This window comes from Netta rufina (assembly GCF_964035555.1).
Source record: "Netta rufina genome assembly, chromosome: 2".
NCBI lineage: Eukaryota > Metazoa > Chordata > Aves > Anseriformes > Anatidae > Netta > Netta rufina.
The window spans coordinates 40361076-40433164 of record NC_140124.1 but is presented as its reverse complement, the minus strand read 5'-3'; the positions used below and the strand labels follow the sequence as shown (position 1 = coordinate 40433164).

The window sequence follows — 72089 nt, the reverse complement described above, 5'->3', positions numbered from 1 at the left end:
TTGGATCATTTCATTTACAATTTTATGTTTTATATGATGTTTAAAATACCCTATTTCTAACAACAAAATTGAAAAATTCTTTGTGTTACCCACAAAAGGCTACACATTATACTGACTGAACTGGTCTTCAGAATCCTGTAGTTGCATTTAAATAGCTTAAAAGATTACTGTATGCCTGATACAAAAGAGGATAGGTTATGATAATGTTGTTTTAATGTTCATTTAATATATAGAGAAGCAGTAAGTAATTTTACAAATTGCATTTGCTCAAATTGAAATAGAATAAGACTGTAGTTGAAGAAAAGCAGAATGAACTGTGATAATCAATGTAATGTTTTTCATGGCAAAAGTGGTGCAAGGACTGCAACTGTATAAATAGGTTGTGCGTGATGAAAGAAAATGTTATTTCTGCATTACTTAATTTCTCATTTTTCTCTGACATTTTGAATCAAGCCTTAGTCTGTAGAACAAATTTGAAATATCAGAGGTAAAACAAAAAGATAAACTTTGTCTTCAGTATCTAGTTTCATTAACTTGATTGGGCGTTACTCGGAGCAGATCCATTTTTAGCATATTACATTTGCACAGTGACCTTTAAAATGCTGTGAATGAAAACTGGTGCTGTGATGTCTTGATTATTCCCATAAAGTAACATTTAGGACTTCACTTAGATACATTCTTATGTGAAAAATAATGACATCTAATCTGTTACAATAATAAAAATGGGACACTTGTCTTCCAGGTAGTTGAAAAAATGGTCCAAAGCTAGGTCTTATTTTTCTGAAATACTGACATTCTTTGTCACTAAACACTAAACTGTCTGAAAGTTTAACCATCGTACACAGTATAGGTCTAGACACCACGTCTAAAACGGGGGAATGCATAAGTTCAAGGAGTACAACCAGAAATTAATTTGGAAAAATATCAGATAAAAACTTGAGGCAGAGTAGCTACTCCAGATGTACTACGTAACTGGGCACTTTTATTCTTCTTTCAGAGTGATCTCAGCATAGTTTAATTTGAACTGAAGAAAGCAGACTTACTCCAAAGGAAAGCATCCAGAATAGTTGATGCGTAGAACGCATTAAGTAATGACTGAAAGACTTACACATCACGATGTTGTCCCGCTGAGGTCCCAGCTGGAATACCTGGTGAGCAAAAGGAGAGTCTAGATGGGAGTAACAAGAAATATTAAAGGCTTAGCAAGCTGGAGTTCTGAGCGACAAGTTAGTAAAGCACAGCTGCTTAGTTTTGCAGAAGGATGATTGGGAAGGCTTGATACCATTTCTATAGAAATGCCTAAAGGATAGCTGTGAAGGAGAGGGGAAGCCAGCACTGTTTGTGGATGTGGCAGGACACACACCAAGAGCTGAATTTGCAATAGGAGAGCTCTATGTTGGGGAAAGACGCTCTAACTAAAGAAAGAGATGAGCAATGGAAGAGGTTGTTTTATGGTAGGTGTGGTGTTTGAAGCTAGCATAAATGGCACTGGATTTATGAGAGACGTGTTCCAAGTAGCAAATCTCTTCTAGTCCCACGTGGTGAGGTGTACCCCTTGTCATATGCAATACATTTACAGTAGTCACAACAGGTAACCTGTAGTATATCAGAATTTATATAAAACCCTATAAGATGAAAACCTTTTTAAACTTTTCTGCCCTTTGCGACATCATTGTGCCCCAAAACCACTTCTTTCAAATCCTGCTCATGAATCTCAAATCTACATGCATGGTGGTACCCATCCTGCTGGTGTGTCGGATGGGCAGACAATGTAAGTCTGCTGCTGGGTTGGAGATGATGTCTGCATTGAGAGGGTGAACTTCAGACTTGTTGAAACAGCCAGACTCCACTGAAAGCCCTGATTAAGTTCTTAAAGCAAAGCCTAAAGGTTTTTCATTGCTGTACACTAATGGGGGAAAATACATGCAAATTGTACAATCTCAGAGAGACTATTCAGTGTTTAACTTTCTGCTATGTTTCTTGGAAAGAGAATACAAGCTTTCTGTCCTTCACACTTGAATGTTCATTCTGAATGGCATTTGCTGTACAGCCTACTGTGGCACCTTACTTAATTAGCACTTGCTGCTTTTCCTTCCTAAAGAGAATTGTGATAGTGGCAGACTTTATGTCTTGGCTACCAGAGGGATGGGAAGGCTCCTGTAACTTTTATAGCCGATCAGCTGAGACAGTCTGGTTGCCCATGGTTCCTAATGAGCAGCACATGACACAGTGCAGAGAATTGGCAAGATTAATGAACCCAGTATTCCTTAACAGCATGCTGACTTGTAATGGCAATATAGAGAAGGACTACGTTAGCACATTCTCAGTAGTGTGGCATTGTACTGAAATTAAAATCCATTGCAAGCACCTATAGAAATATGTAAAAATCTAAGGTTTGTATTTGCATATCGGAATTCATGGTGGATTCACCATTGCTAGAAGACAGAAACCCTAGAGGGGGACAGAGCTTGACCCTGTCTTGGGAAAGTATTCCCATTTGGGAAAGCGGACTAGAATGTGCTTCCCAACAGAAGTGTTCCCAGTTCTCTTGGCAGCATCCAAGGATACTCTTTTTCTTAGTTAGGGTCCTTGACAGTACTTCTGTGACATCTTTAAGCCATCCTGTTATTTCTCTTAACCAAAAAATATTATTGTGTAAAAACCCTGAATTAGTGCTAATTCTGATGTTTTCTGATCAGTGGATTCCTCTTAAATCTTCCTCCTTATTGGTGACATTTGTTTTCTATGTGCCATTCTTTGGAAAGCTGATGACATTTGCTATGGTTTCTGATTAAGAATGTGCTAATGCCAGATCTTCATTTGAAGTTTGGGATTTGGCAATACAAACAGCTGTAAAAAAGTATAATCTTTAAATGCTGAGGACAGAGGGAGTCTCATTTGAGCTGAATCACATATTATAACTATTCAAGTCATACTTTGGCAACTAAAGTGCTTTAAAACACCCACTGCTTTCTTTATATTTCCTGACTCTTACGGAAGACCAGAAAGATAAAATTTTAGGAGTTGGTATGAAGGACGAATGAAAGAGGACTTACAAACTGAAATAAGCTTTATTTCTTTAATGGAGAAACCAGTGCCTATGGAGCACAAAATGCTCAGTACAGTGCAGGAGTCCTTTGTAGGCAAATGCTTGAAGGCTTTGCTTTCTGATGCCTGTTTTTCAGAGTCTGAAGGTTAGTTTACGGCACTTACACGTGGACCCAGTCCAACTGCCCGTAGTAAGAAATCCACTTCTTCACTGGGAAGAAGTGGAGCCAAGTCGAACCCTACGGCTAGTGAATTTGGCTGGACATCACACCATCTGCATGTCAGGATTCACATCCACATACATTTTGGGGTTGGACCCGATGATCTCTTGAGGGCCCTTCCAATCCCTACAATTCTGTGATTCATTGATCCACAACCTTGATTATGGGGCCAGCCAAATCAGATCAGTGCCCATCTCCCAAATCCAGAAGTATATTCCCTGTGCAGCGGGCTGGGGGGCAGCACTGAGACTCTTCCTATTCCAGTCCCTCGTCTTTTTTCTGATGGGAACTCTGGCTTTGCACCTCCTTGGTAGGCAGGTAGCATTGTCCATGGCAGGGTCCCTTGAGATCCCAGCTGAAACTGTTCTTTTTATACAAAATATTTAAATATTCCCTAACCCCGCAGCTAGAAAAATGTCAGTCTCTGCTGGGAGAAGTCTGTGAAGCATGGTACACACATCAACCTAGACTTGTTTTACATGGATTTAAAAAACAGAACAAAACAAAATATCCATAACCTGTAAAAGAACACAGAGAGAAACAAATAATCCCTAGCACTGAGTGAGGGATTATTTGGTGAATACGTAAAAGCATTGATTTCTTCAAGGGGTGAAGTACGTGGTATTAAAAAAAAATTTTAAGTGTATTGCAGAAATCAGCTATCCAATTCCAGAACAGCTGAGACTTGTCATTGATATGTGCTCAAATCCTTGTAAAATTTCAGATGAAGGCCTTTGAGTGCATTTGAGTTGCGAGACGGTGTGCTAGTAAGGGTTATGGAATTGCAAATGAGCGCCGCACTCCATCTTCTCCTGGGTGGTGTAGGCAGCTTTCTGCTCCAGGCTGCTGCCTACCTTGCCTGCTGTCTTAAGCTCTCACTGCTTTTCCGTGAAAGAATATAAACAGTGGGTAGAAGTTCTCTCGAGTTAAATGGGAACAGGATCAGGCTGTGATTCAGGATCAGACTGCTTGTCAGTTTTTACTTTTTGCAGAGTTGGAGTGTTTCAGTTGCAAATCTCATCTTTTGATGGGCAGTCACCCATATATTCAATGTGTTGGGTTTTTTGAAATGAAATCAGTGCAACATTTTTTTTTTTTGTCTGATTTCTTTGATTTAAAAATCTCTTGGGAATTCAGTAGTTTTTAATGAGAAACAAAAGTTGTTAGACCTGCATGTTGAAAGTTTTCTCCCCTATACAACAATTAAAAAAAAAAAATGCATGCAGGTTGTTTTACTTTATTTAGCTTGTAACTGTGATTTTTTGACACTGCATGTAGGTTGTTCTTCCAACAACCAACTTCCAAACTATTGTCTATTTCAATAATGCACAAATACCAGCAAATGGAGCTTTTTCTGTAGCGGTTCAGAATTTCACTTCTATTGAAAAGTGGACTATGTGTAAAATATTCATCATGAGTGCATGTTTAAAAAAGAATCTATTGTATTGTTAAATATTCTAGTAGGCTGCTAACCAAAATAAAAAAAAAAAATGCTGGCAATTGTGAATATCCAGTATCCAAGATTCCTCTTAGGAGTGGCTGGATTCTCCAGTGCTCCACTGCTTTGTGCGACTCTTTGATCTGTAGCATTCAGTACTGCTTTCCTCTGTTGTAAATGCAAATGTGAGATAAATGCAGGAGGTGCTATTCAGTCACGGTGTCGGAGGAAAGGGAATTGTTTTTCATAAACACTCTGCAGTGAGTAAGAGATGATCTGCTTAGCGAAGTTTCTGGGTTTACATCCACTGTGGATGAATTGGTGCGGAGCCAGTCAGATTTCTTTCGGCAAGCTGGTCTCTGGATTTTATTAAGGCTTCCCCTTACTGAAAAAGTCCATTTTTCTTCTTGTAGGATGCCCCTTTTATTTTGGAGGATACTGACACTTGTAGACAAATTATTTTTCATCTCTGGTATCTCACTTCATCTTTGAAGCAAAAATTCAGAAGTCTAGCTGGCAATCAAGCAGCGTATCTGTCTGCTGTAAATCTAAGCCTTGGTTATTTCACTGATCAGCATCAGTGGTCTATGTTCTGAGCTGGGGAGCTTTGGTTTTGTGTATCTCTGAGGATAATATGTTATGTACTCCTTTAATTTGTGCAGTATGTAAAGACAGTAATACTTGCAAGGAAAATTGTGTCTGCATGAAACTAACTGGAAAGTGATCTAAAGGTTATTTTTAAAAAGTGCTAGTGGAAAAACAGAATCTGAAAGGAAACAGCTTTTTTTCACCAACTCTCTATTGCCACAAAAATATAATGCTACAATATAAGAATGCAATAATTTCACATAGCTTTTTTTTGTGTGTGTGTGTGAAGAAATATGCGCAATTCAATTTCATTACCCATTCTGCTGCTTATTTAATTTGAAGGCGCTAACTCCTTTGTGACTAGGCGAGCAGTGAAGTGACTTCTGATGATTTTGCAAGCATGCATATGTTGTGTAGAGGCACAGAAAAATAATCATCCCCTTCTAGCTGGTGATATTATCTTGGCAACGTCCCTAATATGTATGAAGCTATGCCAATGTAAAAGTGCCACCGGCTCCATCAGTTTAGCCGCAGCCATTTGGGGAGATGACACAAGGGTGGTGGGAGAGTGTTTCCTTTGGCTGGTGAGGTCAGGAAGAGGCTGATGCTGTCAGCATTGGCATGGGCACCACCACTGCAGCATACCCAGTTTGTGTTTCAGACACCATACATATCATGTCACATCTGTAGTTGCTCCAGCCTGCCCAGCTGGCTAGTGTCTTCACAAGGGGCAGGGGCAGCATTGCTCTGCCTGCCCAGCATCTTCCCTGGGGTGGATGTTGGAGGTAGGGGTGGGTTGGGATCCACATCTGTTTCCAGCATCAGAAAGAAAAGAAACCTTACGTATGGCAATGGGACTGAGAGAGCGGTGGCTGGAGCATCGTTGGCTGCCACGTGATTTGCGGCTGAGGGCAGCAGCTCGCTTGAAAACCAGAGGCCTGAGCCAATTTGGCAAGGTGTCAAAAAGGAGCTGGGCCATGGCGCTCGGCAGGCAGGCAGCCTTGTCCCTAGAGGTAATGTCCCTAAATGAGGTAGTCCTGTGGACAAATATTTTGGGCCTGACTTTGAAAAAGCCACGTCGCTGCTAGTTTTGCTGCTTCCAAAGGATACATTACCCAACAAAGGACCAACCTCTTTGAACCTGGTGAAAGAAGTACAGCAAGTAAAAGCGAGGCAAAGGAATAAACTCAGACTGGCAGAGGAAAAGGCTTTCCTTTGTAAAATATGAAGGCCTGGCTACTCGCCCAGATAGACTGCATAAAGTAAGGTAAAAGTTGTATAAAGGTTGCAGGAATGGCAGTCCCAGTAGACTTTATTGAGTCTGCTCAATAAAACTGAGTGCACATGAAGAAGTAAGTATGGAATTTGGCACGAGGAGCTACTCTTTGTGTCCTAATCCATGCTAGAGGAACGTGGTACAAAATAGCTGACGTCAATAGAAAGACTCCCTCTGCTTCTGTAGGCTGTAGAACAGACCCTTATCTTTTCTCTATTATCTTAATGCTGGCAGGATGACTAATACTGACAGATATCCTGGTGCTGACAGTGACAGCTTAAATCTGTCCTGGAGAATTGAACAGAGTATTTCTTTCTACATCTCTGTAGGGTTTTCATGAGTTGTAGCCCATAACTACAACAAGCGGGAGGATGAATAAAACTGAAATGAAGAAATAGACCTAAAATGTAGTCAACGGATGTATGAGTGAAAAAAAGAGGACTGGAAGAGAGACACGTATTTTGGCTATAGCTGTTGACCACAATAGCTGAGAAATAAGGCCCTGTGTGGTTGTGAATTCCTGCAAATTGATGGATTATAGTGATGTCAGTTTGTTCAGGAGAGAATGTATTTCTGTATTACTAAAATATTTTCAATGATCCAGTGCTGTCAACTTAAAGCACTCAAGAACTGTATGTCGGGTCATTACTGGGAACTCTGCTTTTTCATTCTGAATTTTTAAGACTTGTTTCTTTTTATTGTCTGTGTGTGAGCAAGGACAGCACTTCAATATGTTCCATGAACAATAAAGCTGTAGTTCTTGTGCCTGTTCAGAAAATCCTAATGGTATAAAAATTTCACTTAGCACAGATGCACAAAGATGTTTTCAAGGAGAGGGGAGAGAAAGAAAGAAAGAAAGAAAGAAAGAAAGAAAGAAAGAAAGAAAGAAAGAAAGAAAGAAAGAAAGAAAGAAAGAAAGAAAAGAACTTGTAAGAGATACTAAGAAGGTTTGTGAAATGGAGTAGGGCATAATCAAAGAAAATCCTAATTCTAAGTCATTATAAAGAACTTGATGAAGTTACTGAAGAATCTTAATAAAGATACAAGTAAAATAATCTTAGAAGCTAATACATTTTTTGTTTACCTTTAAAATTGAACTGCTTTATCATTCAGTCCAAAGTCTGAATGACAGCTAGTTGATGGCAGAACAGGAAAATAAATCTGTGAATCCTGTTCTTATAAATTTTTCCCATAAAAAGCACAGTTGGTTGCAGTTACTTTCCAAAGATTAAAGGGACAAGAAGTTTTCTCTCGTTCTGTTAATACCTTTGGGGGCTTTCTAATTAATCTATTTATCTGCTTCTCATTCTAAAGATACCTGGCTTTGATTCCCACAAAAGAACAACTCAGAAACTACATGCTCTTTTTTATTTTTTATTTATTCTCCAAAGAAATTTCACTATGATCTTTTGCAATTGCCACATCCTGTATCTTGGCACAGAATAGTACCTCTGCTTATGGTTTGCATCATTAAATATCAGATTGGCTGCTCATTGTGTTTATAGGATACAACAAGAAATAGCCTGCTAAATCTGGCTGGTTAGTAAAACTGGTGTTCATTCAAACACTGTGCTACCATGTTTCCACATCATAAAGAGAACAAAATCTCATAAAACTAATAAGCTGTAAAATAGAATTAAAGTCAGTGGCAAAAGATATGCCCAAATGTAGTAAATAAATTATAGACTTCAGAAAAGTTATTCTTAAAAACAATCCCCAAAACAAAGTAGACCAGAAATGCAATCTGTGAAACTGCTTTGAAGTTTGTTTTGTTTTTTTAACAAAGGAGGGGGGAATAGCATGCCAAGTACACACAATATTAATAATAGCAATCCTGATGGCTTATCTGTAGATCTCAGTGGCGTACTCTTGGAACTTAGGTGAGTGTTATCATCTCCACCTTTGGATGAGGAAGCTGGGTTACTGTAAGAATAAATTTTCAACACAGAACACAAAGCAGTGCTGACTCCAATTCCCACTCCAATTCCCAGCTTTAATTATTTTTCTCTGAGCTTCATTTGTTTCTCTTCATTATACAGAACTTGTTCTTTCAGCACAAGGTAATTTGGATAGCATTGAATGTAGATTAGATCCATATATTAATACTTATGAAACTGATTAATTCTAAAATTGTTCTGATAGATTAGCTCCTTCCCATCACTGGACGGGAGGCTGCCTACATCCTTAATTTAGCTTGGTGTGTCATTTTTTTAATATTTTATTGCTCAGTACACTGCAGAAAGGAAAAGGATGTCCCTGGTGCTTTTTTGGCATGGTTCCAGATATTCTATGTAATTCCCATCAGGCGTATCACTTGTGGGATCAAGAATTTCCACTGTCCTTTTCAATATCCACGTGATGCTGCTGAGATAAATCAGGGGAAGCCTGTTATCAGCAGTGCAGAGATGACATCCCGTTCTGCATCTCCTTCTGAGACAAGAGGCATAAAAGCTGTCCCTGAGTGCCTGGCTAAAATCAAACTGCGTGTTAGTTAAATAGAGATGACACTAAATGCAGGAATGAAATCCACTGAAAAAGTACCAATTTCCATCATGTCTTGTGCAATACATTTATATAGAGCTTTAGAACAGAAAACTCTAAAATATTTTAATGTGTCCAATATGCTGCACTGCTGGGTGCACACCCCATCTTATTGCTCCTTGCTCCAGGGCCTTCATTCCAGGTCAGACTCAGTGTCTTCCTGCTAACCTTTGAAAGTCACTTGTGTTTGGTATTTTAAAAGAGAGCTCTCTCTGAATGATGATCACCACTGGTAGCAGCTATGTTCGTCGAGGATTTATTCTTCCAGTGACAGGTACATACGAGCAGTAGACAAACACTGAGTAACTGCGGCTGTGGCTTTGGCCTTTGGTATTGGGACGGGGCAGAAAGGTCTGATTTCCTTCAGAGACACACCGTGCATCTTTCCTGCTACACATCCGTACAAACACAGCAAGGAACTGGAACAGAAGAAGAGAAGAGATGAGGGTAACGTGGAAAGGAGGAGAAAAAGGCTTGAAGGAAGGGGAGAGAAAGGAACTGTGGTTTGAAAGAAAAGTGTAGTCCACCCTGCTAACTCAGGAAAGCGGAGAAACTCAGACTGACACCCTAGTGAGACCTCAATCACGAAGCCATCACGAAGTACTAGGGCAGTGTAACATTGAGAGTTTAATAAGCTTAATGAAGGGGGTGGATAAGATTTCCCTCATATAGTTTTTGGTGTGTTCTCTGGGAAGTGTCTGCTCATACATTACTGCTTTGATAAATATATACCCGAGGTACCAATACATTACCTCTGATAGGGGATGAATGCAGGCAGTGGTGAAGCTGAAAAGATTTGAGGGTACCAAGCCAATGGCTGGCAGACCAGAAGAACTGAAAATGTCCACCTCAAACCTCAAGCATAATAAGGGGCGAAGAGTAAGGCTTTACAACTGAATTGCTCCCTCCTCATTCTTTCCCTGCTACTCTCCTGGAGGCTTGGGCCTGTTTTGGGGTTGTGTCCAGTGTGAGACTGTCTTAGCGCACTGACGCACAGGCTGCCCTCAGAGCTGTCCACTTCCTAAGTCATTATCTTCCGGTAATTTGGTTTTCTCTATCAGTCCGAGCTTCTAGCATGCCTGCTCAGATCCCCATCATTTCAAGATGGGTCATATAATGCAAAGCATATTCAGAATACAGCTATCAGGAACATCTGAGTCATAATTTAATTCCATGGCTGCATCTTTGCCCCTATTCCTCTCTCCTAATCAAATGTAAGCTTTCTGATGTCATCATTCAGCTCTGCACAAGTTTAACTATTTATTGAGCTTTTGATGGCTTCTTGCTGACAGGCTGTGATGTCCTTGAAGGCTATCCAAAGGCTCCTCATTATGAGTTTTAAAGTCACCACTTTGCCTTCCTGTTTCATGACAAGGTGAGACCCCCAGGTGTGCTACCCATGGAGGTAACCCATAGTTATGTTTAGGTAACTTAGCAAAGGTGTGGACTTGTTCTTGCTGGGAACACGTTCTCACTTCCAAGGTATCAGTACTAGATTCTTAATTTTATGTAGTATTAAAAGGAAGACTGACCTTGCCAATTCATATTGCCATTCTCTAAAACATATACCACGCACTCTTTAGTTCCTTTCTTCTTATGTGAGGACCTAAATACTGAAAAAGTTATAATTAATTGTGTTTTCCTTTTTATCCCTCAAGAAACAAAATAGTGCCCAATGCGATGTACGTATACAAGGAGTAAAAAAAAATGCCCCCTGATATTTGCAGTAGACTTTTCTCCATCGCAAATGTGCCATTGGACGTTAAATCAACTAAGGAAAGCAGCTTAACTCGTCTTTATCTTAAGCAACTTCAGCAGTTTTTCAGAGAGCCACCTGTAACTGTGTTTCAGCAGCTCCACATTCATGACCCCATGCAACCATACCAAGAGCTAAATAGATCCTACTTACTAGCAATTAAAGTGATTTAATTTAAAATACAATGACAGATGCATAATGGGTTAATTACAAAATAAGTAATTAGCAAATAGGATGGAAAAGGTTAAAAGGTTGTGGACTTTTGTTCTTTGCTTGGGAGAGATAGCGAAATCATCAGCGATTGAACTTTTTCTTTTAATTTCTGGGACTGATTCTGCTATTGTTAGCTGCAAATGAGGCAGCAAACAAGAAGATAGGCTTAAAAAATCACTGTTTTATCAGACATACTGAAAGGCCATTGTTAACACTGGGGCTGTGTGGTTTGTTTCCAGTCTGCACCCAAAAGTAGGCTTGTATCCATAACGCCTCTACGTTGTGCTAAGATATATGCCTTTTCAGAGATGAAGAGATGAAGTAGCAATAGTAGTAGTAGTCCTCTCTGCTATGTGTACTGGGCCCCAATGAGATCAGGAAAAGCAGTTTGAAGAGTGGCTGAGATTAGAGCACCCCTCTTAGGAAAACTCTGCCTAAATTAAATGAGTGAATTATTTAGTTGGAAATATGCCATAATGTGTTTGTTCTCAGAAAGTGAGGCTAAAAAGGGATAGGACTTTGAACAGGGTAACTTCTGACCTGTGAAAATCCTCAGCTGAAATCCAGTTAACTTCATGCAATGCTGCACCCTGCTAGAGAGGGTGAAAGCAATTTTCTGTTAAAATCAGCAAAATAAGAGCTTTTACTTCATTTTCGCAAGTATCATTCTTTCTCTCCATGACTCCCATCTGCCCAAAACCATAAGCAAATGGGCATTTAGATAGTTTTAATACATTCATATTTTATGACCACCAGCTTATTGCCAGGTAACTTGAAACTCTTTATTTATCTATAATAATTATAAAATATATTTATGTATGTATAAAACATGTGTTTTGTATTTTGAAATTTCAGAGGGAATGTTTGCAGAAAGGTTTCTCCAACTTGAGCCTAATTGTTACTGAAGTCATTGAATTTTTCTTTTGAAAAATAAGCTTTTGGGTAAACCTCAGAAATAGCAATATGGGCTTCTCCATTTCAAAATATCAATTAAAACCAGGCAGGAATACTTTTTAAATATAGCTGCCCTCTAACCTAATTACATGTCCACCAGTAACCATTAGCATAATTTAACTGAATTTCCCATAAGTCACATTCTTCCATCATCCCATGTTGTCTTTTGAACATGGTCATCATGTGCTCGCTTTCCTGTCACTTGGCCAAGCCATAGTTAACTCTGAACTGATATATGTCAGTCCAGTCCCATAATCATTTAACTGTACTTGTCTGTCCTTCCTCTTCTGTAATGGATGCTTCTTTGTATCTCCTCTTTTCCCTTGTGCTGCCCTACTGCTTGACATAAGGCCTGCACGTTCACATCCAGAAAGGTGCTGTCCTCTTTGGGTGCATAACATTCTTCCAACTTCTTTTTAACACACTTTTCTTTTGAGCTGCTTCTTCAGTGATAGATGAACACTCCGGGACCACCCATTTGACTTGAGAAACTGGGAAACAGTCTGAGCAAATTTTTAGCCCATCTTTATCCCCCTACAACTGATTAGGGATATGCATTTCAAAAAAGATCTGACTTCTTGTTTGCATCCGTTACCTTAATTTTGTTGAAAACAAGCTTCTTTATATTTTTTCCCCAGTTATAATTGAATTTAAGCTATGCATTTCAGGTCTGGAATCTGTGCTGAACATTTCAGAATTTGATGGTTTTGCAATTTGGCTATCAGTTTTTAGGACGAATAGATTCAGGTTTGGAAACTCATCAAGTCACGCAACATGCAAAACTCATGAGCCTAAATCCATAGCTGTAACCGCATCTCTTGTTTTCTTTTCCAAGGGTTTCTGCAAACTTCTCTATATTTGCAGCCTGTAACTCAAGGACTGCAATATAGGCAATGATTTTTCATTATTAAGAATTTCTTTTTGAAACCAAGTGGGGAACCTCTAAAGCTCTGGTTAAGAAAAAGCAGAAAGCCTAAAGCTGCATTAATTCTACTGTTCATATCTGAACCCCTGAAAATAGCTCAGACAAATGCCAGTACCAATCTTTAGGGTAATGCTTATCTCCATCCAGGAGAGTGACATTTCTAGTTTGGAATATATTTGTTTCTGCTTCACTGATTTGTTTTGTTTTGTTTTTGTTTTAGGCACTGCACGTATATGATGCATTGACAAATTTTGTTTTTGTTAGCAAGATTCATACATGTACCTCCTCTCCTGACATTTAGAAATCATCTTTCTTAATTCATATTAAATTGAGAATGGAAAATCACCAGTTTCAATAGAAGTCTTTGAAATTTAGTATCTTTGGTCTTATCTTCAGTTAATCAGTTGTAGAGATTTACTGGGTAACTCAAGACAACCATCTAATACATGCTTCACAATGAGTAATAGGAGAAATTAGCATCAAAGATAAACTGTCCCTTGTTGAAATTTCAGTGAGAACTAATGTTTCCTGAGTTGACAGAACAAAACAGAAAAACAAGAAAAGTTTTACGTCAAAGCTGTTGTCTGAATGAAACTCCCATACACAGGACAATGAACATATAAGGCATGAAGTGTCTCAAAGGCTCTTCAAAAAATACAGGAATAATCACTTAAATATGAGGCTTTTTATGCAATCCCTTTTACTTTTCTGTCCTCATTAGCCCTGCAAGATCCTTGCTCAACTGGATATTTAAGCAAGTATGTAGAGGTCTTTCTGAATTAAGGCTAAATCTCCAACGATAAACATCTCCCAGTGTACAGTTACAGATCAGCTACTCTTTTGTAAATCTGTAATAGCTTTCACTGCAACGCGTCATGTTAAAAAAGTCCCACAGAGGGAATATTTGGCATTAATTCTCCAAATATCCTATTTACTTTTTTTAAGCTTCAATATGATAGGCACCGAGGTATGAAGTTTTCATCACCCCCACTGCAAACAACAGCAAAAGCGAGTGGAGGGGGTTTGTGCTGTCTGTAATTCCTCTGTGCTGTAGGAGGACGTTCATGCAGCTTGCAAGACTCCTTGATCAGTGGCAACCTCATAGGAGACGCAGCTCCTGTGAAAGGAGCTAAATTTTAAGAGGTGGTTTGTGAAAGCAAAACAGTGGTTATCAAAGCAGTGGCTAAGCAGAGCTGCCTCTGGTTCTGTGCTCCTCTTATGCCCTCCTGTGTACACATTCAGTAGGCCAAAGTGAAGTGCTAGGTACTTCTGTGCTTGCTGACATTTCTGCAATGGCTCGAAGTAAAGCAAAGAGGAAGCAATGTTGCACTGCTCTGACACAGTATTGAGCTGAACATAAGCAGGTATCTTAGGGTGCATGCATCGTAGGGCCAGTCAACAGCTCCATGCTATGATGATCAATTATAAGTGCTTGGGGATATTTTGTGAGTGAGATAACATTTTGTTTCTAGAAATGGCAGCTGAAAGAGAGATGACTAACTCAGTTTTCTGCTTGATGGTGGTTTAAAGGTAAGGTTGCAGTCTTCCCCTGCGTATTTTTCATCATTCTTATGTGCCTGCGTTTCTGGTGTGGTCAGACTACTGGAGAACTGACTGAAATGCTAAATACTAACCCTGTTGCGCAGCCTTTTCTTTAATGGCCAAAATAAAACCAATTATTATATTTTCCATTAGTTTATAAAAGGATACATTGCCCGGGATATAATAAAACATATTTTATGTTTCTGGTGGAAACATAAAAATGACTTTTATCTTGCTGCAGTGCAGTGCAGCATTTTGTGCTGCTGTTGGGACACCTCCATTTGCTGCAGGTGATGTTCAGCACAATGGCTTTGTTATTCAGCCTGTCCTGCAAACAGTATGCCAGAACTGAAGTCTCACTGGTGTAGGACTACAAGAGTAATTATTTCATCTATCTGCATTAACGTTGTTCACCCTGCAGTTCTGCTTGTTGAAACCCAAGTGCTTTCAAAAACCTGTAAAGCAGTGAGGCTACAATTATAACTTATCAGACTCATTGTCTGCATATAATAATTTTCTGGCCTTTATGCTGTAAAATAGCTGCCGAAGCCTGCACACTGTTGAGCACATATCATATTGTGGTCAGATCCTGACTGATGCAGAGTTTTTATAATCTTGGCTTTCTAGTGCTCAGCAATTTTTAGAGTGCTTAAGAAGCAAGTTAAAATAGGAAATTCTTAGCTGAAAGGTAAAAAATCAGTAACAGCTCTGGGTGAGAAAGAAAAATAAGATTACATGGAACTACCGAATGATCATATCAGAAAACTTAGTAACTCCTTGCCTTTTTGATAAAGCCTTTGAGGATAGACTGCAAATGTTTATATGGATAATGCACTTAATTTTTGATTTTGTACTTTATTGCACTTTTTAAAATATCCTTGTGTCTTGAACTAGGCTAGCAATAAAAAGCATGAATAAAAGTCTGCTTCTGAACTTGTGTCTACAAGCCAGTTCTGATGGATACATTTCATTAAATTCATCTCTAAGACTATAGATTTTTATTCTTTTATATGATGCACAGTTGTTTGGTATATTTTACAAATGAAAAGATACTGCTTGCTCATACAGGTATTATGTACCATACTGAATATGTATCAGTACAAAATTCTGCTCCAAAAATATGAATTTTGCTTTCATGCTGAAAACAAATTGAAAAGTTCAGTTTGTCACCAATACAGCCTATAGACTACCTTGTCATTTTTCCTGAGGTTGTTAGTTCAGATTTTTCACTAAAAATTAAGTTGAAGCAAGAGCAGCTTTCATGGAGGGAGTTTGCAGAACAAAAAGTACAGATGACACATCCAGTAATTCAGCACCACAAAGCCAAGATAGTCCCCAAGAAAAACAAGAGAGCCATAACTCATTCCAGGGCAGAGTAGGAGGGGATGGCATCCCAGCGCACTCAGTCTGATGGCGCTGGAGCTTTCCTCCATGCTTCCTGAGCATGTTACAAAACTGCTTCTTGGAAAAGGTGTGTGAGAGAAAATGCTGAAAAGGCAAAGGCTGGGGTCAGCATGGAGGTGACTGGGCTCAGGGCAGGGCTTATTCAAGTGGATTTTCTGCTCAGAGGTACAAGAGCACATCCCCATGAAGGCTATGACCATATGACTCATAAAGGTCAGGATCCTAAATCCCAAACTGTTGACTGGTTACTGTCTTTGACTATTACTCGTGTTATTACTTACATATCTGAGATTTAGCAAGAATTTTGTTCTCTCCCTGCTGGCTGGCTTTCAGATGATTTTTCCCTTAAGTAAGGCATGTACTGTGTGATCAGCCTGATGCCCTCAAATGCCGTACTAGTGTCACCTCATGCATTCATGAGCTGACTTCTAAAAAAAAAAATCAAGAGATGAACATAACAGAATTAAAGACCTACATTTGTTTTTCTCTCTATTTTTTTTTGAACATCTGGGGGAGATCCACCTGCCTGTAATTTGATTTCAGCTAAGGCCTCCAGGTGCACCTTCAGATTCAAGAGTCAATCAAAGATGTTTTCAGAAAAACATGAATGTCCAACGAGAAGGGATTAGAATTTGCTTATTCAGCACTTTTTTTCTCTCTCTCTCTAGTTGTCACTATTTGTTATTCTGTTTGCTGTATTCTTAGTCTCTGCTTCCCTCACCATCACCCATTTCCTCATAGTCTTCTAGCCATAATATGTAAATGCACCCTGTGTTCTCCTATGTAATGTCTGGAAAAAAAACATGTGGAGAGGAAGTCTGAGGCTTGCCAAGAAGTGCATGGTTCATATTGTGGACAGGAGTCAGGATTCAAACCAGAGAATTGCCATGCCACTGGCCTAGCAGAGAGCGGTAGCCTCTATCGACAGCTGAAGCAAAGGGGCAGGGATGAAAAGATCCTCAAGCCAGAGCAGCACAACTCTTTTGTGTACTCTTAGGTTAATGCAATGCATTTGTATGAAGGAGGAGACACCTGGTGAGAGTGGGAGAACACTTAACCACAGTGATTAATGTTAATTGGTTAATCACCTTTCATTATGGGAGAAGAAAGTAAGCACAATAATTGGCAATACGACTTGACATCTTTGCTGAATTGAAGGCCAAAGGCTGAGAATGAATTTCAAATATGACCTTTTCAGGCCAGGGGAAGATTAAGATCTCAAAGATGGGTCTTTTGGTTATGATCTGTGACAAAATAGGAACATTCTTTTCTTAGTACAGGGCTGTACGTCGGAAGCACAACTCGGTCAAGAATGGAATGATTGTTTTGCTACTACTATTTGAGGTATCCAGTGTGAATGTGAGGACTGCCTTGTTAAATAAGAAGAAAACTGGGGCTGAACTCCAGTGATGGAGAGGGAGCACACTGCCCAGCTGCTGCTGTCCGGCAGGGAGATCACGCGGGATGCTGAGACAAGCTCAGGACTTAGTCCTGCATGCTCAGGGCTTGTGACTCAGAGCCATGAGACCTTGGCTAGCTTGTTGTGGGCAAACAAGTGCTCAACACATAAAAGATAATCTAATGTACACTGCTCATTGTGGTGTTTATCAAAGCTTAAACACAAAAATTCTGTCACTTCTGGCAAGAGAGAAACTTAATCTGCAAAGTCTGTGAAGACTCCCAGAAATGATTGGCCTGATGTGATAGAGGCCTCGCCAGTGACTCATCTGACTCCTTCCCAGTCCTGTCTGGTCACAGACTTTTTAGTTGTAGACTCTGAAAAAGAATTTGATTTCTACCACCACCACCCACATCTATGCCTTCAAGGGGAAACTGCTATAATTAATGTAGATACTGCCTACTCTTCTTGCTCGGGTAAAGTAGTGCACCATGCTGGGCACTCAGAAGACAGTCCAAGTTCTGGATACAAAAATGGATAAATAGTTTACAGAATAATAGGCAAATACATTAAATAATAGTCAATGTTTCTACCGATCTGCCACCTTCCTTTAAAGGAAAAATAGGAAATTACTTCTGGCATATGAAGTGCGGGATAAAAGCATACTTTTGAAAGCATTTCCAATACATTTGCAAAGTTTATTAAAATCACTGTCAGGTACAAAGCAGATATTACAAGTGGGCTCTTTCACTATATTTACTTTGGCAGTTGCTGAATTGACCTAGTGGAGATCTGCTTGCTCAGGGTGCTGCTAGATACACACAGTACCACCACAACCAGTTCCACTAAATTCATTTTCTAGACACAGATGGGAGGAGAAAAAGAGGATCTACGCTCTCTGTTTCGAGCCGTGGGACACAGGAAGACTGTGCCAAAGCCAGATATGTTGGTATAATGCTTTAAACAAAAGACTATATTTTCCTACAGTTATTTCATAATTAGTTTTTTTACACAAGTGACAACTGCCTTCATGCCAAATCCTGGTCTCATCAGGAAAAATGGCAAAACTCCCAGGATGGCTAGAATTTTTCTCTTCATACAAAATTCATTGAGGAACTTTACATTTCTCATTTTTTTCCCTCCCATTTTTAATAGATTGGCACAAAAACAATAATTTTACAATTAGTAACTAATTATTTACAGGAGGGGCAGAATTTTTCTTTAAAACAGTCAATTGTTTACTTCAAGAGCGCTTGTGTGTCACTGAGTCACCAAACCACAATTAAATTCTGGGAAATGGCTTATTGTTGAGGTTCTTGGGGTCCCATGACATGGTGGGGTGGGTCAGATTCTGGTTATAGTTGGGGGCCTGATCTAAATTTGTATCCTCTTTACTCTTTTGATTGACAGACTGTAAAGGATTATGAAGTTCCACAAGATGTCAGTAGCAAAAGAAAAATCTTGTTGCCTCTGGTTGTGTTGTTTGTACATGGCAAATATCAAGCAGAGTATTTGCTTTTCCCCTAAGAGTTTAAGGAGATGCTGTCTTTTCTGAGACGAGCCCAGACAGAGACTTGAGTAGTTTGCTTGGAAGGAAAGACAAGGCGATAAAAATACATTATAGCGTGTATGCTGGAAGATATTTTAGCAGTTTCTGCTGTAAAACTTTCAGTAGGTTTTACTTTTCACTTGCGTTACAAATAGAGTAAACAATAAGGTTTGTATGTTGTGGGGTTTTTTTACTTCTTTTTTTTTTTTTTTTTTTTTTTTTTTTTTTTTTTTAAAGGCGTGAAGCAATGCTGAATGTTGGAGTAGCAATTAATTTAGCCTAAAGATTTACCAGAACTGCCTGGTTAATGTCACGAGGCATAAAGTGATGGAAGAGATGGGGAATAAATCACGGGGAAGATAACAGAGCTGTTAAATCAGAAGGTCGAGATTTGCATGGGAAGGGAAAAAATAAAAAATAAATTAAAAAACGGAGAGAGGAGGGGCTGCTCAGTGAGGGTTTCGGAGCAGGGGGCGAAGCCGGAGCCCCCGCCGGCCCGGAGGGGTCCCCTGCTCCCGCGGGGCCGCCAGAGGGAGCCGCCGCGCCGCGCCTCGCGGCCGGGCCGGCTCCGGAGGGGCCGGGGGTGGCTGTGGGGGCCCGCGGTGGGAGGGCAGGCGGGCAGGGCTCTCCCCGGCTCCTGGCCCCGCAGGGCCGGGTAGCCGGCCGCCGGCTGTCCCCTGGGGCGAGGAGAGGGGCGAGGAGCGCCCGGGGTGTGAGGGGAAGGGGCCGCGCCTTGAGCCCCTGAAGGCGTGGAGGGCGCCCCGCCGCCATTTCATGGGGCTGCTCCCGGCGCTGCCTCAGGTGCCCGGGGCGCGGCCGAGCGCCCTCCCGGCGGGGCTCGCTGTTGTGCTCCCGCCGGGCTGCAGGGGGTCGATGAGCTGAGGTGAAACTGCCAGGCTGCGTCCCAGATACATTAATTATATGGTACATGCGGTCGCTGGCGCTCACCTGCTTTCTAATTCTGGTTTTCGTAGTTTGTGCCGAAGTAGAGCAGATGCGCCCGATGTCCTTTCGCCCAGCTGTTGGGGGAAGATATTTATTTCAAGGACGAGGAAGGGAAACGCTCCTGGTGTGAAGAGACAGTGGCTGAGAGGAAATATGGACTGGGCTGTGGTGCTGAATGTACAGGGAGAAATAAAGAACTGAAAGAAGACAGTCTGTTAAAATGTTCAGGGCAATCAAAGAGATTCTTCCTACCCTATAAAATGTCAGTTCCATGCTAACGTGAAAAGATACACGTTTCCTCATGTTTGTGATCAAAAGAGGATGACTTGTTTTAAAATGCCATCAGCAGGGTCAGCTGTAGGCGCAGAATTTCTTGTTTAAAAATTCTAATTAGCTTTTGGCTCTGTACTGGAGCAGTACCTGGAGGGTTGTGTTTGCTGGGGTGGGATTTGTCTGTCCTAAAACCACAGAGAGAGCTGGGATCATCAAACTGGATTCTGTATTTTGGGCTGAGATGCCCAAATGAGGGCAAGCTGCCTGTGAAACCTCTCTGAAAAACGGTACAGCTACTGTAAATAACACCTACTGCTGAATGAAGCTGCTGCAACTGGTATCAGTGGTTTTCAGTGCACACAATACATGTATGGACACAAGAAAGAGGACAATCTAAATATTAAATCCACAAATTTAGGACAGCAAATCTAGGTCCTCACAGCTACAGTTATCTCTAATAAAATAGAAGATGCCATTGTTCAAAAGCTAAGCTAAAAGTTCAAAAAGTGAAGTACATATAAGTTATCTTTCTACCAAATGAGTAAAATGACTACTGGGTGTCTCAAAACTTTGTAAAAGTTAATAGGCTTTCAAATGATTGTAGAAGAATCAGTGTAACTGTAGGCAGAGAATTTCTAATTCCTTTGAATCCCCTGTTGTTACTGAAGCTGAAAATAATCCGCTTGTATCATTAAAAACTGTAAGAGAAAAGAATTTGTTCCTGAAGTTCCATATTAAAGGAACTTCTAAAAAAAAAAATAGGGAAAAGTGTTCCACAGAGTGGGCAGAAGCACTTTTTTTCTGCAGCTGTCAGCTTTTTGACCTTGTTCTCAAAGCCCCGTTACCCTCAGCTCCTCCAGTCCACCAGGTTTTGGACCCTGGGCTTGGATTCATTGCTTCATGCAGTTTAGCAAGGTGCATTAAATTTAATATGGCTGTGATAAGCCAGTAAACATGAACCCCATGGTACTCAAGATCCAAAATGTTCCATCCTGTTTAAATGTTACTGGTGTTCTACAGATTTGCATTTATGGATGTATTACATGTGGGATTTTTTCCTTTTCTTGGCAGGTGACATTGGTGACAGAAGAAGAACAAGAATGATTACATATCTATAACTCCCAGCAGTATGTCAGGTAATCATATTCCATAAGAGGCATCTATGCAATAATTTTTGCTTTGCTGGAGTGGTTATTATTCAATATTGACTGCAAAATAGTGCCTTCACAAGTTCTGAACACGTTGCTGGAAATTTAAGTCTTTCCTCTACCCAGAGCATAGAGATTGGGACACAGTAATCTTCTCCAACAACTTTTCCCTGAAGCTCTCATCCTATTTGGTTTTCCTTCAGAAAGCAAGTTAAATTTTGTTGTATGCACACATTTGAACTTCAACTTTTCTGCTGAAGCTGCTAGTACAGTGGCAGTTTCTGCTGAGTAGGTTGGTTTGTGTTATTTTGTAATGTGGCTGTATCTTCTGGGGTTCAACGTGAGACAGTCAAATTCATTTTACGTAGATTACAAAGTACTCTTTAGATAATAATTGACCAGGTCTGCAGGTGGACTGAAGATCCAGACTGAAATGGCCATTAACCATTTTAGGTCTCCTTCACCACCTTATCCCTGTCAGTTGTAAAGTATTTGAAGGCTATACATGAATTAGCTTTGTCAAAAAATACATATATTATAAGCCAAGAACAGGATGTCTACAAAAAAGCAGTTACGACACGGAAATCGTATAGAGAGGTTCAGACTTCCAGAACATGTTTTAGTATTCATATAAGAAAAGAAAATGTTCTGCTGATACTGTTTTTGTCAATGGTGTTTATCTCTTGAAATATGCATAAAGGGGACCTTTTAAAAGCCTGCTTGTAAAATGCAGCATGTTCTACGTAGAGAAAATCGTAACAAACAAGACTGAATTCCTGGTGTTTTGCTTAAGGAACAGTTTATTTTTACTGGCTGAGCAGATGAAATATCCTTTCCGTTCCCATTCTTTTTTTATCGACCAGCAAATGATAAAAGCTGTATTAAACAACAGGGTTGGTCTTTTAAGCTTTGAGTCCTTAGATATGAGATGGAGAGTAAAATTTATGGGGAAAAACAAAATATTAGTAAATACATAATAAAATGAATTATTTGGGGAAAAAAATGCAAAGAGGTGATATTTGACTTCTGTTTTTATGGCTTCTTTACTGTTGTTTGAAGCAGAAGTTAGGTGCAAATAAATATAAGATGGAGGCAGATGACATTGAGGCTTTTGGTGGAATAAAGTTACCCGAACCTTGATAGGTGTGCCAGGCTCTGGATTAGTATCACACCATGTGAGGGTTGGGAGGAAATTGCTATCCTCATTGCCAGGGCCCACTGCAGGGTTTTTAACATCGCTGTGCAGTCAGTCTAGGCGTGATAATTTCATTTAGGAAACAATTATTTCTGGAGGAATTTGCAGCATTGACATGTAACAGTCTCTCCAGATCTCTCATGTGCTTTCGTCTCATTTTATAACTGTTTTTTGACCTTTTAGTACAGGGCATAATTTTGCTATGGCTTTGGAGGGAATGATTAGTAGCTTGTACTGTGTGATGGCAGGAGATGGGGATGGAAATGCAGTGCACCTACTCTATCTTCACTTACCTGTTGGGGATGTAGCTTCCTGTGGAGTGGGGTTTTATGGTGAATTCCCGCTAGCATGTTAACCAGACCTGTCCTCTGGACTTTACCCGAGCAGTGAAGCTCTGTTAAGCTCACTGAAATACAGACACTAACTGAAAGAGTCTACATTTTTGGCATTGCATTAGAAAGAAGTGGGCAGATCAAATATGTGCAAAGAAAATAATCACAGTGTGAAAAAAATAAAGGTTCATTGGAGAAGATGGCTGTTGGTACAGCTGCAGATGTCCAGCACTTTTCATTACGAGCAGTTTATATTTTCTGTTTCTCATTATACGAATGAAATTTCCTACATGAGTGTGAATATGAAAAGAAGCACGGTTGAAATAAAAAATCTTTCAAACTATAAAAACTGCATAAATACTACAATCCAGAGCCAGACAGGGCTCCTTCCCTAATGAATGAGAATGAAAGCTTAGATTCCGTTACTGAGTTACTGGAATAAGAGAGCAGAATTGCATCCAAAACCAAACCAGTTGCCTAAAATAATAGGCTGTAGTATTCTGATTTTTGACACATAATTGCTCTGCCCATGCTCCATTTTTTATTGCAGTAAGAATTTTTCTCTTGGTAGGCACTGCCCAAAAGCCTCCATTTTCTTGTGCAATCTACAGAACTTTTTCTGGCTGAAGATTGTGTAATTTGGCCCTTGGTAGTAAAGCTAGCCTCTACTACATTTTGCAGTTGCCATAGGAAAAATATTTTGTGTATTTTGACATCTCAGCTTTTGACGTCTCATGTATCAGTGGCACATCTCTGTATTTGTGTGTACTTAGAGCTTTAAAGAAAGAGAGAGTTCAAGTTTTCCACAATTGTTTGGGGAACTTCAAAGTTATGGAAAACATAGAAGGATTTCAGAAGTGTAGAAGCCCCTACTTTTCAAGTGCATGAAATGAAAAATAAAAAGCAAAAGGAATGCACAAGGTGTATTTTTTCATGCAGAGAGATAACCTGAAAAATAAATACTGAGTTAATGAAGTCCAAATTATGCATGCTTTTTCTTAGAATGTAACCAAAACAGAGTTCACATAGAAATGCAGGTGGAGTTAATGAGCACCTAATATTGTGTACCCAATCACATTATAAGCTGACAAGTGAAAAGTGCAACCTACAGGTTTTGTAAACATTGCGCCTGTCAGTATAAAGTTGCCTAACAGTTTTATACACGTAACACCTAATCCTTATGATGGCCAAACACTGAGATAAAACTATCATTCTGTAGGCAAAGAGCTGGACGTAATACATGTCTTGCAGTTTGGGCACTAAGTCCAAGATGGACACAGTCAGTTCTCATAATCATGGAATATCCCAAGTTGGAAGGGATCCATAAGGATCATCGAGTGCAACTCCTGGCACCACACAGGTCTACCCAAAATTTTAGACCATGTGACTAAGCGCATAGTACAGTCGCTTTTTAACAGGCTTGGTGCAGTGACTAGTTCCCTGGGGAGCCTGTTCCAGTGTGCGACCACCCTGCTCTCGGTGAAGAACCTCTTGCTGACGTCCAGCCTAAACCTTCCCTGCCTCAGCTTAACACCGTTCCCGTGGGTCCTATCACTGGTGATTACGGAGAATAGGTCAGCACCTGCCTCTGCACTCCCCCGCGCGAGGAAGTTGTACGCTGCAATGAGGTCCCCCCTCAGGCTCCCCTTCCCCAGGCTGAAGAGGCCCAGTGACCTCAGCCGTTCCTCATACGGCTTCCCCTCTAGGCCCTTCACCGTCTTCGTCGCCCTCCTCTCGACACTCTCGAGCAGTTTAATGTCCTTCTTGTACTGTGGTGCCCAGAACTTCATGCAGTACTCGAAGTGAGGCCGCTCCAGCGCAGAGTAGAGCGGGACAATCACTTCCCTCGACCGACCAGCAATGCCGTGCTTGATGCACCCCAGGGTATGGTTGGCCCTCCTGGCTGCCAGGGCACACTGCTGGCTCATGTTCAACTTGCTGTCAGCCACCGGCCCCGGATCCCTCTCTGCGGGGCTGCTCTCCAGCATCTCGTCACCCAGTCTATATGTACAGCAAGGGTTGCCCCATCCCAGGTGCAGGACCCGGCACTTGCTCTTGTTAAACTTGATGCCCAGCTCTCCAATCTGTCCAGGTCTCTCTGCAAGGCCTTTCCACCCTCAACAGAGTCCACAACTCCTCCAAGTTCGGTGTCATTGGCAAATTTGCTCAGAACACCTTCTAGTCCTACATCCAAATCAGTTATAAAGACATTGAAGAGGACTGGCCCTAAAATGGAGCCTTGAGGGACCCCACTAGTGACCATGCGCCAGCCTGATGTGGCGCCATTTACCACAAGCCCTTGAGCCCTGCCTGTCAGCCACTTGCTCACCCACCGTATGATGTGTTTGTTACGTTGTATGCTGGACATTTTGTCCAGTAGGATCCTATGGGAAACCGTGTCAAAAGCTTTGCTGAAATCCAAAAAGACCACATCAGCTGGTTTCCCTTGATCGACTAAATGGGTGATCTTATAAAAGGAAATCAAATTCGTTAAACTGGAGCTTGAGGTATCCCTGAAATAAAACATTTGTCAAATGAGTTGTCACACATACAAACGTAAGAAAGCAAATCTGAAAGTTTAGCTTTCTTGTTTTGAAACCTGATTTCTTTGAATGTTCATAGTCTTTTGTGAGAAATGCTGTAGCAAATCTGATGCTTTTAAAGAACATCAGTAATGCATTTGGAGAATGAAAAGTTGTTTTATTTTGTTTTTTAATGGAAGTAACTGGAAAATGCCTGCCTGAATAGTAGCACTCCCATAGTTCATCGGCAGCTTTACAGTTGACACCAGTAATTACTGTCGACTGAGTAACACATGGAAAATAGATGTGAGTATTTAAAAATCAGTCCTGTTTCAGCATTAACTACAATTCTTTCTGCCATATATTTATACAATAAAATAGAAAATTTTAAAAGTTAGTAATATTTTCTCTTTCGGAAGATGCAGTAGTTTCAGATAACTACGCGGTATAGTTCATAACAAAGTTCTTGCTGTCTAAACACTCCAGTGAAGCTTCTGGCTTTGGTATCATTATTTACTTCCAGTAATCTAACTCTGGAGGCAGCTTTCTGTGCATTTTCTCCCAAGATGCAGGGCAAGCCCCAAGACAGATCTCTCTCTTACTTCATTTACTGGAGTGAGAACTAAAGAGGGAATTCAAGAACGTGGTCTAAAAATCAGAAAACAGTATTTGTATAATACAGTAACTCAGTTTCATTTCCCCTTCATGGTAGATACAGATGGAATGCAGGGAGCACAGCAGTGAAGTCAGCAGCAGCTCTTTCACTTACTTCAGTAAGGCCAGGATTTACCTCTGATTTTACTTGAAGTGTGTTTGGTTTCATAATTGACCCAGACATTGATCTTCTGCTCTCAAACATTCACATTGTTCTATTTGGTAATGACTGTAAAGTTAGATCAAGATAGGAATTATGATAAAATAAAGTGCTTACATTAGGGAATATCATATAAATGTCATAAATGCATGTTCTCAATGAGTGGAATGTAATATGCAGCATTTCTTGTAACAGGTCCCTCATTTGGAGAAGAAAATTAACCAGCTTTTATGCAAACAAATCCATCTGAAAGCCAGTATCTGATGTTGTATGTAGTTTCCAAGAACTGGGAGAATAGGGTAGGAAAGACACCCCCTTTTCTTCATGAGTCTTTTCACTGAATGCTAATTAGCCTGTAAACTTGCTGTTAATTCAGAGGGACGGTAGTTTATTGTGTAACATTAGTTGAGAAATTATTTCTTCTCAACTTCTATAATCATTTTCCTAGGATAATTTAATTTCACAGAAGTGACTGTCTGACACTTCTTTTTTTCCACCAGACCGTGATAAAATCCGACTTACTCAAGTGTATTATTTCTTTTAGTAATGGACTTTTTAGAAGGACAGTAAATACTTTAATATAAGGTTTTGTTATGCCAGGATTCAGCAGCTTTGTAATGAGCTTTTGGGGATTTTCAAAAGGTTAACAAGATTTATATTGTGGGATGTTTTTGCATGAAGCTATGAATCATTCCATGACGGCTCTTATTACTTAGGAGCATATTTTTGAATATGCAGTTAAAAATATCACACTTAGTAAGTTCTAGGTTACAGACATTCTGGCTTAATTTTACCTTTTTTTTTTTTTTTTTTTTTCTTTTTCATTTTAATCATTAATATTTTAAGTGCTTTTAAAAAGTACTATATAAATACAAAAGTTTCAAAAGGCAAGTAGTCTATAACATTTTGCAATGTTTCATGCAATTCTCTAATGTGTTAGGGTTTTCTTTCCCATCACGGGGAAAAAAGGCTCTTGAAAGAGGTTTTTTGTTGTTGTTGTTTTGTGTGTGTGGTTTGAGTTGGTTGGTTTTGTTGTTTTGGGAAAATGTGAAGATCTTACCTCTGTGTGTTTCTAAAGGTGTTTAAGTTTCATACTCACAGCTCATGGATACCTGCTGTATTTCCCAGGTTAGATACACTTATTTTTCAAAAAATACAGGTCTGGTTAAATTTCACAATGAACAGAGAAAACAAACATGTATTTATTTTAGCTTTGCAACATCTGCTAGCCATTTTCTTAAGTATGTTTTTTTTTTTTTTTTTTGTGGTAGCGATGATATTTTCTCCCTTTCCATGTTTTCAATAATTCACCAGTATACTTAGTCCATTTCTATAATAATTTTATTTAAACCAGAGGTGTTTCTTTTTTTGTTAACTCATCTTTCTGAATTTATTTCTGATGGGATCAGAAGATGAAGTGTTTGAAATTTAGACTGCATAACACTGTCTGTGTTACACTGCTACCTGCAGTTAGAGGGAGTACATAGAGTCAGTATAAAATATACTTGTTAACTTTGCAGAAAAAAAAAAAAAAGCTGAAATAGTTAATCATAAAAAGAAAAAGCTTCGTGTTTTGTTTTGTTTTTCTAAGTCTCCTCCACTAGCCTATAAACCAGAACACTTTCCTTTGCTGTGCTTGCTACCGGAGCAACAGACTGGCATTTTATGTTCTTCATAAGCCTGACCCCAGACTGCTGCTCAGTTCTTTTGCTTACATGTCAGACGAGTGAGCTCACGCTACTTGTCCTCCATACGTAGCTTTGTATGTAGAGAGGACTTGTTGGTTTTTGTGCCAAATGTAAAGCTGCTGCTGAACCATGGGGGAGCTACTACCCAATCAGACGTTCACTGGTTATTTCCACATAAACAAAATACCTTTTACAGTCTCTAAATGCATTTCTGATTTTGTTCTTTAAAAACATCGGATTTGCTATGGTGTTTATCATAATGGAAGACAAGCATTTAAGGAAATGTTTAAAGAAATCATGTTTCAAAACAGAAAGACCAAACTTACAGATTTGCTCTGTGTATATGATCACTTCTCTGAAAACTATTTATTTTAGGTCTGTCCCGAGCTTCAGTTTATTTCGCATTTTAAAAAATTCTCAGGTTCCAGTTTCCCTTTCTTGCAGAAGACATCTTTGATTGCATTATTTAGACAAACTTTGGAGGTTTTGCTGTTTTTGTTTTTATTAGTTTTTGTTGTTTTGTTTCTTCATTTGTTTTTGGTTTTGCTATGTATTTATCAAGACTGCTGGTTGTAGTATCTCTGTTTTCACCTGACAATTGCTCAAACCCTGGTCCGTGAACTGGAGGTCTTATTTCAAGATGTAGAGCCTCTTCCAGCAATTCTAAAAGTAAAAATGGCATGAATTAGTTCTTCATCATGAAAAAAAAAAAAAACCTAAGAGCATCCATTATATGCATATGTCCTCAGGATTTGCTGTTAATGAACAGCATCCGTTCATCAGTAGGCAGGGGTGGAAGGTTCAGTGTGGGATTGAGGAAGGACCATACAAATTGATTTTTGAGGGCTTGTGGCCAAAGCAGTATTAAGAATCAAGATTTTCAAAAACTGTGGTGCTGCTTTGAAGGGCAGCTTAGTCTCCCAAATGGTTCCACTGTGATGTACACATTTTAAAAGATGTATTTTATGGTATTTTATTCTTAATCTGTAAGCAGTGTTTTGCCTTCTCGCTTTTGTTTTGGTAAACTCTGAGGCAATAAGAGAACTACCAAGCATAACATGAAGAGAGTGATAATCCGTTAATTTTCCCATACGGATACAAGGAGTGGTCTGCAGGATGAATCCTGGAGAGGATCACTGTCTGTTTTGACATCAAATTAATCTTGGTTGAAAACCAACGGAGGCAGTTCTGCGTACAAAAAAACGGCAGGTGCTGGAACTCCTTGCCAAGACGTGAATGCAAGAAGTGTACACCAGAGGAGGCTGGACTGGACTTCGGAGAGATCCCTTGGGTATTGCTACGGTGCAGATAGGCTATGGGGACTGGGGCAATCCCTTGGGCTGACAGTAGCTGGAATTTGGGAGACTATTGGTGAGAGCTCTCATGTACGCCTGCTTTGCTCTTACTCTTCACTTGTGGCTGCTGTTGGAGAACAGAAACCCGGCGAGCCCTGTGGTGTGAGCAGTGCTGGCATGCTCAGGTACTCCTCGCTCTCAGGAAAGCTGCCTCCCTCGTGTTGTGCAGAGCTACCAGGGGCTGATGCATTTAACATCTATGTGACTGTCCTGCTTAATGCCGCTTTTCCAATGCCATTTTTTTTCCAGTTCCAATAAGCAGGTATCTTACTGCTTTTTCCTGTATACCTTTGGCCACTCGTTTCCTTCAGTATTTTTATTGTATCTGTAGCTGTCAGAAGGTTTCATATTCAAGTACAGATCTCCTGTTCATTTTTCTAGAGGGAGGGTTTCAAATATCTTTACATACCAAACCCCTGCACCATTTACTTCTTTCTGCTCAGAACCTGCCTGTGGTTAGTTTACAGATGAGCTACCACATTCTTCTGGATATTCTTTTTCCTCTAATTTTTTCTTATGTTTAGACATTTGAGCATAACATCACGCCCAGGTTCTTGATAAGTTTGTGTCCAGTATTACTTTAATAGTTATTAGAAAATCAGTGTGGTTTTAAAAGGCGACTACACTGCTTCACACTGAAGGGCTCATTATGATACCTGTCAGCAAGAACAAGGATAAAGCTATTGCACTTCACATTGCAAGTTTCTTAATGTTTCTTTTTTTACACGCTAAGAACACTTTACAACGTTTACTGTAATACCTGCACACTGTTCTTTCATAACAGTTTCATCTTTGTCCAAAAGATTCTTTGAAAATATTGAAATATACTTCATATTCAAAACCGTATTGTAAAGTGTTCTAGTATTTGGTATTTCATATTAGTATGCAGTATTTAAACATTTTATGATATTGCCACTGCTAAAGGGAGTAAAGAGTGTAACAGTCCTGGATTAAATAATCCTGACCCTGTTTATTTCCTCCAGGACAGACATACACACAAACATTTCTGAAACCCTGGAAACCCCCAGTGGTTTCAGTAGACATCACTGGTTCCATCTTCTGATTAGAGTCCTTTGTCTCTCCTTGTACACATTTTTCTTATAATAAGTGTTATTCTTACATTTTAAAACAAAGGATAAAAATCACATGTTCCCAAATATTTTATTTAGCATATAGTATGGAAGCATGTTTTGCATATTCATAAATAAGAATCTGGCCGACCTGTATTAGTTGTGCTCCATCCTTCCCCTTATTAAAGGATTCCTTGAACCTACTTTAAAATTCAGGAAACTCCATTGTGAATTGTTTCAGTGTCTGATAAGGAAGAATAGGAAGAAAATATGTGTCATCTGGGAGAAAGGGAAAAGGAGGGGAATGGGAAAGAGGAGAGAAGAGGAGCAAAACAAAGGAATGAAAAGAAAATGCTGGGAACTGACAGAAACGTAATGAGAAGAAATGAAACCTTAGCCTTGTCTGGCACAGATAGTTTTTTTATCATTCCCAGCACAAACACACATGAAAACTTCATGCGCCTTCAGTTTTAGTTACGTTGTATACTTTAAAATGCTTTCACAAAACACAAATCTGGTTTTAATTTTGCTTGGAGGAGGGGTGTCCTTTAATTGTAGGTTTTTTTTGTTTGTTTGTTTGTTTGTTTTTTGTTTTTGTGGGTTTTTTTGTTTGTTTGTTTGTTTGTTTGTTTTGTTTTTTCCTTTTTATTAAGTCATTAGGTGAAAATCATTCAGAGCTATTGGACTGAGTCCATGCAAAGCTAGGCAGCTTGATCGACCCATTATGCACCCCTCAGTCCTAATCCTGATTACATTTGCCTTAGTTGATCTCTCTGAAGCCAACCCACTTAGATGTCCTTAGATGCTTGTATACTTCAGTGTTTAAAAAAAAAAAAAAAAAAAAAAAAAACTAAACATGCTGTCGCACTTGCTGCTCAGTTCTCATTAAACTTCAAGTATGAGAAGAGACAAACGTTTATATAAGAAACAGTTCAGTCAATCGTTTGTTTTCCAATCAGGTACGGCAGTGACAATGCAGAGACTTCTTCACCTACTGCAATTATTTTAATGAGCCACAAGTTGAAATTTTTACAGGGTGTGAGCAGTTTTGGAATGTAAAATAACTTTTTGTTGTGAGAGGAAATGCCTTTGTAACTGTGAAAAAAAATAAAATAGCAAGCCTGTAACATCCCAGAACTGTTGATTTGTCTTTTGCCTTGAAACCAACTGATGTCCTGTTGCCGAGGGTGAAAAAGAAATGTTTGTGCTCTCCCAAAACGTGTGAGCAGTGTGGGCTGCGAGGAGCGGGGACGGTGTGGACACACAACAGCTTTCGCCACCAGCGGATGTAGCTGTCAGCTGGAGCTCCTGCTGCATAAAGCCGTAGCAATAACAGTGGTAATGCAAATGCCAGCCTTGGGAATAACAGAGATGATCCCAAGCTTAAAAAAAAGGGTGTAACTTTTAGGGTTCCTCAGGGAGGATTTAACGCAGCACCCACACCCATGGGGTTGGTTTGGTGAGTCCATGGAACAAGCATTCTTTCTGTCCTGTGCTGTGTGCCCTGAGTTTTTCTCAGGGTGTAAGTTCAGGGTAGGTACACAGCAAATTCCAGAAAAAAAAAAAAAAAATGCTATCGTCCTGGCTGCCTGGCTACCAGCTCCTGTCTTTCTGGAAGAAATAAGCTATGACTCCCTTCTCTTGAGATGTACTATAGAAGGGAGAGGGGTTTTGTATCTCTTCTGTACCACTGCAGACACTAACAAAGAAGTAGAAAAAAACACACATAATTATTTGAGATGAAAACAAAGTAATTGTTCCACTGTTTTTATATCTTTTATATATTGACATTAAGATAAAAACTGCCTAGCCGAGAACAGGCCAGCCTTTACATTCACTAATTAGGTGTTTTTAGCTTGACCCACAGTAAATAATTCCAGAGGAATTCTTCTTGCCTGTACTTTTAGTTTAGCTCAATGAGCCCTTCACGTGCTAAAAATCTGCTGCTTCTATAAAACAAACTTATCTTTAGAGACACTGGTGGAAACCTGAGAAAGCTTTTTGGACTGTTGACTGCTCAGGTGCCAGTTACTGCTCTGATATGCTGCTTTTCTATCTCTGAAGTTACTTGCTAATTCCTTCACTTAGGTTGACAAGAAGAGTGCTCGTCCCTTCGAATTAGTCCCTCTTCGCTCTGAAATAAGGCCTGTGGTTTTAGTCGTGATTCATCCCAGTAGGCTGTACTGCTTTCTGCCGTGATTATTGCCATTCTAACAGTAGCTAGAGGCAGAGAGAGAGATGTTTCTCGTACAATTAGGGATCTCATACGAAATTACATTATCATCCTTTATAAAGGGTTTTGGTTTGACAAAATCAAGAGCAGATGTAGCAGATTTAAACTGCATTCTGATGGGGGAAAAAAAAAAAAAAAAACTTTAGACAAAACCAAGCAAGATATGCGGAAAGAAACGTAGTAGAATAAATAAGGTAGTCCTGTAGTGAAACTGTAGTTTAACTTTTTAATAAGCTGAGTGGTAATTCTTAGGTTATGCTTATCTGTTGCACCACAGAAGTGGTGGAAAAGACAAAATCTGAGATCCCTCAGTGCTAGCTCCTTACTGCTTATGTAAAACATTCCTGGTGACTGAAGAGAATTTGGGAAATAAAACAGAGGCTTGTAAAATTAAATAGACTAGCCAACATAGGAGACAAAATAGACACATTTCAGAGGGAACTAAAGGGTGTTTGCAAACACAGTAATCAGAAAATCTTTTAATTTTGTGGGTTTTTTTTTAAGTTAAGGAGGGCTTTAGGGTTCTTTGGTATAGTTAAAAATTTGTAAGCCTTGTGACATTCTCTTTGAACCCTTAGGGAAGGAAAGCTTTACTGTTGTGGTGAGTGTGTGTCTTCTAATTAAAATCAAAGGTAGCACAAAGCCTCATAATACGAGCTAGAAGACAGCAAAGATGGCCTTTAATAACAAAGGTAAAGTGCGGAAAAGGATGTGGGAATTTTTCCCTAACGAGATTGAACAGCCTTGATTATGAATTGCTGATCTTGTTTCCAGTACTAATGCAAGAAATGAGTAATGGATATAACTGATTTTTTTTTTTTTTTTAACAAGGCAGAGGATTATATGGGATCAGTGGTCTTTTCAAGAAACTGACAAAGCATAGAAATATCTATTTACGAGTGAATGATAGTACTGTCATATATGTATATATGTCATATATGTATATATGTATATATGTCATATATGTATATATATGTCATATATGTATATATATGTCATATAATATATATATTGCACACTCTTCCAGACTTAAAAAAAAAAATGTTTTATTCATGCAGGGAGATAACTAGAATGTGATGGAGAACAAGAAGGAGGAGAGTAGCCTTGTGCTGAAGGATACATCATCTGAGGTTACCCAGCGCCTGGTGGCAGGGTGGGTTACAGTGCATGGTTCTGTCCTTGCCAAGAAGAGTGAGGTGGCTGAGTTAGGTTCACATCTTAAGGGAAGTTCTGTGCAGCTCCCAGAGGGTCTTACTGGAACAATCCAATATTTCCCTCCAAGTCTGAGCTTTTTATGAAGTCTAGAAGACATAAAAATGATACAACCATGAAAAAAAAATATTCTGTTTAAATTTTTTTTAGATGCCTAATACTTTTCAGTGTTACTTTCACTATTCTATTTTAAATCTGGTTATCCTCCTACAAGTGATATTCTCTTCCCATATTGCCTGCATTTAGAGTCAGCCCTTAATTTTACTAAGAAAAAGAAGTTTGAAAAGAAGTTTGATCAGATCTGCAGAGCCAGGAATAAGTAGGTAAGGTCAAATTCTGTAGTGATCCGAACTGGTCCTATGCACCGAAGTCTGTGATGCCAGATAGTATCTCAGACACATTCATGCTGTGGTTGTCCAACCCAGGTACAGTGGGTGGAAGGAATGGACACTAAACTTAAAATATCAGGTGAGCTTACACTCCCAGCAGGAGGAAGAAAAAAAAAAAAAGAAGGATGAATTTACATTTAAATTAATGAAGATACTGAGGAAAGCTCATAAATATATAAGCAGGGATTAACACAGGATACCAGTATTTAATAATAACCATAATTAAATCTTGTGAATTATGTCCTATATTAGCAATGTTCCCCTTAATAGAGCTCTTAAGATAAAACGTTCAGAAATACCAATAATATGTTAGATCTGGTAATTGATATCCAAAGTTATTTTTAAACATTTTTCTCAGGAAATAACTGACTTAGCATGCATTTACTTGCTAATATAAATCTGAATAACTTTACAAAGTGAAAAGTATGTGAAATTAACTCTTTGGTCCATTAAAATAACACAATCCTACTATGATTAAAACCACAGTAGATAGCAGTCATCAAAAGACTGGAATTTGCTATTTTCTATATGCAAGTTAGAAAACTAATTTTGTAGTTGAATTTTGATGCATATAATATAAAATAAACTATTTCCTTAAATGTAGAATGCAACCTCTGAGGTGTCATTTCCATAGCATTTGGTTTTACTACCAAAAATAGAAAATGGGCTATATTTAGCTTTATAGATAAATCCACTAGTGCTATCTCTGTTTCTCTTATACAGAGGAATAAATCAATTTACCAAAGTATTGGGACTAACCAGATCAAATCGTGCTGCTTTAGTGCTGTTTCTTACCAACCCTGGACCCACTTGCCAGAACTCCTGGGGTAAAGTCGGTGCCTGATGCTCGGCTGTGACCACAGCCAGGGAAAGGCAGTAGGTAGCAAAAGCGGAACTGCTAAGCATGCCCACATAAGAGTGTCACCCTTAGGTAACAGAGTGTCCCTCAGGTCAGCCTACGATAAGAGCAAAGTCAAACAAGGCTGAATCCTTGATGTTTTGTGTTTTAAGTATCTGAAAATTGTTCACGACCAGCCTCGACCTACAAGACCTCAAATGATCATATGAGCAAGGCAATAAATTGGTGGTAACTTGCCCGGGGGCCCGTGTCCTAGTTGCGAAGTTGTGAAAGTTACATCTAGTGTTAGCCTGGCCACGTAGAGCTGCCTACTTGTTTAGGCTTCACAGATGGGAACATTTTATATTTAATTGTACCGAAGGGGAACTATGGTGGCTGAATGGGCATGGCTGAAGGGCTCGGCATCGTACCAGTGCAGGCAAGTGGAGCTGCATGGGAATACCGCGGTACCAGGAGAGATGGGGAAACACTTGATTTCCAAAACTCCACACCTGAGCAGGATTCTGGCAATGCCAACAGTTTGTAGCCCTGCAGTATTTGCCAAGCATCCAGAAAGTGGCCTCTTGTCATGGGACAGATCGATTCACCTTCCAGACAGAAACCAGAAATGGAACATTGTGGGCATAGCGGAAAATCATTTCTGTAGGAAAAGACACTCCAAAAACGATGATATCCAGAGGAATGGACAGCAGCTTTTACAATGTCGATACGCTTCAGCTTGGACTAGCACAATTTTACAGCCAGGCCATACAAAAGCAAACTTTCAAGTCCTGTCAAGTTCCCAGGAGTATCAAAAAGAAGAAAAAAGGTGTAAAGGTAATTGGTATTCCTATGCAGAGCACAGCAAACTGTATTAAAAGGGGGAAAAAAAAAAAAAAGGCCATTACGTCTTTGTTTATGGTCAGGGATTTGGCCATTGGTAAAAGCATTATTATGTGGAGGATGTTTTCTTGTTACTTTTTTCACTTAATTGAATTTAATTTTATTTTGCAGCACAGATAATTGTGATTTTTATTATTTCTCTCTATATATGATTTAGTAGCTTTGTGAAGAGCCCTGATGACAATGTGATGAGTACTTACTGGGGTTTTATGTGTGATATCTAACGTAAAATCATTTCCATTCCTATAGCCCTTTAAATATTTATTTCTTTCTCTCTGTTTATGGTCTTGATAAGCTGATCAAAAATCTTTTTTTGAACCTGAACTTTTTGAATAGTGCATTTACTTGATACATCAAAAATGCAAAGACAAAGTAAAGCACTCATTTGCTGTCCTCATGGTTTTCATCTCTTACCTGTGACTATTTTCTTTGCCTTTTCTTCTTTCTTATTATTAACTGTCCCCCAAAGCTTGAGTAAGTTGACATTAAGAACTCAAATAAATGGAACTCTTTGTCATAAACATTATTGGCCTCACTAGACAGAAGAATTGACCATTTTCTTTCAGATAGCATTTTTTTTGTTCATATCAGAGCAGCGTTGAAGGAGTTTATTTTAAGAACCACAGTCGTTTAGCTATTAGCACAAATTTAGTGCTTAAATTATTTTAATTCCTTTTTAAACTGGGATAAATTGTTTTTTTGTTGTTCTTCACCTAAGAAATAATTCCTGTATATGCGGGAGAATGAGGGAGAGAAGGACAGACAGACTACAGGTTGTTTTCTTTTATTTAAATCTTGTGTCACTCCAGGAAGAAAGATTACAGTGTCAGGAAGGATATCACCTCATGAAAAAGTTAAACTGGTCTAAGTACCTGATTTCTTCAGATTTAGTTGCTCTTTACCTCAGAATGCCTCCTTGCTAACAGATGTCAGGTGTTGATCGCTTTAACGTCTTACTCGGGGCTGTCAGGAGGCTGCCAAACCCAGACAGTCCCACCTCAGAGTCTGCTAATTCTGTTCTGTCGAGCTACATTAGCTACCTTTCTGCTCTATTTTTGAATAAACGCAATTTTTTACCTTAAAGCGTTCATGTGGAGTTGTGAGTGGAAATGAGTTGGAAAAGGCACACGTTTTAAGTGTTGGCAGTTACTTTCTAAAGAGATAAGCTGCCTAATTAAGTGATGTCTACTAACGGGGCCTTCCAATTATGAGATATGGGCAGACTTAACAAATTGGGTTGTCTGGGTCACAGGAACTATAATTACGCTTAGCAATATTTATTCAGAGACGGTCTTAAAAGTTGTCAAACACTATTCAAGAACTTTGTTAGCCAGTTTGTTGGCAAATGTCTCAAGGAGCAAACTTTTGTCTGAAATGACAGTCTGCTGCCTTCGTTGATCATGAAAACTGCAAGGAAATCCCATTCCATTCCATTCCATTCATAGTAGAAGAAAAAGCAAGAACAAACCCTGGATGATTCTTGGTCACGAACAATCAAGCTCTGTGAACAATCCAGCTCTGTGAACCAAATATATTCAAGATGTCAAATATTTTAAGGGAGAACTGGATTTGTAGTGAAACTGAACATTTAAATACAAGCTATGACATTCTTTGTTATCCAAACAGACTAATGAGCCTGAAGAATTTCAATAAAAGGCACATCACACTGGCATTTTATGAGTCACATACAAATTCAGTGGCATGTCATAACCAAGGTACTGCAGGTTTTGCAAGCAAGGCAGTTTTAGAGAAGGAACTAACTGACACATGCTGAGAAAAGAGACGTATGATTGTGTAAATAAGCTCTACTTTGGGTTCAAACAAGAGGCAGCTAGTTTGAAATCTGTTGCAAACCCAAATATTTTATGATGGAAAGCTGTATGTCTTTTCCCCTCAACTGTACAATGTGATATTACAAATATAGTGTAGGCAAAATGACAATTTTAGTGTCTTTGTTTCCATTGAGACAACTCTATGAACTGTCAGTAAGTTCACAGCAATAAAATTCTACATACTTCACGAGTTAGTCAGAAATAGAGCTTTCAAAATAAAATATTATAGACATATTTACATTCTGTTCTTCTGAGTACTCAGGATTGGATTCTGATGTTTGAGTTTTTCTTAGTTTCTAACACTATCCACAAGGGTCGGAACTGAAGCGATAAGCAGATATTTAGATTCCTCAAACAATAATTTTGTGCTGTTGTATTTCTGAAACATCATTGTGGGTCTCCTCTGATCATAGGGCATGAAGTGAATGAATAAGGTAGTGCAAATGTACGCATTACAGAGAGGTTGTAATTCCCTTGAGCATGGAGATAGCTGTAGTTGACAATTGATGTTGTGTTGCAAAAGACATTACTACTCCTCAAAAGACATTACTACTCCTCAAAAGTTGTTCTCACTATATTGTCTTCACGGATGTGTTCCATATTACGTGGTACGAGTCCTGAAAGTGCAGGTTTGCATTCATCTTGAAGAGCAATCTAGTAATTTTTATTTTCCCATAACCTTCATTAGAAGTAGCTGAGAGAATGCAGGCAAAGAGAAAAACTGTAAATAGGAAATACAAGTTATTTTGTAACATGTAAAAATGTGTCTTAAAAACAAGGTGCTGATAGTATGAGTGTAGATAGCAGAATTTAGAAGGGTCTAGCTGATCCTTGGCGCCACATATTCAAATGTGCAAAGTTGTTTTTAGACTAAATAGTGTATTTTTTTCAGTCTGTATGCATAAAGTTTAAACACAATGAATGTAAGATCCTTCCGTTTGAGCCTTCAGGAGCTGCACTCTGCCCTGAACAATTTGAAGGCTGTACAATACTTACCACATCCCCTGAATCTTTTGGAAGTGGAGGGTAGCAGCCTTACCTGCAGCCTCAAGGTAGCCAGTACTGTAGTCCAGGGCTGCACAATTTAGAAGCAGTCAGGAAAATGCGACTCTTGTGAGTAACGTGCCACCTGCACAATTGTGAAGGTAGCAAAGGAGTTGCAGCCAGGGTGGGTTACAATGAATGATGCTGGTTTTTAGTGTTTTGGGGATCTTGGCTGTTTTGGAGTGTTGTGTTGGATCGTGCACAGGAATACTGTCTTTAGTTAAAATTTCTGTGGGTTCATTTTGTTATTTTAGTAACCGAGTTAAGTCACAAGAGAAGTGCAGCTTAGTGGGACATTTGATTCTTCATAATTAAAAGGTTTAGTCAGAGAATTTAAAACATCAGTCAGTGAAGATCTGCATGGTCTCCTGGAAGGCAGTCTTCCTGCAGAAACCTCATTTCAGGCATTCTCAGTCGGGCTGCAGTAACGTCGCTGACTGCTCTGCTCTTGTTTCTGATTTACTGCAGAGTGAGTATTTCAATATGTTTGGGGCATTTAGGACTCATATTTAGCAAAAAAAAAATCTACTTCTTTTGTTGTAATGAGCTGACACCTCAGACTGTGAAGGGTTAAAACTTTGGATCTTCTTCTGCCACAATGTCAAAATTTCTGTTATCATTGGCCTGTCTGCCCACAGCTGAGGTTTTATTCCACTAGTGATTAATTTCCATGTGTTAGCGTAAGCAGACAGACACTTGTGAACTAAGAAAATTCCAAATGGGATCCTATGTTGCTGAAAGAAGTGAAAGCTCGGTGTGACATGATTTGAAGACTAATATTCAAATCAGAACACAAGACGAAGAAGAGTTGTAAATATTGTTGTCTCCTCCACTTTCAGACTTTAGATAAAGATCCATCTGTCTTTTTTTCACATGATTTAATTCAAAGTGATACACAAAAGGGGCCTGCAGGATTGGACCCTAAGAGATTCAAATGAAAATATTTTCAGTATATTTCAGTTTTAATAGCGATGTTAAATCTTTGCGGTCTTTTTGAACTGATTTGTTTCCAAGGGAACAGCAATCTGCAGTGCTATAAACCTCTTTATTGTTAGCACATTACAGGTAAGGGAACCTCATTCCGTGGCAGTGTTTATCATTCTTTTTTAGTTCTTTTTTTCTTTTTTCTTTTTTTTTTTTTTGTCAGAAAAGGCTTCTTCTTTTCATCCCTTTTGCTTTTTCTCCTCGTTCTTTGCAGTTTCTTGTAACTTAATTCCCAAGCAATATTACAGTAAATCTGTGAAAAGTAGCACATATGACACATTTTAAAGTATTATTGACGTAGCAATAGAAAACAAATAATGTTTGAGGAATTGATCTCGGAATAGAAAGAAATTCACAGCCTGTGCTGCATCATGATACCATATCCTCAGGTTTCATCCTGGCTGCGATGACTCTGTCTACATATGGTCTCAATTCTGTTTAGTTTTTCAATAACAAACCCAAATCAAAGAGGGAGAAAAACAAGAGAAGAGAAAATTTTGCCTCATCTGGCAGAGCAAATCTACGAGGGAAGGAATTCCCACTGAGAATTTAAAGTTCAGTTCTGAAAAGCTTTTTTTGGGTGGTGCAAAAATGTCTAGGTACTCTGCTCTGCTAACCTGTAAAATGCAGCCTCACCTCTGTGCGAGCTCCGACATAAAGTGCTGCTAGTTTTAAAGGAGATTGTTTCGTGGTAAATGAATGGCCCACGTATTGCACTTGTGGAATGTTTTCTTTCTGGAGAGCGTGGAGAAGTAAGCTTGGCAGGTTGTATGTATTGCATTTGTATGCACCACGGAATTACCAACCAGTCATATACATGGGTACGGGTTTGGGGCTTCAGTGTAAACAACTATTGCAAAGTTCCTTAGGAAACACGGGCATGTTTTTTTAGGAAGTGCTGCACATCCATTCTAGAAAAATCCGGACTTGCCTAATCCACTAATACATGCCTTTTATAACAGACAAAATCCCCGTTTATAAAATCTACATCATGGACTTGAGCTAAAAAAAAAAAAAAAAAAAAAAAACTTAACTGTTAATGTGTGCTTTTTCACACTGTGTTACACAAGTGTAATATGTGAGCCAAAACAAGCAAAAAGCTCTGCCTACTCTACTCAGGCTGTTGTCACAAAGACGCATTTCTGAAAGTTTATTTCATTACCACAAACGTAAAAGATTACCAAAGAAAATAGCAAAACAATTAGCTTATTGATAATATTTAAGTAGCGTTCTTTTTGCCGATTAACTGATATTATTTCTGAAGTTTCCCACCTGTTGAACTCAACAGAAATTACCTCCCCAAATCACTGAAGTTTAAAAAAGCTGCTTTCCCATAACTGCATTAGCAGGCAATAGGGAGGATTGTACGTGTGGGGAAGGCTGGGGAGATTCATGCATGTAATTCTATAAACCAAAATCAATAAGGCTGATGACAGATTAAGTTGCTAAATTTCGTAAAACTAGACTACTGTTTGGGTCATCAATGCAGCGCTATTGGATTTTCTGTGGTTTAATGCTGAAAAACAGGATTATTGATTTTAGGATTTTCAGCGTATGCCCTCTGGGAGTTCTTAAGCAGTCTTTATAATGCTTCACACTTAAGTTGACAACTACAGTGACATAACTGTGTCCTTGCCTTAGTAATCATTTTCTAATCATATTGGGAAAGGCTGGAAACGGTTTATAAAATGATTATTGCAGACAAACAGTGGAACAGGAGGCTTGTTGGGACGTCGCTTCTTTGTCTGGTGCTCATTGCTACCTGTCTGCCATCTTCCCTTGGAATTAACTTACAGTCACAGATTAAGACCTTTGACTGTCATAAATCTGCTTCCCAATATGTTTGACTGGCAGGGGAGTTCACAAGCCATCCCAGTATAAATAGGATTTTAGCACATCAGGTGCCGCTCCAAAGTAAAACGGGCTGTTTTGCAGTCGACTTTGTTGGTGTTGTATATTCAGTGCTCCTTTCCCATTCCATGTGTATGCATGCCTGTGTGTGTGTGTGTGTGTGCGAAAAGTAGAAGCTGAGATAGGGTAACAAAATGAACTACTGTATGCAAGAAATATATGAAGTGCACCCAGCTGCTGGTAGCAATTGCTACATGCAGTCCACTGATTATTGCACATATATCGAAGATAATCAGGGTTACAGCAGTTGTGATGCTCAGGTCCTGCACAGTAACAACATATATATGGAACAGGCCTGGGCGGTGAATCAGCCTTATACCTGTAGTTACCCTGGAAACGTGTTTAAAAGCGAGTACTCTGACATGGACATGGCCCTGAATCAGTACAACCAACCTGAATATTTCACCGAAGAAAAACCTACTTTTTCTCAAGTGCAGTCGCCATCGTACTCTCAGAAGAAAGGTAGGGGCAATTTATTTAAATAACAAAAAAAAAAAAATCTCTGTTTTTGTTTTTGTTTTGCTTTAAACTTACAGTTGCATCAGTTGGCTCAGATACATCTTTGAATGTGAAGGCTGCCTGTTCAAAATTGAAAGCAGCAGTAACATAGGTTGCTAGGTGATCGTAAGGTTTTCTGTGAGCAATGAGGATTTCCAGGCACTTTTTCTTAATCTATAAAAGACATTTTCATATCTGTTGCTTGCTTTCTGCTTTTTGTGGCTATTAAGTTCATTTACTATTCATCGGTGAGCTAGATAAGAAAGTTTCTCTTCTGAAATGCCGTCGTTACATATTCTTCATCTTAAAGCTGTGTTTTCTAGTTTCCTGCAAACAATTTGTGTGAGTCCTCATTGCCAGTATATGTGAACTCTGTTTACTCAGCAACTCAGGCAAAATATTTTGAAAATACATCTGTAAATACGTATGGGAAAAATGATTGCATTTAATAGAGTAACTCTCTTTTAAATGAAAACCATGCAGTTACTGATTACCCAAAGCAGAAAAGACTGAAAATTCAAGCTTCTTTCTGTGCAACAGACTATTCTGAATCCAAAAAGTTGCTATAATCAATATGTTTGTGGGAGAGAATCAGAGTGCAATATCAGCTCCCTTTGGATTGAATCCTTGCTTGTTTTTAGAATTTCTTCTTTCTTCTCTCAAGTAAACAAAGCAGATATTACTTCTCAAAAAGAGCCCAAAATGCCTACAAATGCTTGAAAATCTTTTCAGTGTTACTTGTTCTGAAGTCAGACGAGCAAACTGATGCATACAGAGTATACATTCTCATGTTTCTTTAAAATCACATAATTAAAGAATAAACATACACAGTCTGTTGTATCAACATAATATCCTTTTTCTATTAAGACCAGATTTTCTCTACGCAGTTATCCAAAATACCAATGAATCTGATGGAACTAGCTAGATAAACACCATTTACTATTTTTAAAGTAGCACTGTAGTCAAAAGTAGACTGTTTAATATTACTAACAACATGGAAATCTAAAATATATTACTTTGTGCAGGCAATATTCGTTAGCGCTTGGTGCAATAAATCTATACGTTTGATGGAAAAATGTCTTAATTTTATTCTTTGAACAGCATTGCATTTCATAATTAAGGAGATATTAAAAAAAAAAAACTGTGCTAGCAATCTGTAAGAACATGATTAAACTGTAGAGTAAATGTAGTTGAAAATAAGGAATGTCTTTGTGCTGTGCAACATTTTGAAGGCTTTTTAATGCCATTTACTATTGTGTTTTAGCTGAAGAATTTATAAGTCTACACTTTTTTCATGTCTTGTTTTTGGTAAAAAAAAAATATTACATGGTATCAACTTAATAGAGACTTGCTATTGCAAAGTCAGTGAAGGAATATGTTTTTCAGAATGTTAAAGGATCTTAAATAGTAACTGATATACCTATGTCAGAGTTTTAAATGATTTTTTTCAGTACAGTTTATACGCTGATACAATTTATGCTCTGTTTAAAGTTTTTTACTTGTTTGGTTAAAAGAACTGACTTAACCACTTGTCTGTCCGTGTTTGCTACTACCTTGGTTTCACAAACAATGGCAGTGAATTTGGATGGAAGCTGTCTCTCCGGCAGGCTTTTAATTGATCATTTGTGGAGACAGAGCAGCGTTCTTTGGGACTCCTCAGAGCTGTGCTGCTGTGCTAATCAATCCAAAGTTGCATCCCTTCTGTCGAACCTTTGCAAATGCTGAGTTTGTTAAGCAGACCAGATCTAACCGTGTGGGACATGTGCGTCTTCTCCATCTCTTTTTTGTTTTTTAATTTCCATCTTTTAACCAAGCTATCGTAAAACTAACGAATCTTTTAATCCTGTCCTAAGAACAGAAGGCTCCACACAGGGCATGTGTGCCTGTATTGATCCAGAATTGATTTTGAGGGGAGAAGAGGGAGTTTGTTAGAGAAGCCTTGGTAATAGCCCATTAAAGCAAAATTAAGTCCCTAAGCAGGTGTCCATGAGGAGTCTTCATTGTTGCAGTTGGTGTTTCTGTTAGTCCCCTGAAATTCCTAGTAAGCTCAAAAATATTCTGTCTGTTCAAATCAGGTTGTACTTGAAAGCAGCAGCACATGGAAGCTTTTTTTTTATCAAAACTTTTGCTAGGTTTTAAAAGGTTAAGGTCTCTTCCATCTGGGAAGAAAAAAACATCGGCATTTTATGTTGAAAAGGGTACATGGATATAGGGGAGTTTAGTTACTTCTCTGTCTTAATGTCACTTTAAAAGAATTCGGGAAGTAAATTCAAAAAACAAGAACGAAAGACTCCAACAATGTGTCACTGAAGGGAGAAAGTAAGTACTTTGAAAGTAGAGCTAGTTAGCCTAAATTAAAAGAAAACAGTTAAGCTGCTCCACCTATTACAGTACATTAGAAACTATAATTTCCTGATTATCTGTCACAAATTCAAATGAAAGTCTCGAATTTTAAGGGAAAAAAAGTTGTGCTCTGGAAAATCTGGAGATGGAGGTGTGGTTATAGCTTTGTTGCCCAGGTCTTCTGTGCTGTACTGTACGCTGCTAAAAGATAGCAGCACAACATTTGTACAGGAGCTTGCCTTTCTGTTCAGGAGCTGCTTTTGGACCTTATCCTACCCCAGAAAACAGCCGACAAGATGTACTTTGTTTTTAAAGAAACAAAACTGGGCTGATGTTTGTGAGAACGAGGTACCATACCGGCTTCTGTCCCAGTGAGTTTACACTGGAATATTTTATCCCTCTCACAGTGCCACTCACAGCCCTGCATGATGGATGAACGGCACTTGTTTTGGCGAGCCCATGCCCTGTAAACTTTGCACAGAGGCTGAGAGTCTAGACAAAAACATCCGTGCATCAACTCACACCACCCATACAGTAAGGAGGAGTACCCTGTGACAGGATAGAGGTAGTGCAGTCAGGAAAGTACAAAAGAATTATCTCCATAAAGCTCCGTATCCCCACATTTGGGATGTGTGCAGTATTTTGTCCATTTGGACAACACAAAAGTAGGTCTGCAAAGTTAAAGCTGGTCTGAGGGCTGGATTTCACAGACAAAATTAACAGAAATTAACAACATTAACGGAAGATGCTCAGTGCTGTCTATGAAATTAAGCTTTAACTTCAGGTGCTGTGGAGGCAGACCAGAAATAACTAGAACTGACCCAAAACATACAGATTTGCAGGCTAAAATTCTTGAGTTGTGCTGTAGCAATGCAAGCTACCAAGCTACTCATCCCTGTTTGTTCCCATCTTACCCAGATGTAAGGTTGAGGTCAATGCCATCTTTTTAAGAGCCTCTGTATGCTGAGTGATAGTGGCTATGAAAGTTATTACTGTAACTGTAATTGTCATCAGTATATCCCTTTATATTTTCTCAAGCAGTTTGCATGCAGCTAAGAACACAAACTGTAAAACTGCTGGAGTGTGCTACTGAATCAGTCCAAACGGAGTTCTTAGCAGTGTGAAAACATAAGGGTACTTTTTTAGCAGTGTGAAGGGTACTTTTTGAATAGCCAAGAAAATACAACTTGGAGGTTGTGTCAAAATGTCTTCCTAGCAGTGCAGGGATTATGTGCGCATATAATGAAGTTACAAAAAGATTGAGTATTTTTTATCTTTGGCTCCTGCAGGAGAGCAGCTCCAAGTACGTTAACAATTAGAGTTTAGAAATGGTTAGTTTTGCTCTTGACCACGCATCTAAAGTGGTAGCTGTGATCAGAAAATTGGCATCTCTTTCATTGAATCATTATGCATTTGGAATTATATCAATTTTTTTTTTTTTTTTTTTTAAATAAAAATATCAGTGGAAAAAGTGTTTTCAGCTCCTTTAGTGTAACCCTTGCACAACCAAATGAAGGATGGAAGAGTAAACTAAGTCATACTTTGTTTTTATGCCAGCAGTAAAACCAATATTCATTGAGATTTCTAAATAAATAAGTTACTTGGGATACTAAAGTATAGTCTCTAAAAATATTTTAAAATTTTGGAAGAAAAAAAATTGAGGTCTGACTCTTGAGTATTATCTACAGTAGTGCATTCTGTACCTGTAACTGGTAATGGATGCAAGTATGGTACTGAGCACAGCAGTTTATGTGATAGCACAGTTTGGGCTAGAATATTTTCAAGCACATCTGTGCAAAATGCGCTACTGTTGGTGAGGTTTCTGACTCAACCCAAAGTTTAGAAAAGAGAAAAGAGACTATAAAAAATGTTCCAATTTCTAGCTTTACAGAATCTCTTTCCAAATTTTAGTAATTCCATAACTGAAAGAATGTCAGCAAAAATCAAAATTGTGGACAAGCGAGCCAGCTAGCTACCAAGAAGTGTGAATCTGTTTAACATTCTCTGTGTTTCCAAGCTTGAAAGAGAAGTAAGCAATTTTTCTCAGTGGGAGTGAATTAAAGAAAGTGGGAAACAGGGATCAGTGTATCAGCACCACCTTTCCGATCAATATCGATAATTGTACAAACAGACAAGAATGGAGTATGCTTTATGCTTTTTCTGACTCAGCTCTGTGTTTTGTCCAATAAACATCCTTTAAACTTCTTCTATACAAGTGTACCAAGGACAATATCTGGATGGTTCTTGTAATTTTCTTATGCTTTGCCAGGAGTTACAGCATGACTATGAAATCGGTAGAACAGCAGTAGGAATTTTCTTTTCAGTTCTAACACAGTTCGGGATTCTCAAGGTAGTAATTAATTTCTTCTTTTTCATTTTGGTACTGCAGTGTCTAGTAGGTGAATACTAGCCTATGAATGTGTCTGAACTCGTCATTTTAGTGAGTGGTCTCTAGTCATGCAAGCCATACCAGATGGGAAAAGATTTCAGAGAGTAAATTCAATACACGACTGTGCCATTGTGCAATGGAAATCAAAATACTGAATAATGGTCTTAAACCACAAGTGTTCTTGTGCAGTAGAAAAAATGTCTTTCCTTGCTTGCAGGGAATAAGCCTATGGTGGATCAGGAACAATCAGATAAGGAACATCTGGTATATAGACACAATTTGTTTGTTGGTCTCACATACCCAGTTGGGCAGTCAAGCACAGTCTGGGCCCTAGAATTTTTGAAGGGGTGGTTTACTCCCTGAGCCAATGGTACAGGCACCTTCAGCTGTAAAGTCCATGCAACGATGCTTTAACAAAACTAAAACTTGTGTTTTGCTTTTCTCAAAATGTGCTTTCTATAATGTGTGCCAGGGTACAAAGGAAAAAAAAAAAAGGTTTCATTTTTCAGGGGTTGTTTTCATTTAAATAGTTTTTCTTTGCCTTGTTGCAGGGGGGCAGAAATAGCCACAGACTGTCTCTTCGTGTCCTGCCAATCTGCCCTACCGTGCAGGGTGTGCGTTGAGGTGTCGTTCCCACAAATGGTGATTTGAGAATGTGGACATACAGCATTAACGACACCGGCTGCATGACTGCATAGCCTAGCAGATCCCAGTCTGTCCTTACAGCTGCGGGTTCATTTTCCTACAGAAGGGACTTGTTTCTTGCTGTGCCACTACAAGGAGTGTTGCAATTTAAATGATACCATAGATCACCACCAAGATTGGTTATAGTGGATTATACAACCCACTCCTCTGGGATAGGGGCAGTGGTCCTGCCGAGTACTTAGCCTTGCCAAGCCGGTAAGATTAGGCAGGCTGGCAGGTGGGAGTCTGGAGCAAAGAGTTACCGGAGGCTGCAGGGAAACACCAGGTGTGGCAGGTCGAGGTCATTTATTGGTGTTCTCCATTCATAGAAGAATTGATGTTCTCCATTCATAGCAAAGTAAGTGTTGGAATGACGATGCCAAGTCGTACATGATACAGAAATAGTAATTGTGGGGGTCATACTGGATGTACATGATAGTCCATGAGGATGCTAGACACAGGCCTGAAAGACAAGGGAACAGAACTGGCTGTTACTGCACAGTTCAGTGAGGTGGGTGTTGCTTTTCAATGACTCCATTTAGCTATGCACTTCATAGTCTCTGACCAGGAAATACAGGATGAAATATAAACGCCAGAAATAGGAATCTACCTACCGCTCTCATAAGATTTGTCATCAGACACTCTTCTGTACTTGGAGATCACCTGGGTTAGCATACAGCATTTTCTTCTTCATCATAGTTTTTATGTTTGGTCCAGGCTTACTGAACACACGAGAAGCTGAAGTGCTCGCTGACATGAGAGACAATCAGTCTACCCCTCCTGTTTTCCCTCAGTGCTGCAAGGAGTGGGAGAAATCTGTTGCTCTGCTTCTTCCTCAAACCATCCAACACCAACACACACCTCTGCTGCTGTCCATGACCTCGCAAGGTATCAGCCTTGCACTGTTTGTAGCCTCTTTGCTGGCACCCAGTTTAGAAAAATACTGTTGAATTTCATTCTTGCTGATCCTGTTTCTAACTGTGAGTAGCAACAGAAATGTACTGGAGTTGCTTCTCTGCAATTCTGGGCAAATGAAACTGCATTGAATTTAAACAGAGGTTGGACTGGATATTTGCAGCTACTAGAAATTATTTACAGTGGATGTTACAATTTGCAGGAACTGAATGTAGACCCCTTTCTTCCTCTTGGCATGGTCTGTTTGTCTGAATCATGTATATTTTTAAAACACTGCCAAAGGTCCAATTTTCCTGCTTTCCTGCAGCTTCTGACCCAATGAGCTGTTGGGAAGAGTATTAAAAATAAACAAAAGTGTGGCTATCACTCTCAGATTTTTAATGCAAATTAAAAAAAAAAAAAAAAGGAAAGGAAAGAAAAGAAAATGAATGTGCTTACATATAGGGATTCTGTTTTTCATTTCTGACTAGGACTGCCTGTACATTTCTTTTCTGCCAGATTGAGAACTGCTTCCCAAGTAGGATAAAGTCATGAAACTCCAAGGAGATGGCCACCAGTGATCACATGTGCAGGCTGCTGTATATATTTAAGGAAGCAGTTCAAACACGGTGTCTCCTGCTGCTCCAGTAGAACAAAGCTGCCATTACATGAGCAGTGCTAACCAGATTATATACTTAATGAAATATCAAGGCATTTAATTCAGAAGTATTTCTTGAGGAAGCAAGCCAGTGATACTGAATTTTAGAGGGCATAGCCTATGCTTCAACTAAGTCTACCTCTCATAAATAGCAATATCAAGGAGCCATTAATAGTTACAAGAAATTTAGCAGAAAATGCTGTTTCCCTTCACTGATGCTTCTTCCTCCTGTGTCAGCTCCACGTAATGTATGTGTTGTGTGAGCAGAAGGGGGGCAGGCGGGGGATAATAGCCTCTGCTAATCCTCCACCAGCATAATGTCCGTTAGGAGCCAGGGATGTAAATTAGAATGGAAACCCTGCTGTCTGTCTTCCCTCAAGGTCACAGCACCAGCTCCGAGCCCACCAGCCTTTATCCAAGTCCATAAAGGGGAAATATAACTTAAATGCAAATCTGATGCTTTGCCATACTGAAAACCGATATGATACATCAGTAAGATCTCTGCTCACACCACCAGTCCTCTTTCAGATTACAGTAGGACTATTCATTAATCTAAGGTGCAGACAGGTGGGCATGGCTTCAGAGTGGTGCTGCTTCCCAGCATTACCTAAGAGGTGTATTTGTCTCTCTGTAATGTTCAATTCTCGTAATTACTCAGAATTACACTTTCATTCAAGCTGCCTGTTACTGATCTGACCCTCTGGCACATTGGTCACAGGAGGATGATGGCCATCCCCTCACAAAATCCCCCAACAGCCCTCTGGTGCCATGAGTCCTGGTGCTGGTTGCTCTCCATGCACCTGTGGCCTACCAAGCTCTACCAAGGCAGCAAGCTCAGAGTCAGGTTTAACGTGTTGTGCTGCAGGTGCGTTAGCAAGGGAAGGGATGATGTTACAGCCAGCTCCATCCAAAGGACTCTCTCATAAATTGCACTCATAAATTGCCCTCAGCAAATTTGCAGATGATGCAAAACTGGGAGGATGGCAGATACACCAGATGGGTGTGCTGCCCTTCAGAGGGACCGGGACAGGCTGGAGAACTGGACAGACATGGACACACTGGAGCAAGTCCAGTGAAGGACTGCAGAGACACTAAAGGGACTGGAACATCTGACATAGGAGAGGCTGAGAGAGAGGCAAACTGTTCAGTCTGGGGCAGGGAAGGTTCTCAGGGAACTTCTCCATGTGTAAAAACACCTGGTGGGGGTGAGTGATGAAGACAGAGCCACTCTTCTCAGTGATGCCTACTGATGGGACAAGAGGCAAAGGGCACAATTAGAAATTGTTTCACAATTAGAAATTGTTAGAATTCCATCTAAGAGTATAAAATAACCTTTTATTTTACTGTGATGGTGGTCAGACACTGGCACAGGTTGCCCAGAGAGGCTGTGGAGTCTCCATCCTTGGGAACAGTCAAAACCCAACAGGACGCAGCCCTGAGCCATGATGTCCATACTAGAGCATGGAGGTTGGACTAAGTGATCTCCAGAGGTGCCTTCCAGCCCCAGCCACTCGGTCATTCTGTGAACTATTCACTGTACTTCAGTAATTTTACAGGGTTACATGAATAGCTGCACCACTCTCTCTCCTCAGAATGAATCTGAAGTCTTTGTGTTACATCTGTACAGAGAGGTTTTTCAGAGAGAAAACTTGTATACTGTAACTCCTTTAATTATGAATTATGGCAACACTTACTTTGAAAGGTTTATATTTTACTCCATTTCAAAGTCCTCTTTGGTTTAGAATTACTTTGGTTACCATCAAAACAGTTTTTTTGTTGTTGTTTTGCTTAAATTGAGAATATGTTTGTATTGTCAAAACAAATGGTGTGGGAAAAGAACTGAGCATTGCCAATGTTTTTCATAGTAGTAGTATTTGATTTCACTCATCGGGTGTCTGGCGAACCACTTCAGAAGAGAAAATATTCTCACACATGCACATACACACACACATATTTGGATGCCCACGTATTTTGCCCTAAATTCAAGCTCTATTAAATGCAACTGTGGAACACACCCAGGTAAGTTATGATCGATACAGCTTTTGTGATCTGTTGCTGGTACTTTTGGAGCCACACCTGCAGAGCTGTTTTGAAACAAAGGTACTGTCAGTAAATATTCTTACTAGCAGGCCCCCTGAGTCACTCTGCAACCTGGAACCTCATCTTCAGTACACAAGCATATCAAGGTTTTGTGAAACAGAAGAGAGTAATATAATTTATGTCTTGCTGTTATTTATTTTTTCACATCAAAGCCTTTGAGGTAAAAATAGATATATTTATTTTTCTGAGGTAATATTTCATTCAGGAGAGAGCAATCATGCTCTGACTTGTCCCTCTTGACCAGTAGATGCTGAAACACTGTGTAAGATGGAAAACACTGCAAAAATATATTTAAATACTTCTGTGATATTGTTAGCATGAGTTTTTTATTCAGGAAATGCAGTGAGTTGAGAAGTATGGGGCTAGTAGACAAGATCTGCAGTGAAAGGTACTATGATATTTTTATATCGAATGTATCATATCATTTTATATAGAGTTTACATGCCACGTCCTCTTTTTCTTTACAGGGTATATACCCAGTTACTTAGACAAGGATGAGCTATGTGTAGTATGTGGGGACAAAGCCACCGGATATCATTATCGCTGCATCACTTGTGAAGGTTGCAAGGTAAATGGCACAGTGGGAAGGTGGGAATCAGAAATAGCTCTCCAGCTCCTCCATTTATACAGACTTCCTGAACTGTGCTGTCAAAAAAAAAAAAAAAAAAAAAGCCAAAGATTAGAAGCGAATAAGAACATCCAGTACTGATGATAAGCCATATCTGGCTCTGCTGCTGATCTTCATATGCATAAGGAATATAGTTGATTTTTGCAGTGTTTGGTTCTGCAAAGAAGACAATGAATTTAAATTTTTTTGTTGTTGTTTAACTGTTAGCTTTTTCATTTCCTTTTTTTTTTTAATGCTTCTTTGGCCATGTTCTCAGCCAACGTACATCAGCATCCTCCCAGGAACTTCAGTGAAGCTGTTTATGCAATAGCTGAGATTCTGCCTATGGCCATGATGAATCTGTAGTGATTAACAGTGTTCCAGTGCCTCCCATCATCACTTAAAAGAAATAAAAACAAGAGTGCCTTCCACATGCTCATACAGCAGTAACATCCATCACTTCAGGAAGCATTGACACCCAGTTAAAACAGACGTAAAATTTTTTTTGCTTCTTTAACTTAACAATATTGAAATGTGCTTTCAGTCCTAAATTGCATCTCTAAAGCTACATAAAAAATGAAAAAAAAAAAAGGATTGCTTTGGGCAAGTAAATTAAGAAAAAGAAAAGAAGTAACACAGTCAGTCAGGCACATTTTACATGATTTCACTGCCATAAATTTGCCTGAGTAGCTTGAGATGCTGTAAGAAAACTATTCTTTCCTGTGGGGAAAAAAAAAAAGTTCTTCTAAACAAATGGGACCACACATGTCATGCGTTAGTGTCATGGGACTAAGCCACAAAAGTAATATTCTGTTCATTCCTGAAGTCTGGAATATTTAGATTTGAAATTCTGGGTTTGGATTGGTTTTAGAGCTCCATATCACAGTAACAGTACTGAAATAGTTCCTTCTATTGTACAGCATTGTCCTAAAATACATTTATGAGATGCACAAGGATCTAAATATCCTATGTGTAACAGGTTTGTGGTAATAGTCATAATGGTTTTATACGCATACATACATGTATGTATGAAAAAATATTTATATATGAGAAAAATTGTGGAACCAAACAAGTGATTTTCACCCATTTGCATCCCATATACCAGATGATAACAATTCATAAAATATATGAATATGACTTAATTCAGATACAATGACAAGTAAGTAGTAGTGTGGCTTTATGAAATAGCTTTTGCCCCCAGTTGAACAGCTATATTTCTCACCAAATTTCCTACTGAAGTTTTTGGTACTCTAACTGAAGTGTTTCTTTGTATGTCTACCAGCTATTGTAAACATATAGCATACCAAATCTACTTAGGTTTTCATAAATAATTCTTCTATCTGATGTGCAATTTAAAATAATGCTTATGTGCACAAAGAACCAAGGTAACCATTTGCAACAAGTAATTAATTTGTTTCTCCTCCTTATAGTTAGCTTCCAGACTGTTTTGTTTTGTTGTTCTTCTTGCAAATGTATTCACTGTACAAGATGGCTTGACAGCTATTTTGTGTGAACAATTTCAACTCATGCTTTGGAAGGTCTGCATATACATTTCGAGTTGTATGATTTATCAGCAAAGGTATATATAATTAATTCTCAATAAATTTGACATTTACTAGTCACTTCTACTCAAAATTACTTTCATTTTGTAACAAATTTAATTAGGGCTGACAGACACAAATTTGCTTTGTTGAGTACTTTTGTGAGCATAGGATCTTCACACATGGTTTCTGAAGAGTAAATTGTAAGGTCTTGAAATATAAATAAAACAAATTCAGATGTCCCTGAATTATTTCTCCAAGCTGTACCCACTGCACCTATTTCTGTATAGGTGCATAGTAAAAGAATTTAGGAAAAGAGACGTTTCCTTACAATAAAATGTGCTTTCTTTTATTGTTAAAAAATATATATATTTTATTGTTACACAGATTTGTTTTAAAGATTTGAAATCTACTTGTTCTCTTTATAGCTTAGAAATTCCCTTTTCTGTACTTCACTGTGTGTATGTGTGAAATTTCCAATGACGTAAGGGAGTCTGAATCATCTGTCAGATGAATCAAATGTGGCTGTGTGCATGATCGTAACAGCGTACACCTATTTATGCATGTGCATACATGAACCGAGTACAGGAAATGAAAGTGGCATACGTTTGTGTAAACACTAGCAAGATTACATGTAAGCCTGAAAATGAGTCTGAACACCAAGGCAGAGAAATGGGTGATCTGTGAGGAAATATTTAGATAAATATTGAGAGCAACTTCCTTATCACATATTTTCTAGAGATGATCAAAGAGTTTTCTTTTACTATATATATATATATATATATATATATATATATATATATATATATATATATATATGAGGAATACAAAGAAATGGGAGAATGAAATGTGCTGGTCCTCACACAGCTGGTGAAAAGTTAAAATTATAAAGCTAGAGCTACATTAAGTCCCGTGCAAGGTTTGGAAAACAGAAGTTCAGTGCCATTTCCTGAGATTCATCAGAGATTTTTCTATTTCTTGCTCTAACTAGAGGTTACTCAGTGTGTCCAGAGACATCTGCAGGGAGGAGAGGGGCAGGTTCCGTCTCTAGGAATTTGTCACAGGGTTGAGAGTAAAATCCAAATCCAGTTGGGTAAATGAGAATTTGAGACCTCATCCAAACTCCACGTGAGAACATCTTGCCTTTGACTTCCTGGATTTTGGTTCAACCCAGCAGGTCCCAGTCCTGCAAAGATTTACACACATACTTTATTAAGTCAGTTTAATTACGATTTTAGATTTTTTGTTATGAAGGAGGAAAAAGTTGCACCCTTAGCTCAAGCCAGATGTTGTAAGATAAAATTCTAGTAAGGACAGAGTTCTTCACTGTCTTTGCAGGAGACAGAAGCACAAACTGAAATACTTTTTTCTCTGTGTCTTAATTCAACATCTTTATTAAGGGATAGATACTACACACAGCTGTAAGATTTTACCTGGTGTTACCTAACATGATTAAAAACAGACCTTTTGCCTAGTGAAGTGAAGAGACTATTCATTAGATAAAATCCCTGCTCACTTGGATGTTGCCACTGTTTTCAGTGAAGCCAAAGCCATTTAGAGTGGCTCCAGTCAAACAGGACCAGGGTCTCAGCATGTTCTGTATGTCAGGGTGGTCCCAGTTTGCATTGCTGAATGTAGACAGTTTCAAACAATGCTGACAATTGAAATTAATGTAGAATTTAAATTTTTGCCTTTGCAACTTATCTTGTCCGTATTACCATGGTCATGAGAACTTTAGCTCTTGCTGAAGCCATTGAGAAAACTCTTATTGAAATTAGGTCTATATTGTTCAGAGAGAAGTTGTATCTGATTTCTCTACCTAAGGCCAGAGTCTGTGGTATGTACGAATCAGTGACCCTAGTGGAGGTACATTAGTTTGCGTGAGCTGAGATCTGACCTCATATCTGTACTGCAATTGACTTTATAGATAGGTAGATACAATATATATGGAGAGGGGTAGAGCTCTTGATTGGTGATGCTTGTTTTGAATACAGAGATTTGTGGTAAATACGAATTAATTCCTTTTCTCAGAAATGCAGATAGTTTGAAAATTATGGATCCATTATTTAGAACCAAACTCAAAGACTGGGAGAATTGGGCTTGACTGCAAAATTCTTAGTCTTGCCCTGATTTGGTTGGTTGATTGGTTATTTGGCTTTGATGGAAAGATGGAAGCAAAGCTGTTGATTCTTAACCCTTTAGTAGCATTACTTACACACCAGCCTTCTTACTATTTGCAGAAGCTGTCCTGTAATTAAAAGTATGTATATGTCTCCTAATATCCTTTGAATTGATTGTATAATTTAGAAGGTGGCTCAAAATAAACTCCCATGTTCAAATACAAAAAAAAAAAAAAAAAAAAAAAAAAAAAGAGTATGAAACACAGGACTGGAAGAAGACGTGTAATGGTTATTTGTTTGTCAGGACAGTTGTCCTTATATCTTTATTTATCTCAGATGGCTATATGTTTTAATTTTTAGGCTGGAAGTACCCCATGAAACTCAGAAAATGAATACCACAAACTATAAATCTGTTTTGTTCTCCTCTTTGAGAGTTTAATGGAGTGTTTTATCCTGCATCCTTAGGTGCATTTCTACCAAACCAAGGTGACTCTCAATTTGAAAAAATTACACAGTACTAATGCTTTCCAATGTATTTATTTATTGCACTTAGGGATTTTTTAGAAGAACCATTCAGAAAAACCTCCATCCAACCTATTCCTGTAAATATGAAGGAAAATGTGTGATAGACAAAGTAACAAGAAATCAGTGCCAGGAATGTCGCTTCAAAAAATGTATCTTTGTTGGCATGGCAACAGATTGTAAGTATATTTTTCTCTTTTTCTTCTTTTTCTCTTTTTTTTTTTATGTATTTATTTGCTTAAAGTATGTTGATTGCTGAAGATTGTTAAAGTAAAGTAGAACTGCCAGCATTTTTTGTTTTTAATAATTTGTTCTAGGGAAATATGCTTAGTGCATCAAACCACTTTTAAAGGCTATGGTTTTTTGTTTACGCTTTACCAGACTGCACCTTCTCCTGGCCTTACCAGGCGGAGTAGCAGTAGGAATGTTAACTCTTAGGAGGAGAGGAGGGAGAAATGCATCTGGATGGACACTTTGCTTGAAAAAAACATCTTGTTTAGAAAATTCTGGAGGATGTGAAATTGAATGTCATTGTATGAGTCATCCTGCAGTTGTTTGTTTTATTTTTAGCTCTGAAGAAGTTATCTGCAAAGAATTCGACTCTCATTCTAAAGAACTAGAACATATGGCTGTAAGATTAACCCTTAGGGGTCTTCTTTTCCTGACATTGCACAGGGATTTACACCAATAACTTCAATTAGTGCAAATGGGAGGAACTCACATAAATCCCCCTGTGCATTAATGTTAATGGTTGTTGCCAGCATAATCCTCTGGAAAAAAAAAAAAAAAAATGAAAGAAGGAAAACAGACCCAGTAAACAACATAAGAATATTCCAACATAGTATTTTTCATTGGTAAAGTAATATATAACAATGTTTTCTGTATAGAAAGGAACAGAATAAATGTCACAATTTTAACCAGGTGGAACTCTAGGAGAGGGAGCTGAATAACCAAGTAACTCTGGATCATCAGTTCAAATCCAGCCCAGTCTGACACATCAGACAATGACAAGCATCAACCATTTAGCAGCTGTACAGAAAAAGAAGTTTGTCTGAGTTTGTTTCTGACTAGAAAGTGTCAATACCATAAAGCTGTCTCTGTGGAGAACACATACAGATGTGTCAAAGGAGCTGTCATTGAGAGTGGCAGACAAGCTGGCTATCTCAAACTCAAGAAAGGTTTCTCCCACCTTAGAATTAAAATGTGTGAACAGCACTGTTTAAACAGGGCTTGTGTTACTCCTACTTGCATGCCACCAGTTGTGGATCGGAACGGTCCTCCTTCTTTTAAACAGGGCAGCCTTTTCAATGGCCTGTTCGTTTTTGTATGGGAATTGGGAAGAAGCCTTCTGTGATGGTCAGAGATGTACAGCCCTGTGTCTTGTGCACCTGGCATAGCTGGGACTAGAGGGGATCTAGGGAGCCACAAAATGACTCCATTTGTAAGGCTTGGGGAAAGAATCAAAGGCAGGTTGTTTTTGATCATATCATGCAACAGGTAGTTGATCCTCCTATGAGTAAGACCACTCATCTATGTACTCTCTTAAATCCATTACATTATACTGACTTACAAGAACACATTATGAACAATAGAGTATTGATTTTGCTAGTACTACTTTAAAGAAAATAAAAATGCATCTTTCCCAACGTGGACTACACAAAGTCAGTTACAGGAGTGTTTTGTCTCAGTCCTCAGAAAGCTTTTACATACCAGTTTATTGGTGGAATAAGCCACTAAAGACATTACAGTATACATACATGTAATATTATTAGAAGGATAAGTCATTCATTTTCCAGGCTTCTGCAAAAATGAAGTTTGGAGAGAGAAATAAGAGAACTATGTCATGTGTGGGTCATACTGAAGTACTTCTTTACTGATTAAGCACTCAGTTTGTTATCATCTGCAGATGATGCCAAGCTGAGAGGTATAGTTGGTAGGACAGAAGGGAAGGAAGCCATCCATAAGACCTGGACAGGTTTGAGAAGTGGGCCCACGTGAACTGCATGAGGTTCAACAAGGCCAAATGCAAGGTCCTGCACCTGGGTCAGGGCAATCCCAGACTTGAGGACATATTGGGGGATGAATGAATTGAGCTTTGCAGAGAAGGACTTGGGGGTAATGCTGGATGGAAAATTGGACATGAGCTGGCAGTGCATGCTTGCAGTCCGGAAGGCCAGCCATATCCTGAGAGAAGGCCGAGAGAGCTGGGGTTGTTCAGCCTGGAGAAGGGAAGGCTCCAGCGAAACCTTAGAGCAGCCTTTCAGTACTTAAAGGGAGCTTATAAAAAAGACAGAAAGTGACTTTTTACAGAGGCATGTAGTGTTAGGACAAGGGATAATGGCTTTAAACTGAAAGAAATTTAGGTTAGATATCTGGAAGAAATTCTTTACTGTGACGGTGATGAGGCCCTGGCACAGGCTGCCCAGAGAAGCTGTGGATGCCCCATCCCTGGAAATGTTCAAGGCCAGGCTGGATGGGGCTTTGGGCAGCCTGGTCTGCTTGGCACAAACCATTCTGTGGTTCTATGATCAGTTAAGATGTTTGTAACCAGTAAGGATATCAGGTACAGGAAAGACCAAAGTTCAGGCAACCGTAAGAGCTCCCTGCCATTTTTGTATGCTTTTATCCCTGCTAGTGGTGTTGGATGACAGCAAGCGGTTGGCAAAGAGGAAGCTGATAGAAGAGAATCGAGAGAAGAGACGTCGGGAAGAGCTGCAGAAAACAATTGGGCACAAACCAGAGCCAACAGATGAGGAGTGGGAGCTGATCAAAATTGTCACTGAAGCACACGTGGCCACCAATGCACAAGGAAGCCACTGGAAGCAAAAAAGGAAATTTCTGGTAGGGACTTCAGCCTTTTACGTTGCTCTTGGAGTCAGGTTCCTTTGTTTCTTCTAAAGTTCCTTCCCAGCGTTGCAGCCACTGGTGTATCTGTATTGGCTTAAATGAAAAATTGTTTATTTTTGTAGTCAGTGCTTACTTATTCTTGGCTGAGGTTCAATCTTTGATCAGACCACGTACTTCAAAAGATAAATAGCTTATTACTCAGTTCAGGCTTACCCAGCTGGATATTTCTAATGTGCTATGATAAGAAAAAGTAGAAAAATTGTTTCACTCCTGATTAACAGCGGTATCAGTCTATAATGTACAACATATCTGATTTATGTATTACATCTAGGAACAGTTGTCTTTATTAGGGACTAGCATGCAACATATTTAAAGTGTTGAAGAAAAAATGGCAAGTTTTAAATAGAAACTGATATTTTTAATTAATAAATTGTACTTCTGGTTTCCTTGTTCCAAAGTGAACACATTAATTAAAGTAAATTTGATGAAGAAAAATAAATTTCAATGAAAGTAGGATGATACCTACACTATCATATTGGGTTTGCAAACTACAAGAGGACTGAAGTTTTCAGCCTATACCTAAGGAACAGAAAATAAATGGTGATGCTCAGTCTTAGAAAAGAATTTATTTTTCTAAATCAATTTTTAAAGAAAATCCATGCAGAATACAGAATGCTTAGGCAGCACAAAAGAAAGATTATAGACTGCATGTCAGGAATACACAGGTGTCTTTAACAGCCTGGGTATACCAAATCAGATAGAGTATGTTCATTTTTCGCAAGCCTAGGCTCCTGCTGTCTAATCCACAATGGGAATCTTTACCCATTGTTAAATTGCAAGAAGAAACTTGATAACCAAAGCAGCTGATCCCTGTAATGTTTTGTTAACTCCAGTGGCAGTGCCCAGATTTCTATATGAAAGGGCACACGTTCATAGTAGTGTCAGGAAAAACACAGCCAGTGGTCACTGGCAAGAAGCAACAGAGAAATTTCCAGTTTTCCTGCATAGCAAGGTTTGCTGCATGGGTTTTAGCAGGCCAAGAAGCTGAAACTATAACATCAGCTGCAGTGGTGCATGGTTATTTGGACAGGAGTACTGCTCTGTTGGTATCACTTGCTCTAGGATAAAACTGGGGAGACTGAGGTTGGGGTACAGGGATGAGGCAGGGTGTGAAGTGATGTAAGGACAGGGCTGTTGGGAGAGGGGCAAGGTGGAGCAGAGGCAGGGGTGGCAGCTGAAATGGACAGTGCAAAAACCAGCGGTGACCTCCACAGCTGGCTCTAGGCCAGACCAAACTGCTCTTGGTGCAGCCCTCGCTCCAGGCCCTCCGTGTATTTTTTCACTCATGCTGAAGCCCTAGAGTTTCAAGGTGAGTGTAGAGAGCAGCTCACCGACACCTTACTGTGAGCACAGAAGGGAAAGTCCAGGGTGGCCTGACAACTCCAGGCAGAGGGCTTTGAAAGCTCCCTGCCAGAAGCTGTTGGAGAGCAGGAGGAGCTGACTGCACACTCCAGGAGCTATGGGTCAGCCCTTTGGCAGATGAGGCTGGTCCTTCAACAGCAGGAGCTCCCTGGAGGTCTGGACCTCTTTCCTGTTGAGGTGAGTTAGGTGGCAAGGGCTCTCCAGCAGCATGCCCTTCTGGAGTGTGTTTGTTTTAGCTAGCCACTTGAATTCTTCTGGCTTTCCCAAGGCAATGCTGTATTCTCTTTTCTTCTCACTAACAATGTTATGCGTGGCTTCAGCTTTGGGTCTTCTTGCTTGGAAGTGAAGAATATTGTTTATCATGAGCACGCAGACAATGTGGTTTAGTTTCTCAAGATGCAGGGAAGGGGAGAGCCTAAAACTGGGATTATTTGAGCTTTTTAGCAGGAGAAGCCCATAGATAATTGAGCCCAGTCCTCTTCATTGTTCTTTTACAATTGGTTCTTGTTTTATTAGTGCACTGCTGAGTTTTTTCTTGAAAGAAGTTAGATTTGGATTCAGACCGATGACAGAGATGGGAAAGGATCTTTTATGATGTGTTACTTTAAAAAAAAAAAACTATCGCGCACAAGTTTTTGTTACAGGCAGCAGTTTCAGCACCATGAACTCCATCAGTCTTAAAGGCGTTGTTCTCTGGGTCTTGTCCCATTTTGAACTCTCTAACATGAACAAAATGGGACCTCTGCATAGTGTTTGGCAGGTCTTTTACAACTGCAGAGCTGCACTTAGCAAACAGAGGAACAGCTTTGTCTGTTTTAAAAATACACAGTAACATTGACAAACTGTCGTAGAATCGGAAGAATGTGTTGAAATGCAGTCAGAATGAAAAACATTCATCGTGGATTCTGGTCAAACCTATTTTATTATGTGTTCCTATTGAAATCTTCATAATAGATTTTTTTTTTTCTTGCTTGGAGAAGTCTTGGTCTGAAGTCATGCAGGAGGTGATTTTCAACCAGAATTTTACCCAGATGAGTTCAAATTCTAGTTAGCTTATCCAGACTAGCTTTACATTAGCCTGTTCTTAGTCATCAGTTGTTTTAGCCTGATTTTGGAAACAGGCCTTGACAATAGCCTGGAGCTCTGTGATATTGGGCAATCTGTTCTGGGAATGATTTCAGAACTTAGAGTAGGTGAAATAGCCCAGTACTGCAAAGCTCTGAGCATCTTCCAGGGGTGTAACAAGTCACCTCTGTTCCCTTTGCTTTTAGAGCAACTTGTGAGAAACTAATCACTTAAGAAACAAGATCATGCCTATATTTTAAAACAAAAAATGCATAAACTGCACCCACAAAATGTTCAGATAGAAGCACAGGGAAGAAACTGCATGTGCACAAAAATGCAGCTGCCCACACAGCATGGGGAGTGGCTTGCCAGTCCCCCATTTCCATGTGCAGTCTTATCTTTCACAAATGCTTTACAAACAAATTCACACTTTGTGGCATAATGGTCATAACTTAAAAAGTGGAGTTAAAAAATAGTATTATTTTTTATTTTAACTTATCTTTGTTGCCAAGCAGGACTTTTTAGAGTATCAAATGCTTGCTCGAAGATAGATTGTTCCTTTAAATATCTTTCTTGATATCCTTAGCCAGAAGACATTGGTCAAGCACCAATAGTTAATGCCCCAGAAGGTGGGAAAGTGGATTTAGAAGCCTTCAGCCAGTTTACAAAAATTATCACACCAGCGATTACAAGAGTGGTGGATTTTGCCAAAAAGTTGCCTATGTTTTGTGAGGTAAGAAAAATCCTTGCATCCCTCATTTACATAGCTGTGGTTATACTGTATTCAGAATACTGGCACTGAACTGTAACAGGTAGGACTTTACTTAAAAATCATAACACTTATAATTAAAAAAAAAAAAAAATCAAAATAGATGGGATTAGAATCATCTGGATTTTTACGAATTTTCTTTCTCCTGTGATTACTGAAATCCTGATTTTGTTCATCTGGAAGTTGTCATGGTTCATTAGAGACCTGAATGTCTTTAGAGGTAGCCTTGTACAAAGCAAATGAGCCAAAGGAAGCTGTCCAGAGGTATATTTGATACGTTTAATCAGATATTTTCACACACAATTCCCTCTGTGCTTTCCAGTTCCTTGGCAGGTTTAGTATTGTGGAGTTGGATCTACACAGTAACAAGTTCTTCAAATGCAGGAACGCACCCCTATCCAGGAATGGCACTTGCCTCATTGTATTCCCTAGGCATGTTTTTCCTAAATGAGGAGAGTGTGCATATGAGAATCAGTTAAAGTAATGGGGTGTCATTCCAGGTAGATAGTCACATGTAAAATATACTCTAAATAGACTCAAATAGACTTGGCTGCACATTAGGAATACAGAGGCCCTAGGCTGATCTCATTTACACTGAGGTATCATTTTTAATGAAGGACCAGATGTAATGGCTGATGATATTTTTTCCTAGATTAAAAAATGTTATCGTAACTGCAGCCTGAGTGTAACTAAAAGAATATTTCAGTTGTAATAGGTGTAATAATTTTAAGTGTTGCTAATCCCTTAGGATCCACAACCGTGAAAGTTTTAACATGGAAATATCCCCAGTCCAGCCACGGAAGGATGCCTGCCTGCTCTCCCACACCACAGAAAAACACTTGACTCTGCTGGAGAATGACCATGCTGAAGGAGTTCATTGGGCTCCCTAACATGGGAACAGCTTTTCCCTCTAATAAGTGAACAGTCAGGAAAGAAACATCAGTTAAGGCAGCCATAGCATTTTACTCTTCCGTGGCTGGCAGCTTTTCTTTAAGGTCAATCAAGGAGAGCTATTTATGTCAGCTAATGGTCTTTACCTCCTCTGGCACCTACAGAGTAAGAAGAACTAAATATCAATGGTTGGCATAGTGTAAATAGCTCTCCCTGGCTAATCTTAGCATTAGCTCCATCAGCCAACAGAGCATGAAATAGTGGCCCAGCATTAAGGTTTGAAAAAACAAGGAACGTATCCGTAGATCAGCAGGCCCCTGCAGCATTCAGTGTCTGAGGGGAACTGTCTCCTCTGATTTAGTGTTTGTTGGTTAGAAGTCGCAGTGACGTAACAAGGTAGTCTTTTTAATTTAGGAAGCTTTGGCCGTCACACACAGACTGCAGTGCCCATCTGACATCTCCTACCCCTCCTGGCTACCGTGGGCCCACTTGTGTCAGAGCTGAGCAGGAAGCATGGCTGAAGGAGTCAAGGAGTAGCTGGGCATGAACTCTGTAGGTTACACAGTTCGGCTAGGACAGGCTTTGCTTACAGCTGAGCCACTCTGTAAACCTGACACCCATACACCCATATACAGCGAGGTTTGACAGCAGAGTGAGGGGCAACTCATGGTGAAAAACAAGGGGATAGGACAGCTGTCCTGAGCTGTCAAATAGTTGCTGCTATAGCATAAAGAAAATGACAAGTGTTTGCTCCTTTTTGAAGGGGCACTGTCTTGTTGACTTTATTTCATACATTCATGTTTTTTAATCCATATCTTTTTATTAGGAGGAATGCAGTATGGGCTATGGACTGGTTTATGAGAAAAAAAAATCTCCTTTCTCTCTTAGGACATACACAGCATTCAAGCATTATCTCCATTCTTAATTTCCACACGGGCATAGGCTGAGAGTGCTGTATATCTCTGTAAAGGAGACTGACTAAGCAGAACTTAATCAGTTTGATGTGAGTTCAGGTGTCATGGGCATCAGTGATTCCACGTTGATTAAGTCTGCATACACAACCTTACTAGGTAGCTCAGCTCAGCTCAGCTCAGCTCAGCTCAGCTCCACACACTGCATTACGTGTGAGTGATGGCTGCCAGGGTGTCCTGCTGGGGTCCTGCCTTTTGCATTTTCTCCCTACAGTGAGAAAAGGAAAGGACAACGTGTATCAGACATTGGTCACTTTTGTTTACCCCGCTCCTGGAGGGTGCTCTCGTTGCAGTGCTCAGTGATGGGTAGTATTAAAACTAGCATAGTTGGGAGCACAACTGAAGTTCAGGCCTCCTGTCTTTGGTAAATGCTGCTATTGGTAATAAGACCTGAGGCAGAGTGTCAGCCAAACAGGTGTCTAGTGTAGCCTTCAGAATTAGGAAAGAAATGATGGATGGGCAAAGTCAGATCACCTCTACAACAAAGAATTTTTAAGAAGGTTCATGTAGGAAGAGAAGTTCTCTTTGGTTTAATGGCTCACTACTAAAACAGCTGAAGTGTCAAGTAATATCTTCCCTACTAGTGTCCGTCTGGTTTTCTTCCCCCATTCTTCATTCTCCTCCTTAGGTTTTTTTCTTCATTTCTCTTTGATTCATCTCCCTTCCTTTCTCTCATGTCTGTTTTTCTCTGCAGTTACCTTTTCTTGTATCTCTCATGGTTGCTCACTTTTTTATTTTTTCTTTTTTTTTTTCTTTTTTTCATTTCTTACTCTTTTCTTTTCCCTACTTTGGTCTCAGCAGCCAAGCAGCGGTGGTGTCGTTGGGTAACAAGACTGCCCCTGTGTCTGTGCAGCCTTCCACACACTACCGCTGAGCTGAGTGTGATCCTCAGATAAAGTGATTGCCCTGAACAGGATGAGTCATTTTTCTTATATATCAAGCACTTTACACCTGAAGTTGCCATTGCTGGAAAAATAGCTGCATGATTCAACGACTTTTCTGACTGTGGCTGGCTTTGTGCTTTAAACTCTTCTCTAACAAGCAGCTGCTTTCCTCTTGTGTTAGATAACTGTCTGGCATCCACTCTCCATGGTTTTACACCAAATAAATGCAATTGCTTTGTGAGTGCACAGTTGCCCCATAAACTTACAGTGTTTTGTGGTTTGTTTTGTTGAGTGTTTTTTTTTCATCTTGAATTGAAATTCAGGTAAATATAACTTGATATGAATCAGAAACGAAAGAATGTTTGCCTTCTTTCAATCCAAGTAGATACAAGTCACTTTTTCACGTGTGACTCTTTGCTGTTCATTTAGTGACAATCTCAAAATAGCCTTGTTTTTGTTTTGTTTTTTACTATTTTTGCTATTATTGGACTACCTATGTAAACATGAAGACATGCTTCACAGAACGCAATCTCCTAATGTGTCAACAACCTGGTAATACTTTATAAAAACAGAACCTACCTCTGCCAGTTTGGACACCTTACTGTTTTTTAAGATACGGAAGAGACAAGTCTTGCCACATGCCCTGAAGATCACAGCTTATGCACCAGCATAAAAGCTGGACCCATGCCATAGATTTTTTTGTCTGTCCAGCAATAATATGGGGAGCCTAGGGAGGTCAGCCTTACTAGGATAAATATAGCTTGATAACTTGCGTTGTTTGAAATGGACAGAGAATTCATAGCACATGCCTTACTGACTGAGATACCTCTTTTAGATTTAAAAATATATATATTTCATTCTGTTTATTTACAAAGCAGCCCACTCTTCTGGACCCTCCCAAACATCTTCCACTCTGGTCAGGTGAGAAATCAGCATGGCTGGCAGTGAGTTTGACTGGGCCTTTACCAGCCCCAATTATAGGTCATTCTGTTAGGCCAAGTTATCAGCTGGGGGAGCTCAGGAGTGGCAGAGAGGAGCCTCTCAGAATAAACCTTCTTAAGGTTCTTTGGACTTAATTTTATAATGTTCTTACAAACTAAGAGGTCTCATAGAAAGGAGCACTTCTGAAAGTTGGGTCACTTTACCTGAGTATCTGCACCGATCTGGTTTGCTGTGAGTATCTTGCCAAGGTCCACTTCCCTATCACTGTGTTATCACTAGATTTCCTAAGGGTACGTGAGGGTGTTAACCTGCCAGGAGTTTCTGAAAGCAGGAATGAGAGTCTTGGAGTTTTAAGAGGTGTTCTTGAACTAGCTGGTCAGCAGCACGTTTGTAGGGAGACTGCTGTATGCATGGTAGTGCCCTGGGATGTTAAATGTGGATTCATGGTCAAGAATTTGCTGTAGTTGTAAATCAGTTTGGTTTGAAAAACACATATTTTTGTTTACCATTTATGATTTCTGCAGCTGCCATGTGAAGACCAGATCATCCTTCTGAAAGGCTGCTGTATGGAGATAATGTCCCTCCGAGCAGCAGTTCGCTATGACCCCGAGAGTGAGACTTTAACGCTAAATGGGGAGATGGCGGTGACGAGGGGCCAGCTGAAAAACGGGGGTCTTGGCGTAGTGTCTGATGCCATTTTTGACCTGGGCATGTCTCTTTCTTCATTTAACCTGGATGACACCGAGGTTGCCCTTCTTCAGGCTGTTCTGCTCATGTCGTCAGGTGAGAACAGAAATATATGGGGGCCCCAATCATTCTGAAACTCTTTAGTCTTTGTCACAGGTCTCTCTTTAAAGAAATGGGGCATGTTAGATCTTGTAGTGCTGATCGGAGTAATATAGGTAAAATTCTTTCTCAAAATATTGATGCATTTTAAAATCAGTTTCGTGAGCACGAGGAAAAAAGGGTATTCAGAGAGACAGGCATGGAAGTGGCTTTGGTGACACATCTAGCTTGGTTTAGTGACTTAACGGGGAAGCAGGAGTGATCATCAGAAAGATCTGGTTCTGAGCCAGTTTGCCTTGACTAGAAAACTGCTAATTTAGCAACACTTGTCCTTACAGTAAGTTCTCTGTCCCCCTAAGTACTGTCATGCACTAGGTGAGAAGTACAGTTAATATGCATTTCCAACAGTCTCACACGCTTAGTTTGACCTTTGTTTTTTCCTACTTAACAGCACCCCCGCTTGCTAACTGGCATTTGAGAGCTGTGTTGATTCCTTGCACTGGGACTGTTTTAGCTGGTCTCTTGGTGACGTGATACACAAGCAGCATAGACCGTTTCGTATGATTTCCAAAGAGTTTCTTTCCTTCTCAGATCAAATATGTTTTTAAATATGCTTCCCCTGACTGTGCCAGCCCAAAGAGGAAATTCCATTCTTGGGCAGTGGCAGATTTGGCAAGGCTTTGTTTTAAGACCACTTTGAAGACTGGACACTGAGTAATAGTACACAGACAGCGATTAACGAGAATTAACTTTGTCTTCAAAACAGAAGGGTTTCCACATTCATCACAACACAGCACTTGACATTCCCAATCAAAACATTTTGATTTCTTTTTAGTTCCCTACACAGTGATACACAAACGGAGTTTCAGAAGGCAGTTCAGAAGACCTGCTTGCCTAGAACTGTCTCCTGAAAGGTGACCTGTGAAAGGAACTTTTCCAGCACTCACATGGGAGCTGATTCAAACATTCTGCCAAACTTTTGGCATTTATTGTTCTGCGGTGCTCCATAACAGTTTCCTTTGCAGCTCACTTGTGGATCGAAGATTGATCAAAGCCTTGCAGGCTGTAGTGAAACAGATGGGAAAGAACTGTAATTCAGACATCTGACAAGGAAATATTTTGGTTATTAGTTGTTTTACAGTAAGATATATATAGAAGCCTTGTCTTAGATCAAGGATATGCTGCTCCAGTCTCTGCAAGGAAACACTTCCCAAACAGCTATTTACAAGAAGATGGGCTAAATAGGCAAAGGATGAAGAAAGGAAGGATTATCTCCTTGTTCTATCAAGGATAGTACTGGGGCACATGTAAATGAGATGCCCAGGGTCAAAGAAGTTGTTGTGTCAGAGCAGATGTCCTTGGCCTCCATCTTTTCTTTTCTTATGGGAGAATCTTCCTATTTTGCCTAATTTGTGATCAAGAATTCCTTAAAGCAAACGAGTTTTAATGATAATTCTGTTTCTTTGTATCTGCAGATCGCCCAGGCCTTGTTTGTGTCGAGAGGATAGAAAAGTGTCAAGAGGGTTTCCTCCTGGCATTTGAACACTACATTAATTACAGAAAACACCATGTTGCACACTTTTGGCCAAAACTGCTGATGAAAGTGACAGATCTGCGAATGATTGGAGCCTGCCATGCCAGCCGCTTCCTGCACATGAAGGTGGAGTGCCCCACAGAACTCTTCCCTCCGTTGTTCCTGGAGGTGTTTGAGGATTAGAGAGACTGGAGCAGTCCTCCGCACCCCTGTCGCACTACTGGCTGTCATTTCATTCCATTGCCCAGCTCTTCTCACCCTTGTTTGTTCTTCTTTTGTTCTCTTCTGATTCTTGAGGCGGGGTTGGGTTTTTGTTTGTTTTTGTTTATTTGGGGTTGCTGGGGGCAGTTGCATACACATGGATGAAAACGTCCCTTTAATGCAGGTACTTGTGACTATTGCAATTTGTTCTTCGGTCCTTTGATGTGAACGCTTTGACAGCTTAACAGTGAAAATACAAACAGACCAGTCTCATTCACCAGCACTTGCGTGGTCACCAGCTCACATGCATCATTGCTTGGAAGTTATGGGAGATTAATTGAAGTGGCAGAAAATAAATTGGCCTCCAAGTTAAAACAGCTATTGTTAATTTGATCCTGGCAATTCTGTCTAGTATTACCTCACTTTGCAGGGCGCAAGTGACGATTTAATGCAATGAAATGTCCAGTCTTCATGGTTGTTTCTATTGTGACAATTACCATTATGATCTAGGATCTTCATCACCATTATGATCCCATCATTATCTGAGGATTGTTCCAATGGATGCAGTAAAACCATGCCTCATAAATCAAGTATCTAGAAAATGCAGAGTGGTAAAAGGGACTGATTTATTTTTTTCCACATGTATAAGAAAGTAAGATCCTTCAGTTCTTACTGTGTTCGAACTCCAGATAACTTCACTGGGAGGTCTGTTTGAGTAAGGAGGGAAATTCAGTCCTCTGAGATGCTTCTTCCTGAGAGTGGGGTGATTTGCTTGTGCTGAGGTGTGTGGATAATTCAGCGCTCAGAAGGAGTAGGCTGTTTGTCAGGATAGCAGGATTTCCTCAGAATTATTCAGGGATGTGAGTGATCACAGAATGATGACAAGGAGAATGAAACATATGGGATGACCATCAGATGGAACAAAAACCAGTTGTGTTATTAATAACACTCGAAACTGTACAGCTTTATCCCAGTAATACAAATAGCATTGCTTGGCAGTAATCTTTTGTTTTATATATATATATAAAGTTTATATGCACGTATATATATATAATTTTATATATATATAATTACAAATCTTCAGCAGATGTCTTAAACATTTTTCCATATTTTTGTTCTTTTTCTCTCTCTCTCTCTCTCCTTCTTTCACTCTCTCTTGTGTGTGTGTATGTTTATGTGTGTTGATCAGCTAGGTTCTCCCTCCTCGGTGTGTGTATGTGTTTTGTTCAGCTAGTTTCTCACTTGATTCCTTCAAATAATTTATTTCCACTAACTGCACTAGCAGGAACTGAACTGAGCAAAGACAGGATGTCCTGCTGCCAAAATCTGCAAGCCAGTATTCACAATACTGGAATGTTTGGAGGCCTGTAATGAGGGCATTATAGGTAGAGGTTCCATTCTGTCATCCATCTCTTTTCAGGGGCTTTGTCCCTGGATTTTAAAAACTTGATATTAAAACATTCTCTGAATTTGTATGATACATCAAAAGCATTCTTCTGTTCTTCCTGGGAACTCAGAGACTTAGTTCATCTATTTCGCACTTCCTCATATCCCACATTCTTTTGTGTTGTGCATTCATTTGTACCAGTTTCTGTCTCTGCTATTTATTGATATATTTGCCTGGCGAGTCAGTGGGCATTGTTAGGGTGGTTGTGTTGGCTTTCAAAGCTCATGGCCCATATCTAAACCAATACGTTACACATTTATCCCCTCATGAGACCATGTTACTCAGGAAAATTTTATCTTACAGGTGGAACACAGAATATATGTGCCAGAGGTTAAACTATTTTCACCTCTGTTTCCCTTTATCGCTGATAAAGTGTTTGGAGTGCTATTGGCTCTTCTTTCAGGGTTGTGGAATCTTGTTCTCCCTGTTCTTTGATATCATATGCACCTGTAGTGAGTTGTGAGCATTGATGTTATTCCTTACAGGTTGTGCACGTAATTTCGTGAGAATATAAAACACAATGGCGTGCTCAGGGCTTTTTGCAGGTAGCAAGTAGGCAGGCCATTGGAAATTAGTCTTTAAATGCTTGCTGGAGTTGAAGAACCTCTGTCATGAGCTGTTTGCTCCATCTCAAAATGTGTGCTAACACCATTCTCTACCCAAATTCCCGGTAGAGTGCTATGTCTTGGGGACAAGGAGCTGGAAACTCTCCTGCTTTTTGGAACAAGAGACCAGACAACTTGATGACCTTGCTTGTATTTGGTTCTGCAATCTCAGATGGGCAGCATTTGCAGTCAGTGAAGAGTATTAGATACCTGATTTGGGGTTGGCTTGATAGGGCACTGATAGTATATTGGAAGAGCACAAAACCAGCCAATCCATTACTGGCATCTATACCCCAAATGGCTCTCAAAAATGAGTCTCAAAAGTGTGTCTTTTGGAGTTCTGTACTGCCAGAGCATGGAGTTCCTTCTGAAGCCTGTCTGAGTATCTCACCTAATAGCTAAATGTGAGCTTGAGTTGGTGTACAAGTTTTTGACTGTGCTGCAGATGAGACCACAGAGAAAAAATGTCATTTTCTCCTGGTCATTCACGGTGACCTCACTACTAGCCTTTTTTTCCTTGAGCTTCAGTTCCTAGAGTCACATTGCTACTTGAGAGATTCAGTCTCTCATTAAGATCAACAATTCTCATCCTTTGGGTTATAAAGAAAATCAGTAGCCTAAATTGGAAGTCACTACCCAAAAGTGACTTCTTGTCACTTTTGTAACTACTGAGGCCACCACTACTGGCCTTTGAACACTTGGGAGTGTCAGGACTGCATTAATCAAAAAATAAAAAAAGGTCACATATTAGAAGAAATGTGAGAGTTACTGGATTGACATGGAGAAACAGCAAGAGATGAAGGAACTTGCAACACCCTGGACGGAGCTGCAGTTTGAGGCAGTGCTGAGAATTAATGCTTTGCACACAGGCTGCTGTAAAAATAATTGCTCATACAGGAACTTATCTCCAAAGGTGACCAAAGCAAATTACAAAGTTTTAAAACACAGCCTGTATAAATGGATGTCTGAATTCAAGCATGTAAGCTGCATTTAGGCATCCAAGCTAATGGCCTGACTTCCCAAGATGCAGATGCAGCTTGGGGTTGTGCTTAATCAGGGTTCAGAAAACCAGACCTCCTTTCTTAGGTGATTGCAGATGGGCCGAAGTGCCTAATATTAGGCGACCAACTTTGAATAGTTCAGCAGTGCTTTAAGCAGTAAGGACATATGTCGGCATACTTTTCTAGCTTTTTAGATTACATTGGAATCTGGCTCTGATTAACAGGGGGATTAGTAATATTCCTCAATTGAAAACTAAGACCTAGCTCTTAGTCTGACAGATTTGATGTCCTGACATCTAATGGCCTCTGATCTCCTACCAGTCTTATTTGTGTGTCTTCAGTGACTTCCTTAGTCTGACTCCTGATCTACATGATCATGAGAGCAAAAATAAAACCCATGAGGATGCTCTTGCAGACTCGTACTAGTGGATTTGACCTCAGTCCTGCAATGACTTACCTGCTTCTATATAGCAGTGGTCTCAGGCCACTGTAGAATTGAGCCACCTGATTTACCACCTGTGTGGCAGACATCAGTACTGCAGATACAGTCAGCAGCGTTTGTAGGACCTGGCCTTTTGAGGGAAACAACAAACGGGCACTTTACAGTGCAGTCCAGCATCTTGTTTCTGACGGTGCCACACAACCCTCATTTTTGCTTTGTGGTCTATGTGGGGTTGTTGCATAGAAGATTCTTCCTCTCGAACCTGATGGCCATCCTTCATGGTTTTGCCCTGGGTAACACGTGCATTTAGATGCCCATTTCATGTGTAATCTCAGTTAAGTTATGATATTTATAATGACACATATAGTGCGTGATAATGATTTT

General features: G+C 39.5%; 1 protein-coding gene across 1 annotated transcript; it reads left to right on the top strand.

The window, feature by feature from the left end:
* Positions 1 to 41676: 41676 nt before the first annotated feature.
* On the top strand, positions 41677 to 68192 carry THRB (thyroid hormone receptor beta; the record flags this gene model as incomplete). Its single annotated transcript, XM_084281897.1, has 7 exons — positions 41677 to 42004; positions 51576 to 51676; positions 55930 to 56077; positions 58534 to 58739; positions 61819 to 61965; positions 66214 to 66472; positions 67951 to 68192. 7 exons carry the CDS (start codon positions 41677 to 41679, stop codon positions 68190 to 68192), a joined length of 1431 nt encoding a protein of 476 aa, XP_084138023.1.
* Between the last annotated feature and the right edge of the window lie 3897 nt (positions 68193 to 72089).